This window comes from Equus quagga, chromosome 1, assembly GCF_021613505.1.
Source record: "Equus quagga isolate Etosha38 chromosome 1, UCLA_HA_Equagga_1.0, whole genome shotgun sequence".
NCBI classification, from domain to species: Eukaryota; Metazoa; Chordata; class Mammalia; order Perissodactyla; family Equidae; genus Equus; species Equus quagga.
In genome coordinates this window covers 140,779,877-140,851,352 of record NC_060267.1, presented here as the reverse complement: position 1 = coordinate 140,851,352, position 71,476 = coordinate 140,779,877, and the positions used below count along the sequence as shown (strand labels likewise).

Here is a 71,476-nt window from a genome sequence, read left to right as displayed (position 1 = left end):
GACTAGCGGAAATGAATGGTAATGCTTGAAAAACTATATTCTTGATAAGTGAGAACGAGAAGGAAAGTAACAAGAGAGGAGAATAGCAAGGTAGAAAAAAGAATATGGAGTGGGGAAAGAAATTTAAGGATAGATTTCACTCTTTTGTTTAGAACTTGTTTCCCATTGATCATCAAATTATATCCGTATTTTTTGCCCCATAATTTCAGTGTTCTGGCTGGTATCACTTCAGGCAACTTGATTCTTTCATTCCTTCATTTGTTCATTTAACAAAAAAAATTTTTTGAGTGCTTGCTATGTAGCTGGAACTGTGCTAGGAGCTAAGCACACAATGCTGAACGAAATGGACAAAATCCCTGCCCTCGTGAACCTATGTGATGGGGTAGTCTCCCGCTTATTTCTGAGTACACTGGCCCTGTGCAGACTTCCTTTTGAGAAACAATTCCTGCTTACCCTCTGGGGCTCTGCCAAAGTTTTGCATTTTTAAAGCACCTTTCCCCAAGCAGTCCAAGCCCCAGTAATCACTCCCTCCCCTGGCCCCCTTCGTCTCCTGATTGGGTACTTTGTAAGTTTATAATTGCTCTCCTGTTTTGCCATTTACTCCATTGTAAGCTCCTTAAAGGTAGGTATGATATTTCATGCTTATATTAGTCTGCTTGGGCTGCCATAACAAAATACCATAGACCGGGTGGCTTAAACAACAGACCTTGACTTTCTCACAGTTCTGGAGACTGGAAGTCCAAAATCAAGGCGACCAGCTGATTTGGTTTCTGGTGGGGACTCTCTTCCTGGCTTGTAGATGACTACCTTCTTCATGTGAGCTCTCTCCTATGTCTTCTTATAAGGATACACTAATCCTGTCAGATTAAGGCCCCAACCTTATGACCTCATTTAACCTTAATTACCTCCTTAGAGGTCACATCTCCAAATATAGTCACATTGGGGGTTAGGGCTTCAACATATGAATTTGGGGGTTGGGGGACGCATTCAGTACATAACAATGCTTTTTTTTTTCTTTTTGCATTCAATAATGATATTTATTGCTTTGTGACAGAGCCATGTAAATACCTGGTTATTAACATTTTCCCTGGACACCTCTTCCCGGAAGGCCATGAGATTGATGTTTCCCATACCAGCCTTTAAGGGTAGAATAGTTGGTGCACTAGCTAACTGGGGAGCTTCAGATAGGCCATGCCTAGAAATAAGACATCCAGTGACTGGCTTCAAGGCATTGTCTCATTCTGAATCTCTAAAATTCTTTGTTCTAGTAATTATGGGAATCTGTTCGTCTAAAGTCATTTCCCAGCTTTTCCATAAGTAATACTGTAAGAAGAATTAAGAAATAATACAGGTTAGCAGAAGACAATTTGCCCGCACAATGAGAGGCCTTCATAACAGTAAATATATAACCTTGTCCACCTGTTCATTCACTCATTTATTCATCCCACAATAGTTATTTTCTTCTTTTCTGCAACAATGCTTTTTAAAATTTTCCCTGTGTTAGACCCAGAACAGAAATGTGTATAGGGTAGAGTGCTCAATAATTACTAGTATAAGAAATATATAAAGAGAAAGGAAAGTTTCAGAGAAGAAGAAAAATGGAAAAGAAAACTCAGAAAGAACCATCAACTTTCTCTGGAGGTGGCTTCACTTGCTATCCCACTTTGCTCTGCAGTCCCCTGGGTTCTCACTGAGTTTCCCCCACCTGCTTCCTTCTATTTGATTAGGAGAGGTACCAGCAGCAAGATAGGAATGTGCTCAGGATCCTGGCAAGAATCGACCCTCCCCCACCATTTTGTCTGCCTACCCTTCATATCTTGGGTGTGAGTCTGTATTTGTGCCTGTGTATGGCATCAGATGTGAACTCCAACCTCCACAGTTCTTTTCTCTTCTTGCTTCTCTTCAGCACTCAACACTGGATATCTCCTCCTTCAGAGAGTGTGACTCAATTTATCAAGAAGCTATGAGACAATGGAAACTGGTCAGACTTTTTTGAAAAGCAGTAGGTAATACTGCAAAACGATTTCATTCCATCTGACCCACTCACTCACTTGTGGAACTCTTATCCTAGGGATATATTTCAATAGGAAAAAAACTTTATATGTATAAAATGATTGTGATAGCATTATTGATAGAGGTTAACCTCGGGGAACAACAGAAATGTCCAACGCCAGCAAAACTGTAGATAAATTATAATGAATTCAATTGGTGGTGTAGTCATAAAATGATCATATGAAAATTAAATAGCAATGTATGAAAATACTTATAAAAATTAAGTGGAAGAAGTAGGATGCAAAATTATATCTACTGTATATTTATAACTATATAACTATGGACATGGACAAGTCTGAAAAAGAACATAGTAAAAGGAAAATTAGTCATGTGTTAGTATCATGGAGTCATCTTTCAGTTTTCTTTTATGACCCAACTACCTCTAGATTTGAGGTCAGCTAGGGTTATCTCTATGTCCAGAGTTTCACGTCAAACCAGTTGGGAAACTCCTGCTCATTCTTGACATTGGTTTCACGTATCAGCCCTTCTTGGTTGTGCTGTCCTCTCCTCTCACCCTTTTGCCATCTTTAGATACTTTACCCTTATGCCATGCAAGGTCCTATCAGAGTTTCCCCTTCTGTGCTTTAATGAACCCTGTCCCCAGTTCAGCCTCTCAGGTCCACCCAGTAGACTCGGTCTGTCCGAGTAACAGCTTGTGAAAAGCAGACAGACTGAACTAGCACCTACGACTGGATCTAGTTATAGACTGGCATCTACAGAGTAGGCTATGATGTGTCTGGGCTCCAACATTGGAAGAATTATGTTACCCTATCAAGACAGAGTGTAAGAACAAGGGATGTAGACAGGGGCCTAGTGCCTGGACTAGAGCAAAAAACCAAAATCTTAGTCATACCCTAAGGCTGAATCCCAATTGCTATTCTGTAAAACAATTCTTGAGCACCTATCTTGTGCCAGTGACTATATTACTGGTACTAGGGGAATAGGTCAGCAAGAAGTAAAAGTCAAATTGATCTGAAGAGTAGTCATTGAGCTACTGAACTAAGCATCTTTCTGTGTGTTTTTTCTAGGGACCAGATTAGGAGTTAAATGGCCCTAATTCTAGGAGTAGAGCATGAGACAGGAAGAAACCAGGGTGGATTTTGTACTAGTCTTTGCTCATTCTGATGTTAGACCTGTTGGGCTCCTGCTAGCCCTGGCTTTCCATAAGGCTGTACCTTGGTCTCTATGTCTAACCTCATTTTTCTCATCTTTTTTGATCAGTTCCCCCTGCCTTTGAACACTTAACTCTTCCATGTGAAACCCTGTGGTCTACCACAGATTGTCATCCTTGGATAATTCTCCTTCCTCTAATATATAGAACAGGTGACATGTACAATTTCTGTTTCTTCTGTCAGATGCTGAAACTGGAACTGAGGAGGTATTGATTCCAAAGTATCATCCCTGAAAAATCAGAATCTTGTACTTTTAAGAGAACTTCACAGAGGTTTGCCAAGGAAGTCAAAATTTAGAAAGCTGCTCTGAAGGGAAAGAGAAGATTCAACAGGCCACTGTGATGCCCCAAGAAAGAGAAAATGAGGAGAAAGACGAGAAACTTCAAACATAAGACACTTAATAAAACACTCATAGAAGTGAGTGACCAAGAATCTGAAAAAGATGGTAGTCAGTTCTCTGACCCTGCAACAGACGAGAGATTTCAGGCTGAAAAGAGACAGTATGTATGTACTGAGTGTGGGAAAGCCTTTAGTCAGAGTGCCAACCTTACAGTACATGAGCGAATCCACACAGGGGAGAAACCCTATAAGTGTAAGGAGTGTGGAAAAGCCTTCAGTCATAGCTCCAACCTTGTTGTTCATCGGAGAATCCACACTGGACTGAAGCCCTACACATGCAGTGAATGTGGGAAATCTTTCAGTGGTAAGTCACACCTCATTCGGCACCAGGGAGTCCACAGTGGGGAGAAAACTTATGAATGTAAGGAGTGTGGGAAAGCCTTTAGTCGGAGTTCAGGTCTTATTTCACATCACAGAGTTCACACTGGGGAGAAGCCCTACACTTGTATCGAGTGTGGGAAAGCTTTTAGCCGTAGTTCAAACCTTACTCAACATCAGAGGATGCACAAAGGAAAAAAAGTTTACAAATGTAAAGAGTGTGGGAAAACATGTGTTTCTAATACAAAGATTATGGACCATCAGAGAATTCACACTGGGGAGAAGCCTTATGAATGTGATGAGTGTGGAAAAGCTTTCATCTTAAGGAAGACCCTTAATGAACATCAGAGACTTCATCGTAGAGAGAAGCCTTACAAATGCAACGAGTGTGGGAAAGCGTTTACTTCTAATCGAAACCTTATTGATCATCAGAGAGTTCACACTGGAGAGAAACCCTATAAATGTAACGAATGTGGGAAAACCTTCAGGCAGACTTCTCAAGTTATTTTACATTTGAGAACCCACACTAAGGAGAAACCCTATAAATGTAGTGAGTGTGGGAAAGCCTATCGTTATAGCTCACAACTTATTCAACACCAGAGAAAACATAATGAGGAGAAAGAAACCTCATAAATAACATGTATTGTTGGTAGTAGGACTAATTGCTACTTTTTGGAAAAGCAGTTTTTCAGTATCATCAACTTTAATTCTATTTCTAAGAATCCGTACAGGGAAAGTAATGAGAAGTAGACAAAGATTAACAGAAGGGATATTCATGCCAGCATCATATATAACTGAAAGAAGAAAACTAGATTTTCAACAGTACAGGGTTTAAATGAATGATGGTCTTGCGGCCATTGTAAACCTTTTTAAAGCATATTTAATGCCATGAGGGAAATGATTTGGAAAAATGGAAGATAAAGAAAAAACAATGAAGTATGATCCAAATTTTTTAAAACATTTACGCATTGGAAAGGAATGGGAATGAAATAATACCAAACCAAAACATTAACTGATTATCTCTGGGTGATAGGATTATAGGTGATTTCTATTTTCTTCTTTATACTTTTCTATGCTTTTTGGATTTTCTACAATGAGAATGTACTACTTTTATATTCCGGAAAGTTACAATATTTTTAAAATGCAATGAGTACATCCTCATTTTCACTCAACAGTGTTATAAAAAGCACATAGAACATAGACTCAAAAATCCTGGGATTGCACCCTAATACTGGCACTTAGTAGCAGTGGAACCATGAGCAAGTCACTTCCTTTTAGAGCTTTGTTTCCTGTTTATTAAATCATAAATACCAGTTGTTGGTCTTTTGCAGTTTTAAGATAAGCTGACTTTACAGTTGTCAACACAATGCATAATTCATGTACTTGATCACTGTTAGATTAAAAGAACACAGCAAAAATTTACTACATCCTCATCTTTGACAGTTGTAGAAGGATATGCAAATAATAGAGAACAACTTAGCTCCATCTTTTCAATATATGTCTACAAAGCAAGAAAAAATGTCTCCTATGAAATTGAAACAATTGCAGTTCATAACCTTTAAAGAAATACAGTCAGCATAACCTAAAATTGGGGGAAGACTCTGCCTTCACATGTTATGTAGGGTTTAGTAGCTGAAAGGTGCAGACTTTGGGGTCAGAGACATGTGTTCTAATCTCAGATCTGCCATGCACTAGCTTGTCAGTTTTCAAGTCACTTAACTGCTCTGAGCCTCATACTATCTGTAGAAAGGGAATAACTACCTACCTCACAGGGTTGTTGTAAGGATTAAATGAGATAATGCCTGGAATGTGTGATAAGCCCAGCACATGGAAAATCATAATAGCTTAAATAGAGGACATTGGAGCAGTATTTCTAAACACTTAGTGAGAGTGATTCATGGAAAGTTTTAGCTAAGGTGGCATTTAGGATATTTTAAAGTGTAATGAACACAATACCAAGTACTAGTAACTTAAGAACACTAATCTTAGGGCTGGCCCCACGGCCGAGTGGTTAAGTTCGCGCGCAATGGCGCCGCCCATCAGGCCGTGCTAACGCGGCACCCCACAGGCCACAACTAGAAGGTCCCACAACTAAAGTATACAACTATGTACCGGGGGATTTGGGTAGATAAAGCAGGAAAAAAAAAAAAAAGATTGGCAACAGTTGTTAGCTCAGGTGCCAATCTTTAAAAAAAAAAAGGGGGACACTAATGTTTACATAAGAGGAAGTCTAGAGGTAAGCACTTCCAAATTTGATTTGGCACCTTAGCACTTCATCAGACTTCCACATTAACTCCATAATTTTCAACATATTGTCTTTCATTTTTTGCAACTTTGGTTACAAGATGGTGGTCGCTGCTGCAAGCTCCTTTCTTCACACACTCCTTCAGAGTCGGGAAGTGAGGAAAGGTGCTGAGGCTTCCTCTTCTGAAGGTTCCTTTCTCTTATTGTTGAGAAAACCTTTCCCAGAAGAAGGGAGGAATGCTGAGCAGTCAGTTCTACAGGTGCTTACTAGCTTCCTCTGCTTTTCAAGTCCTTAGCTTAAAATCCATCTGGGAGCACTTAGACTCTGCCCATTCTTAACTCAGCCAGTTTTTCTTTTTATACAGTGAATCCCTAAGCTTAATGCCATTTGTCTTATGCACATAGTGCTTTATTGTTTCCAGAATTATTGAGGATATGTTATCCCATTCAATCCTGATAATATTTGTACAAGAAACTTGAGTCTCAGTGAGGTTAGGTGACTGGCTAGTAAGTGGTTGGAGCCAAGACTGAACTCGGATCTGACTTCCAAGTCCTTGCCTTCTTTATTACACCAAAGTGTCTCTACCCACCGTGGTGGTTCTACATGTGAGTGGGAGACCAGTTAGGATTCTCCTGGGTAGCCACTTCTATGAAAGGTGATTGTATCTGGACAATTATTTGATCGTGGCTTCATAAGGAAGTTAGATTTAGGGCCTATTTCTGCACCTCATAATTTAGTTTTGAGGATTATATATTTCTTCCTTGCTGTTACTGGAAAGAAGCAAGGGGAAGGTGTGAAGGGTCTGTCTGTGAAAAGGGATTGTTTAGTTTTGCCCTATTTTGATAGGAAGTGGCTTACATATAATTTTGTGATATAACAGTCCCTCTTTGCATAGTTATTCAAAGCAAGGTTTGGAGGCTCTGGAACCGATTCAGGGGATAGGACTGTTGACATGGTCACTCTTGGGTGGGCACTCCCCCAAGAGTCTGGGTGGACATGAGGCTAGGGTAACCCACATGTGGCAGTGACTAAACAAAACTGCAGCAGTAAGCCACATCCATCATTCTTCCCTTGTGTGTCCTGTTAAAATTTTAGAAGGGGTTTCTAGTTAGTGTTCCATGCCTTTTGTCATGCCAGCCATCCTCACCTGCTAATTTGCTATGTGGAAACTACTCATGATTGTCTACTGGCCCTGCCAAAACTGCTTTACGAAAACAGGCAATTAGGCAACTAGTCTTTTGGTTGTGAACATGATGAGAGTCTATACAGAAGTTGAAATACAATGTACATCTGAAGTTTATATAATGTTATAAACTAATGTGACCTCAATAAAAAGAAAAGAAAACAGGCGGTTATCTTCGAGTGTGCCTGTCAGGGATTTTTTTTTTTTTTTGAGCATTTATTATTGCTGAGCAGAGTTATTGATGCTTCCTATATTGCTGAGGAGGTATTCTCTGACCAAAACATTTCCCATCACTGTGTTCTAGTGCCAGAACTTGTTTCTTCAAATACGCTTTCTTAGATGACTTTGTAATCTTCAAGAGTAAGTACCTTCTAGGAAGGATATCATGTCTTCTCAAACCCAGAGATCTGAATACAGATCTTCACATTTCTTGCCCTAGGCAAGCAAAGATCCTAGACCCTTGAGGAGGCCCTCACCCATCTTCTAGGCTGATACCTGTCTTGAGCTGCAAGAGTAAACATTGACAATTGGTCCCTGGACCCTTTCAGATAAATATTCTGCAATATAATTTGAACTCATCACCTACCTTCCTCTAGGAGTTTTTCAAGACTATCAGCTGTTTCCTTCAGTCAGAGTTTAATTCTGCAGTTCTTACCATCCTTTCAAGCCCTTTCATGATGCACTCTGGAATTCAGGGTCTGTCTCTTTGAATGTGTTCTTTTCAACTTCCTGTTCTAATGGAAACCTGGCTGTTCCCTAATGGTGTGCTTCCACCGCAGTCCCTCAATTGCTAGTTTTTGTCTCCCTCAACCCATTTACCTCTCTCTACTGCCATTTCTTCTCTATTCTCCACCAAAAGCCCAGCTCATTTGAAATCCCTGTTCTTGTCATCTACTGACTTCTTGTGCATTCACATTTATTCAATTATGTTTTAGTACCCTGAATATTCCTAAGGAATATGAAGAAGCAATATTTTTAGCCACAGACATCCTAATTGTGTAGAATTACTCTTGTGTGGAATAGAAATATATATGTCTCTTTTTAGTTGAGAGAAAAGTGTGAAATAAATTCTTACTTTATATAGGCTTGATTAAAGGGAAATACGAAAGACAAAGAATCCTGCAGAGAGGAAAGTGTCTCCCCAGACTTATATTTTTCATTCATGGTGTGTACTGTGTTAGGTCTTACATGGAACTGAGAAGAAAACTGAAACAAAAAAGAGCTTTAAATAGCTGAATAATTCTGTTGCATGTAAAACCCATAAGACTAAATTTCATTTCAGCTCTGTATCCTTACTGAGAGACTTCCTTTTTTGATTTTTTTCCGTTCAATATAAATAAAATAGTATGCTTATATTGTTGGATTGTTTTTAGAAACTAGACTATCTTTAACCACCTCTGATGTTGTAAAACTAGAGTCATAAAATTGTTTTTGCAGGAAATAGTTATAATTCCTCCAATAAATATCTGTTGTTATTTACTTATAAATATCACTGAATTTTTTCTTTTTGCTTCCTGCCTTTGTTCAGAGTGGGAAGAAAACAGTTCAATCTGCTTTACTTTAAGTGCTGTTATGGGAATGAAGAAGTGATTCTGGTTTGTTTCTGATTCAAACAGAACATGAAGCTTATTATTTTCATACTCATAGTACATAAATGAGAGCTCTCTAGCCATTAAAAGTGTCCTTCTGTTATTTCCTTAGAGGACTTATACAGCCAGTTATTGTCCTACTCCTCCTCTCTGGCCTTATCTGTGTTTCAAACCCGTACTACTATGTAGCTCTCAGTTGGCTGTATAAAACCAGCCATGTTCCCTGAAGTCCATTTCTGCTCCAGAAGGTAGGTTTGTGAGAGGTGAAAAAGGAGATGGCAAACTCCTTTCTGGCAACACACATACAGGACCTGACTAGTTCTCACTCCTCCCACCGGCCTTTTCAAATCCATGTGGCACAATTTGCGTGGACTGTAGACATGCAAAAGCTGTAACCAGTCTCTGAAGCTAAGGCAAGTGAACTCTAAATCTGGGAATCTCAAGAGGTAACTCATCATACAGATAAATTTCCCAGGTCCACCAAATCAGCATATCTGGAACAGGGCCTAGGAAGCTATATAAAACAAAACTTTCACAGTGGGGATTGAAGAAAATTTTCCATTAGGAGTCTTGACTCTTTACATAACTATTTTTGTAATGATTGTTCATTTTCCCTCAAAAGAACCTATAAATCACAAAATTATTGAGATATAAACCAAAGTTTGTATAATCTTGATAAATTAGCAAGCAGTTTACTGAGCCTGAAAGAAAATGCTGTCACATCTGCACTGTTGCTTTAACCACAGAATTGAGCTGAGATTCATGTTTTTAAAAAGTATAATAGAACAATATGGCAAGATAGATCATCATAGAGCCCTTTCACTACACAACAACCTAGAAATGCTGGATAAAACTTAAACATGCTTTTAAAAGGCTTTCAAGAAAGTGAAGTAAATCCTTGGAGCCTAAAATGAAGAAGTGGAAGCCAGCAAGGTAAGTGGGTGATGATGCCGTGGGTGCCGTGAGGCAGTTTGGTGATCTTGGTCACCAAGGGACTTAGATTTTATCAGCCACGAGGGCAGGATTTGAGTCCTTGGGCTTGCAAGAGGTGGAGAATTGGAACTAGGGTCTCCAGAAGAAGCGCAGATGTTTACAGGGCTACACCCTCAGTGAAAGCATGCATTAGAAAAGTCACCTAAGAGCAGAGGAAGACATCAAGGAAGCTTGTGGGACTTCTCCTGGGATTTAAGTGGAAAATAACAGTTTCCCTAATTATTCGTAGTCATGAGTCAATCCTCATAGTAATTTAGGGTTCAAATTTGGGAAACACTATACCAAGAAAATAATATAAAATTAGGTATGTACATTTCCAATTACACATAGAACAGTTATTTAAAATTTAGCAAATTTTTAAAAATTGAGTTATCTAATTGTTTTAAGTAGAGCTTTTCAAGATGTAAACTCAGAGAGAGGATAACACAGCAAATTTATTGGAGAGTGTTATTGGGATTAACACCTGAGGGAGAGCAAAGAAAGCAGGATTAGCAGACAGAGAAGTTAGCTGTGTGGCAGTCACAGAGTTGCCTTTGTTGCCTTCACACTCAGACTGGCATCGCCTTTCAAAACTGCCCAAACTTGAAGTGAGAGGTCTGGGCCTTTATGCCTCTTCACTGACCAGTCCTTGAATACAAGCTCTACCGCAGTACCCTGAAGGTGGGGGAAGCATGATCTTGGAGGAGGTAGACTTCTTCAGCTGAAGAGAATGCCTGGAGCTGGCTGACAGTTGAGGGCTTTCAGCCTGCCCCTCTAGTAAGCTGGGGCGGGGAGGGGGACAATCCAGGTGAATCCAGACAGTGCAGCAAAATGTCCTCTACACTGATCGTAATGCAGTTAGGATAGAATTCAAGTTAACTAACAAACACATACATTTGGAAATTAAACACACATTTCTAAATAATTCATGGGTTGAAGAAAACAATAAAAATGAGGAGAGACTTGGACATGAATAAAACTAAAGGGGGGACTCCCACTTCTGGCCATACTAGTGTTACAGGGACCAGAATTACACTTCTGCCTGAAACAAAAAATCCCAGACAAAATATATGAAACAACGATTTTTAAGACATTGATATCAGCAACAAAAGACAATGATCCCTGATAGATGGGAAACAAATGAGGTGAGCCCTATAAGTGCCCTAGTTTATGGCCTTGAGAGAGTTCCCAGGCAGTGGTACAGAGAGGGGGAGCCAGGTAGAGCCTGGCACAATTCTTGAGTTGAAGAGAGAGAGCTAAGAATCCAAGGGGACCAAGGCAGGCAGGGTTCACAAGACAGTACTCGGGGGCGGGGGGCGGGGGGAGAACTACACAGAATTCTGGGGATCTGTGAATCCTCCCCCTAGGATATCCAGCAGAGTACTGAGTGACACATGTATATAAGGAAACTTATCCGAGGCTGGGGAAAGAACCATTCCAAAGGATTTGAGTGAACAGATCCAGGTACAAAAGCAAGGCGAGAAGGACTGTTTGTTCCCACAAGCCAGACAAAAATTACAATTCTTTTATGCATTGGGTAAAGTACTCAGAAGGGGCTTGCCTCAGTAGTTGGAGAACAATAAGCACAGAGTAAATCCAAAGAAAACGACTCCAAGGTACATCATAATTAAACTGCTCAGAACCAGTCAAAAAGACAAAATCATAAAAATAGCCAGAGAAAGAAAAACGCATTATGCAGAGAGGAAGAAGAAAGATTATACAGGTTTCTTGTTGGATTCATTGCAAGCATGAAGACAATGGAGCAACATATTTAAAGCACTGAAAGAAAAAACTGCCAACCTAGAATTCTAGAGCAGTCGATATATCATTCAAAAACAAAGGCAAAACATATTTTCAGACATTAAAAAGCTAAAAGAATTAATCACTAGCAGACCTGCACTACAAGAAATGTTAAACTAAGTCCTTCAGTCAGAATAAAAATGATACCAGGTGGAAATATGGATTTTTCCAACTTCGGTCTTATTGACATTTTGTACTGTATAATTCCTTGTTGTGTGGGGCTGTCTCGTGCATTATAGGACATTTAGCAGGATCCATGGCTTCTACCCAGTAGATGCCAGTATCACTACCCCAGAGTTGTGATAAAAATATCTCTAGGAGCCCAGAAATAAACCCAAGCATATACAGTCAACTAATATTTGACAAGGGAGCCAAAAATGCTCAATGGAGAAAAGATTCTCTTCAATAAACGGTGCTGAGAGAATTGGATATTTACATGTAAAAGAATGAAACTGAACCTTATCTTACGCCATTCACAAATATTAACTCAAAGTGGATTAAAGACTTCAATGTAAGACCTGAAGTCATGAAACTCCTAGAAGAAAATGTAGGAACAAAGCTCCTTGACATGGGTCTTGGTAATGATTTTTCGGTTTTGACACCTAAAGCACAAGCAACAAAATAAAAAATAAACAAGTGGGACTACATCAAACTAAAAGGCTTCTTCTGTACAGCAAAAGAAACCATCGACAAAGTGAAAAGACAACCTATGGAATGGGAAAAAATATTTGCAAACCATTTATCTGATAAGGAGTTAATATCCAAAATATATAAAAAACTCATACAACTCAATAGCAAAAAAAACAAATAACCCAATTAAAAAATGGGCAAAGGGGGGCTGGCCCCGTGGCCGAGTGGTTAAGTTCGCGCGCTCCGCTGCAGGCGGCCCAGTGTTTCGTTGGTTCGAATCCTGGGCATGGACATGGCACTGCTCATCAGACCACGCTGAGGCAGCGTCCCACATGCCACAACTAGAAGGACCCACAACGAAGAACATACAACTATGTACGGGGGGCTTTGGGGAGAAAAAGGAAAAAATAAAATCTTAAAAAAAAAAAAATGGGCAAAGGACCTGAATAGATATTTCTCCAAAGAAGATATATGAAAGGCCAACAGGTACATGAAAAGATGCTCAACATCACTGGTCATTAGGGAAATGCAAATTAAAATTACAATGAGAAAACCCTCATGCCTGTTAGAATGGCCATCATCAAAAAAGACAAGAGATAACAAACGCTGTCATGGATGTGGAGAAAAGGAAACTCTTGTGCACTGTAGGTAGGATTGTAAATTTGTACAGCCTCTATGGAAAACAGTATGGAGGATCCTCAAAAAATTAAAAATAGAACTATCATATGATACAGCAATTCCACTTCTGGGAATACATCCAAAGGAAACAAAAACACTAACTTGAAAAGATATATGTACCCCATGTTCATAGCAGCATTATTTACAATAGCCAAGACATGGAAAGAACCTAAGTGTCCATCGATGGATGAATGGATAAAGTCGTGATGTATATATACAGTGGAATATTATTCAGCCATAAAAAAATGAGGAAATCCTACCATTTGCGACAACATGGATGGACCTTGAAGGCATTATGCTAAGAGAAATGTCAGAGAAAGACAAATACTGTATGATCTCACTTATATGTGGAATCTAAAAAAAAAAAGGCAAACTCATAGAAAAAGAGATCAGACTTGTGGTTACCAGAGGCAGAGAGTGGGAGGAGGGGGAATTGGAAGACAGTTGAAAGGTACAAACTTCTAGTTATAAATAAGTACTAGGGATGTAGTGTACAACATGACTACAGTTAACACTGATGTATGCTATAGAGAAGCATTGTTAAGAGAGTAAATCCTGAGTTTATATCACAAGGAGAAAGTTTTTTTTCCTTTTTTCTTCTTTTCTTTTTATTGTATCTATATGAGAGATGGATATTAGCTGAACCTATTGTGATAGTCACTTCACAATATATGTAAATCAAACCATCATGCTGTACACCTTAAACTTATACCGTGATGTATGTCAATTATTTCTCAATAAAACTGGGAAAAAAATCTCTAGATATTGCCCCCAGGGGAGAACCACTGATATGCAAGTTGAGAACCACTGCTATGTGAAAATGGTATATTATCACTTGAAGGTAGACTGATAAAGATACATACTATAAATCCCAAAGCAATCATTAAAATAACAAAACAAAGAGGTATAATTAATCAAAAAAAGGAGATAAAATTGTATAGAACTACACACACACAAAGAAGTACATGTAAAATAGGTGAAATCTGAATAAACTCTGTGGATTGTACCAATGTCAGTTTCTTGGTTTTGATGCCATACTGTAATTATGTAAGACGTGACCACTGGGGGAAACTGGGTGAAAGGCACACAGGAACTCACTGTACTTTTTTTTTTTTTAACTTCCTGTTATTCCCCAAAAAAGTTCTAAAAAGAAAAGAATAAAGCAAGACTAAACTGACTGCAATTTAAATCCATCCTATACATTTTGTGGGTTATGTAATTATACATTTTTAAAATCCATTTGACTGATAATGGGCAGTTTACAACATCTAAAGTGCTCATAAAGATTATTCCAAGTAAATCCAAAAGAAGTAAATGAAGTTAGTTTCTTCAAAGGCTACCATAATGAGTTAATACTGTATGCTTTATGCACAAACGAAAAGGTCATTTCCTAATGAAAAGGAGTTAATTCCTCAAGAGGATACAACAATCTTAAATATTTATACACTGAAAAACAGTTTCAAGGGGCTGGCCCCGTAGCCGAGTGGTTGAGTTCATGCTCTCCACTTCAGAAGCCTGGGATTTCGTCGGTTCGGATCCTGGGAGCGGATATGGCACCGCTCATCAAGCCATGCTGAGGTGGCATCCCACATAGCACAACCAGAGGCACTCACAACTAGAATACACAACTATGTACTGGGAGGCTTTGGGGAGAAGAAAAAAATTTAAAAAGATTGGCAACAGTTGTTAGCTCAGGTGCCAATCTTAAAAAAAAAAAAAAAAAAACAGTTTCAGGGGCCAGCATCGTGGCCAAATGGTTAATTTCCTGTGCTCTGCTTTGGCGGCCCAGGATCTGGCGGTTTCAGACCCTGGGCACGGACATGGCACCGCTCATCAAGCCATGCTGAGGTGGCATCCCACATGCCACAACTAGAAGGATCCATAACTAAAAAAATATACAACTATGTACCGGGGGGCTTTGGGGAGAAAAAGGAAAAATAAAATCTTAAAAAAAAAAGTTTCAAAATACATAAAGCAAAAACTGATAGACCTATAAGGAGAAACAGACAAATCCACATTTATATTTGATTTCAATACATCTCTCTCAATAAATGATAGGGGAAGTGGAGAGAAAATAAAGAGTCAAGCAACACCACCCACCAACCTGACTTAATTGACACTTAAAAAGCACTTCACCCAGCAACAACAGAACATAACACAACGGGATTAAATTAGAATCAGTAACAGAAAGATCTCTGGAAAGCCTCAAATATTGGAAAAAAAATAACACACTTTTATATAAAAAATGAACTAAATTTTTCAAAGATGAAATCTATAAGTATATTAGAAAGCATTTTGAATTGACTTAGAAAATAAAAACATCAAAATTTATGGAATATTGTTAAAGCGGTATTTAAAGGGAAAATTATAGCACTAAATTTCTATTACCACAAAAGAGGAAAGGTTAGGAAACTAGAATACGAAGTGCAAATTAAAATCAAAGTAAGCAGAAGAAACAAAATAAGGTCAGAGTGGAAAACTGTAAAACAGAAAAACAATACAGAAAATTAATGAAACCAAAAGCAGTTCTTTTACAAAAATCAATAAAATTGATAAACCTCTAGCAAGACTGATTAGGATAAAAAGAAGAGAAGACACAAAGTACCAATATCAGGACTGAAAGAGATGACATCAATTAGATGAAATTCTACACCAATTAAAGGGATAATTATTGTGATGGTTAATTTTATGTTGAACTTCATTGGGCCAAGGGTTGCCCAGATAGCTGGTAAAATATTATATCCGGGTGTATCTGTTAGGTTGTTTCTGGAGGAGATTAGCGTTTGAATTGGTAAGCTCTGGGAGTTAGAAAGGGCTCTAACAGTTTGGTTGATGGGCTGAAACATGGACCAAAAGATGGCCCATTGTGAATTAACTGGAAATGCCTGGTCTCCCTTGGTTTAACCTACAGGAAGGAATTCAAAGGCTTAGGGAGATTGGAATGTTAGAGTGGATTCGTCATTTAAGACTGACACACCGACTCTGGAGGAGTCAGAGGACAAACTTTTCCCCACGACTTTGAGAAATAAATTTGTAAGGGGAGCCCTAGCATTCATGAAGAGCTCCATGATCTCACTTTTCTGTATGCCAGACTCTACAATGGAAACTGCAGCCACTCAATTGGAAAATGTAAATGCAATGGGAGTCACTGGATCACATGGTGGCAAGGGCCATGTGGTGATGTTCAACTGCCAAAGGCAAGGTGGGCATGGTTACTATAATGGACAGCAGAGTCAAAGCAGCAATCAGAATAGTCATTAGTTAGTTACCATGGTGCTCCTCGAAGTGATAGGAAGCCTACTAAACTCTTACTTGATCTGTATAAGCAAAAAAAGGTCTATGTCAAGTGAACAAAGTGTAACTTGAATCAGAAAAACAGAAAGTCACAACTCCTTCATCAATTCCCAGATGTGAACCAGTTTACAGACCCAGAACCTCTTGAATGAAGGGGAGGCTGAGTCCCTTCGAGGAAGGACCCTAGTATTCAACAGAAAATTTATACTGTTAGTCTTTCTCCTAGCCCTCCCCAAAGAAACCTATGGCCTTTTACCAGGATAACTGTATACTGGGGGAAGGAAGTAATCAGAGCTTTCAAGGACTACTGGACACTGGCTATGAATTAACTAATTCCAGAAGACCCAAAATGTCACGGTAGTCCACCAGTCAGAGTAGGGGCTTACGGAGGACTGAAGTTTTAGTTCAGTTCTGTTTCACAGTGGGTCCAGTGGGTCCTTGAACCCATCCTGAAATTATTTCCCCAGTCCCAGAATACATAATTGGAATAGACAAACTGAGCAGCTGGCAGAATCCCCACACTGGTCCCCTGACCTGTGGTGTGATGGCTATTATGGTGAGAGAGGCCACGTGGAAGCCGTTAGAACTGCCTCTACTTAGGAAAATGGTAAATAAAAGCAATATCGCATTCCTGGTGGAACTGCAGAGATTAGTGCACCATCAAGGACTTGAAAAATGCAGAGATGGTGATTCCCACCACATTCCCATTCAACTCCCCTATTTGGCCTGTGTTGAAGACAAATGGACCTTGGAGTATGACAGTGGATTATCACAAGGTTAACCAGGTGGTGACTCCAATTGCAGCTGCTGTACCAGATGTGGTACTATTCCCCAGGGTGAGCAGCCAGCTACATTGGACATTGGACTGCTTCCGTTATGGAAGGGGCAACATTTTGTCTTTAATGCAATAGACACTTACTCTCGATATGGATTTGCCTTCCCTGCATGCAATGCTTCTGCTGAAACTACCATCCGTGGACTTACAGAATGCCTTATCCACCATCATGGTATTCCACATAGCGTTGCTTCTGATCAAGAAACTCACTTCAAACAACAGAAGTGCAGCAATAGATCCGTGCTTGTGGAATTCACTGGTCTTACCATGTTCCCCACCATCCTGCAGTAGCTAGCTTGTTAGAACAGTGGAATGGCCTTTTGAAGACTCAGTTACAGTACCAGCTAGGTGACTATACCTTGCAGGGCTGGGGTAGGGTTCTCCACAAGGCTGTGTATACTCTCAATGAGCATCCAATATATGGTACTGCTTCTCCAATAGCCAGGATTCAGGGATCCAGGAATCAAGGGGTAGAATGGGAGTGGCACCTACACCCATTAGGATAGCTACTATCAAGAAACCCCAGAAAACAACAGTTGTTAGTGAGGATACAGAGAAATTGGAACCCTTGTGCACTGTTGGTGGAAATGTAAAATGGTACAGCCACTGTGGAAAACAGTATGGTGGTTCCTCAAAAACTTAAAAATAGAATTACTATATGATCCAGGAATCCCATATCTAGCTATATACCCAAAAGAATGAAAGCAAGGTCTCAGAGAGATATTAGTACACCCATGTTCATAGTAGCATTTTTCATAATAGCTAAAACATGGAAGGAACCCAAGTGTCCATCCACTGATGAATGGATAAACAAAATGTGGCATATACATACAGTGGAATATTATTCAGCCTTAAAAAGGAAAGAAATTCTACAATAAGCTAGAACATGGAAACTTGAGGGCATTATGCTAAGTGAAATAAGACAGTCACAAAAAGACAAATACTGTATGATTCTCCTTATGTGAGGTACGTAATCAAAATCATAAAGACAGAAAGTGTAAGGGTGGTTAGCAAGTGCTGGGGGAGGAGAGAATGGGGAATTATTGTTTAATAGGTATAGAGTTTCAGTTTTACAAGGTGAAAAGAGTTATAGGGATGGATGGTGGTGATGGTTGCAAAACAATGTGAATGTATTTAATACCACTGAACTTAAGCTTAAGATGGGAAATTTTATGCTATGTCTATTTTACCACAATAAAAACAAAACAAAACACAACAATAATGAAAAAAGACACTCTCAGATAAATGAAAATTGGGAGAATCTGTTTCTGGCATACCTGCCTCATAATAAATACTAAGGGAAGGTTTTCAGGCCAAAAGCAAGTGACCCCAGGCAGTAATTTGAATCCACATGAAAAAACAAAAAGCCCTGCTAAAAGTAATTACATAACTATAAAAAGTATAAATGCATACTTATTCTCTTAATTGATTTAAAAAGCAATTGTATAAAATAATATGTATACAATTCTATTGTTGAGCCTATAATACATAAAATGTAGTAAGTTTCTTACTAAAAGCACAAAGGACATGGGCCAAGCAAGATGACTAAGGAAATGACACCAGATGGTAACACAAATTCACAGGAACAAATGAAGATAACCAGAAATGGTAAATAAGAAGGTTAATATAGGGGCTGGCCCGGTGGCACAGCGGTTAAGTGTGCATGTTCTGCTTCGGCGACCTGGGGTTTGCCGGTTCGGATCCCGGGTGCAGACATGGCACCACTTGTGAAGCCATGCTGTGGTAGGCATCCCACATAGAAAGTAGAGGAAGATGGGCATGGATGTTAGCTCAGGGCCAGTCTTCCTCAGCAAAAAGAGAAGGATTGGCAGCAGATGTTAGCTCAGGGCTAATCTTCCTCAAAAAAAAAAAGAACATTATTAATGCATACTTGCTCTCCCTTCTTCTCTCAGCTTCTTTAAAAGACATAAAATCATATAGAGTAATAATTAAAATAATAATAGCACAAAAAGGGGAAAGGAAATAGAGGTATGTAGGAACTACATAGGAGTTCCGTATTTCACTGGAAGTTACTATAAATCTGAAGTAGATTCTCATAAGTTAAGACGTATATTAAGAGCAACCATAAGGAAATAACATGAAAAATACAGTGAAAAAAATCATTAAAGGAATTAGAATGTTATATTATTCACTTAATGCAAAATAAAGCAGTAAAGGAGGACTAGAGAAACAAACAAAAAATACATCAGATGTATGGAAAACCAAAAAGTAAAATGGCAAATGCAAATCAAACTATATCAATAATAATAATGTGTGAATGGATTAAGCAATCCAATAAAAAAGCAGAGATTGTCAGGCTGGATAAAGAAACAAGATACAAATATATGCTTCCTACAGGAGACACACTTTAGTTTCAAAGATACAAACAGGGGCTGGCCCCATGGCGCAGCGGTTACATATGCATGTTTGGCTTTGGTGGCCCCAGGTCTGCCAGTTTGGATCCTGGGTGCGAACCTACACACTGCTTGTCAGGCCATGCTGTGGCAGGCATCCCATATATAAAGTAGAGGAGGATGGGCATGGATGTTAGCTCAGGACCAGTCTTCCTTAGCAAAAAGAGGAGGATTGGCAGCAGATGTTAGCTCAGGGCTAATCTTCCTCCAAAAAGTTAAAAAAAGAAAAAAAAAAAAAAAAAAAAAATGGGTCCGGCCCTGTGGCCAAGTGGTTAAGTTCACGTGCTCCGCTTCGGCGGCCCAGGGTTTCGCTGGTTCAGATCCTGGGTGCAGACATGGCGCCACTCGTCAGGCCACGCTGAGGCGGCCTCCCATATCCCACAACTGGAGGGACCCACAACTAAAATATATAACTTATGTACTGGCAACTATGTACTGGGGGGCATTTGTGGAGAAAAATCATGGAGAGAACAAAAAGATTGGCAACAGTTGTTAGCTCAGGTTACCAAAAAAAAAAGATACAAGCAGATGAAAAGTAAAAGACTAGGGGCTGGTTAAGTTTATGCGCTCCGTTTTGGTGGCACGGGGTTTCACGGGTTCAGATTCTGGGCACAGACATGGCATCGCTTGTTAGGCCATGTTGAGGTAGCATCTGGCATGCCACAACTAGAAGGACCCACAACTAAAATATATAACTACATACTGGGGGATTTGGAGAGGAAAAAAGCAGGAAAAAAAAAGAGAAAAGTAAAAGGATAGAAAAAGATATATCATGCAGACAGTAACCATGAGAAAGCTGGATTGGTTACACTAATATCAGTCAAAATAGACTTTATAGAAGAAAAAAAAGTCATTAGAGATAAAGAGGTACATCTCATAATGATATGAAATGACATGTTAATCCATCAGGAAGATATAACAAGTTTAAAATATACGCATCTAATAAAAGACCCCCAAAATACATGAAGCAAAAACTGATAGAAATGAAAGGAGCAATAGACAATTCAGCAATAATGGCTGAAGACATCAATACCCTATTTTCAAGAATAGATAGAATAACCAGAGAGAAGATCAACAAGGAAATAAAGGACTTGAACATTTTAGCCAAGTAGCCGTCACATACATCTCTAGAACCCTCCACCTAAGAACAGCATAACAGACACTTCTCTCAAGTGCACATGGAACATTCTCCAGGATAGACCATACACTAGGCCGTAAAACAAACTTCAATGCATTTAAAAGGATTAAAATAATACAAAGTATGTTCTCTGACCATAATGCAACTTAACTGCATCCCTCCCTAAAAAAATGCTCAACATTATTTATAGGAACAAAATATATCCTGCCCCCAACAAGGTAGAATTCTAAATGTTTGACATACAGTTATTACCAGGTATGCAAACAAGCAGGAAAATACAACCTGTATTTACAAGAAAAATCAATCAATGAGAACTGATACAGATGTTAGAATCAACCAACAAGGATATTAAAACAGTTATTGTAACTATATATCACGTAATCAAAAACTTAAAGACTGAACTCGTTTAACAGACATGGAAGATATAAAAAAGACCCAAACTGAACTTCTGGAGATGAAAATTATAATGTCTGAGATAAAAAATATATTGGGTCAAAAGTTCTGCCTGGAGGTTTTACCATATTCATTACAATCACAGGGTTTCTTCCCAGTGTGGATTCCCTGATGGCCAATGAGGTGTGAGCTCTGATTGACAGGTTTGTCATATTCATCACACTGATAGAATTTCTGTCCCTTCAGAACTCCTTAATGTTCAGAAGGACATATTAGGATGCCCTTAGTTCTTTATATTCATCACATCCATTTTTTTGTGTGTTTTTGTAAATTTCTGTCTACTACTTCCAAGAAATCACTTTCCAATCTACTCCCTTCCTCATTTGAGGGTTGGCCTACTAGCTTTTCTAAAGTATCTTTACAGGCATCTCCAGCCTCTATTCCCCCAGGAACCACCCCATGGAGCCTTCCTGATGCCCCATCAAATGATTGCAGTCTTTTAGAAATCTCCTTCTTTGGAGACAACTCTGAACTCTCAATCCTGTTCTCACCTGCTGCCAAAAGAAAGAAGAAAACTACCGTGACTAATTTCTTGTCCTGTTGTGGAAACAGAATCACCAAGAAATCTATACTTAAAAAAAACACAAACCAAAAAGCCCCTTCACTTTATGGATAAGGAATGAGGTGACACATGCAGAACAGGAGAGGAAATTGGAAATAGCTCAAGTTTTTCTTCATGGACAGAAAAAAATAGAGAAGGGGAAGTTCATCAGTTGAGGAGGGTAGAAGAGATATCAGGAAAGACAGATGTTGAATCATCTATCACAGCCAAATTAGAAGGGTAGTTGCAAAGTAAGAGACAAATTTGTAAAGCATGGTGTGATCTTACAGAAGTGAGATCCTTAGTAAAATGATGAACTCCAAGGTTCTTTCCAACCATGACATTGTATGACATGAGACATGGTTCTCAGAGAAGACGCTGGGGAAAGAAAGGGGTAGCAGGTACCTTGAGTCAAATATGAGAAAAGGCAAAGTAACATGGTCATGATTACTAAACATGAAAATGTTGGTTCCTTTCAATCATGTCTTAACCAAGGCCACAAAGCATCATGCTATTTTAGTATGTGAGAAGTTGCAGATGTCCAAGTCCCTGACTCCTAAGCCCACCCTCTCCAGAGTTGGCTACTGTCCTAGACTTGTCAACCACACAACTTGCCCTGCCAACAGCCTCTTCCAGGAAGCTGCCTTGGCCCAATTTTTGCTGAGGGGGGAGCTGAGGCAACCATTCTTTGTGCCAAGTGACCCTGCTTATCCCACAAGGGACCACAGGTGATTGGACCAGAGCCAGGCACTAGCTCCTTGTGTAGTTTATCTCTAGGTTAATCATCAGCCTCTGCTATGGCCTGAGGCCAAAGCTCTGCCCAAACAGAGATGATATTTAATGGCTGAGCCAACTGGAGTCCCTCTCTACGGGAAGTCTGAATGGGAAGTAGGGCAAAAATAATGTAATTAAGAACAGGAGCTGAAGGTGAAAGTATGTATGGAAAGAAGCCAAGCCATTAGGAACCACAGCAAACAGAAAGTATACGGGAACAGAAACTATAAAAAAAAAGGAGCTATGAAGGGTACAGAAGATTCAGAGTGAGGAAGCTGAGTAGCAGTGGGAGATGTTGAGAGAAAAACAGATAAATAGTGGGGCTGGCCCCGTGGCCGAGTGGTTGAGTTTGTGCGCTCTGCTGCAGGCGGCCCAGTGTTTCGTTGGTTCGAATCCTGGGCGCGGACATGGCACTGCTCATCAAGCCATGCTGAGGCGGCGTCCCACATGCCACAACTAGAAGGACCCACAACGAAGAATATACAACTATGTACTGGGGGGCTTTGGGGAGAAAAAGGAAAAAAAAAATAAAATCAAAAAAAAAAAAACAGATAAATAGGTAGTAGCTGAGTTACACTCACAGAGGAACACTGGGGTAAAGATTCATGTACTTCTGTTGCTGAGGCCGCCATACTGCCCTGCATCAAGGGACATTCTCCATGAGGCCCTGTTTCTCACCGCCTCTTCTAGCTAGCGGGGCTTGGATCCTTTCCCAAAGGAGTGAGAAATTTTAACACCAGTAAATCCCCTCTTCGGCTAGGGATCCTCCCTTTTCCTCATTACCTTATCCTTCAGGAGGATGAGGTGTTAATAAAGCTTGCTAATCTGTGTCTCTGTGTAAAGTCTTATCTACTTAGCAGTTAAAGAATTGGCTTCTGGATCCTCCTCTGGAAAAGATAATTAGTCTTGACTCAGACTAATACATGGATGTTTAAAAAATTGGGCATCATGGAAGGACATAACTTTGTCTGGTCTAAAAAGTTGATTATAAGTTTAGATTTTTCCAAAAACAAAAATGAGACATGGCCTTAGGGGGAGGTAGATTATTTGAGAGGTGATCCCAAAGAGCCTAAGGGTGGGAGGAGAGAGAATAAAACAGGCAAGAAGAAAAAGCCAATAAGGGGTGAGTTACCGAATGGTTCCACTGTGGGCAACTTCAGCTCAGTCTCCCTTGGGGCCGCCTAAGAACCCATGTAGAACATAGCTGAGAATTTTCTTGTCAAAGGACAGAAAGCTCGGGATATTTGTGCACCAATTCTTATTTGTTATTCTTTCAAGGTTGCCCTTTGGGGATATTATTCTCACCCACTTCTTCTAGTCTGTACCTGAGCACTGGTTGAGCAGGCTTCTGAAGCTTCAGAGAAAGTCCTGAGACAAAATAGCCTGAGATGTCATGGTGCACACTGAGATGAGAGGCTGTCAAGATGGACAGAATCATTCCTCAACAGCTTCACGAAGATCACAGATAGGCAGAGATGACTGTGGTATAGAGCACAAATGGCATATTCTTTAGGTAACAAGCAGAAGCTGCTTTTAATATTTGATTCAAAGAATTTAGTGTGTAGAAATAATCTCTTTTTACCTGTGTAGTAACTACTTCTGTTATTTTCCAATACCCAAAAGAAAAGTATCTGCACAATCTTGGAATCTTGGAAGGGCCTCAGTTACGTTTTGTTCTGCTCCCCAGAGACCTAGCCACTTCTAAGGCTAGAAGATAGTGGATTGACTTCAGAACTACCACTTTCGGGGCTCTCCAAAGTGGTGTGTATTCAAGAGTCATGGCCTTCCATACAGAAATCCAGGTGGTACAAGCCAAGATAATAGGTCCAGCTCCTTCAGGAGGCAACAAGCGTCCTGAGAGCCTGGGTACTATTATTCACCTCTGCATCCTTAAGTCTGGCAACAGCGCCCACTGATTTCCTTGGGAGGACTGAGGACCCAAGGGCTCAAGAGCTCCGCCCCTCCGCGCCTCCTCTTGGAACCATAGAGATGTGGCTTCCTAGAGAGCCGGGTATAGGAGGTGGTGAGCAATCGGAAGTCACGGTACCCGTGGGTCAGCCATTATTCTGGGCCTGGGCTGCCGTCGCGTCCGCGTCTTGTGTCGTCTCCGGGCGTTCCGGGGCCGAGGCGGCGGTACCCAAGGCCAGAGCCGCATCGGGAGCCCCCGGTGAGCCGGGTGGGCTCGGGTCGGGTGGGCATGCACGGAGGGCGGCCTGGGGTGCGGGCTTGAGCTCGCTGGGGCAGCACACCCCTCGCCGGCCCCTCCCCGGCACTGACCCCTAACGTCGCCCCTCCTCAGCTCCGTATTGGGGTGGACGCCGTGGTCTCGACGTGGGCCAGCTGCCGGCTTGGGGATCGTATTGAGGACAGCACGTCTGAGTCTGTGTGTGTCTGTGGTGCTCGAGTCAAACGGAATGTAGTGCCGCCTTGAGAACAGCTGCCTCCGGAGCCAGGCTCCCGAGCTCAGGCCTTTCTGCTCTTCCTCGGTCTTCTCGGAGGCCGATGCAGAGAAATAGCCTGAGACTTCCCTAGAGCATGGCTGCCAGACTTTTTAAGTTTTATTTCTTTATTTATTTTTGAGGGATGACCCAATTCCCGTCTTTTAATTTTGTAATATAACGGTGTTTTATAAGCAAACGGACACCACCTATACCACCATTACTTCAGAGAGTATCTTTTAATACTAGGTGCTAAGACCGTAAACTCAGAATAAGTGCCGTCCTTTGAGGAAAGATCATTGCCAACCTGACAGTGACTACGTATACTTATTGTATTTTTCGTTTTACAATTTACCAGATTGAAGCTTTATAATGAATTAGAATTTGGAAACGTTTGGAAAGCGTTTAGAGTAGTAGTTGTTTGGCTTTCAGAAGTCTTTGCGTAGATGGCATTATTTTGGACTTTTGGAATTAAAATCCCAGAGTTCAGAATCTGCTCCCATAACCTAACTAGTTCAGTGGTCTTGAGTGAATCACTTTGCTTCTCTGAGTCCTCTTTTGTTTTTGTTTTTGTTTTTTGCTGAGGATGATTTGCCCTGAGTTAACATATGTGCCACTCCTTCTCTATTTTGTATCTGGGTCACCACCTCAGCATTGCTGCAGAGTGGTGTGGGTCCCGTCCCCCCCCCTCCCCCCCCCCCCCCCCAACGTGGGCCGGCCTCCCTTTTGTGAGAAAGGAACGAAATGTATGTTTAAGGATTTATTTGTATCTGCAAAATAAGAGTAAATGAGTTCTGGTAATATACTGTGGAAAGTCACTTAGAATTTCTTTTTTCCCTAAGGTTTTATTTATTTTAAAATAAGCTTTATTTTTTAGAAGAGTTTTAGGTTCATAGCAAAATTGAGCAGAAAGCACAGAGATTTCCCATGTACTGCCTTCCACTACTCAGGCATAGCCTCCCCCTCTATTCACGTCCGCCACCGGAGTGGTACGTTTGCTACAGCTGATGAACCTATATTGACACATCATAATCACCCAAAGTCCATAGCTTACTTTAGGATTCACCCTTGGTGATGTACATTCTTTGGGTTTGGACAAATGTCTAATGACAATGTATAATGTATCCACTGTTATAGTGTCATACAGACTGCTCTAAAAGTCCTCTGTGGTCTCCCTGTTCATCCCTCCCATCCCAACCCTTGGCAACCACTCATCTTTTTACTGTCTCCATAGTTTTGCCTTTTCCAGAAGGCCATATAGTTGGAATTGTACAGTATGTAGTCTTTTCAGATTGGCTTCTTTCACTTAGTAATAGGCATTTAAGTCTCCTAGATGTCTTTTCATGGCTTGATAGCTCATTTCTTTTTTGTTCTGAATAATACCCCATTGTCTGGATGTACCACAGTTTCTCCATTCACCAGCTGAAGCACCTCTTGGTTGCTTGTAGAGTTTGTCAGTTATGAATAAAGCTGCATAAACATCTGTGTGCAGGTTTTTATGTGAACGTAAGTTTTCAGTTCCTTTGGGTAAATACCAAGGAACACAGTTGCTGGATTTTAGGGTAAGAGTATGTTTAGTTTTGTAACATAGTTTAGTTTTGAAACTCCCAAACTGTCCTCTAAAGTTGGCTGTACCGTTTTGGATTCCCACCAGCAGTGAGTGAGAGTTCCTGTTGCTCCACGTCCTCACTAGCATTTGGTGTTGTCAGTGGACTGGATTTTGGCCATTCTGAAAGGTGTGTAGTGGTTATCTTGCTGTTTTAACTTGCATTTCCTGATGACATGTGATGTGGAGAATCTTTTCATGCGCTTGTTTGGAATCTTGTATATCTTCTTTGATTAGGTGTCTGTTAAGGTCTTGGGCCACTTTTTAATTAAATTGTTTGTTTTCTTTTTTTCTTCTTCTTTTTTTTCCTTTGGTGAGGGAGATTGTCCCTGAGCTGACATCTGTGCCAATCTTCCTCTGTTTTGTATGTGGGACACTGCCACAGAATGGCTTGATGAGCAGAGTGCACGTCCATGCCTGAGATCCAAACCATGAATCCCAAGCCACCAAAGCGGAGTGCGTGAACCTAACCACTATGCCACTGGCCCTGCCCAAGTTTTTGTTTTCTTATTGTTGAGTTTTAACAGCCCTTTGTATAAAATATACAAAGGATAATAGTCCTTTATCAGATACGTGTCTTTTGTGAATATTTTCTTTCAGTCTGTGTCTTGTCTTCTCACCCTCTTGACATTTCACAGAGCAGAAGTTTTTAATTTTAATGAAGTTCAGCTTATTAATTATTTCATTCATGCCTTTTGTGTTGTATCTAAAAAGTCGTTACCATACCCAAGATCATCCAGGTTTTTGCCTATATTATCTTCTAGGAGTTTCTAGTTTTGCATTTTACATTTAGGTTTGTGAACCATTTTGAGTTAATTTTTATGATGGGTGTAGGTCTGTTGTCTTGATTAGTTTTTTTCATGTGGATGTCCAGTTATTCCAGCACCATTTCTTGAAAAGACCGTCTTTGTTCCATTGCAATTGCCTTTGCTCCTTTATCAAAGAGCAGTTGACTATATTTATGTAGGTCTATTTCTGAGCTCTCTATTCTGGTCCATTGCCTTTCTGTTCTTTTGCCAGTACCACGCTGTCTTGATTACTGTAGCTTTATAGTAAGTCTTGTTTTTGGATGTCAGTCCTCCAACTTTCTTCTTCTTCAATATTGTGTTAGCTATTCTGGGTCTTTTGCCTCTCATATAAACTTTAGAATCAGTTTCTCAATATCCACAAAATAACCTGCTGAGGTTTGTGGGTTTTTTTTTCTTTTGGTGAGGATGATTTGCCCTGAGCTAACGTCTGCCACCAATTCTCCTGGTGTTTTTTCGTTTGAGGAAGATTAGCCCTGAGCTAACGTCTGTGCCAGTCTTCCTTTACTTTGTATGTGGGTTGCCACCTCAGCATGTTTGATGAGTGGTATAGGTCTGCGGTTGGGATCTGAACCCATGAACCTGGGCCGCTGATGTGGAGCACGCCAAACTTAACCACTGTGCCAGGGGGCTGGCACAACCTGCTGAGATTTTGATTGGAATTGCATTGAATCTACAGATGAGGTTGGGAAGAACTGGCACTTTGACAATATTGAGTCTTCCTATCTTGAATATGGGATCAAAATCCTTTTTTAAAATTCCTTTCCTTCACTCTCAGGTCAATTGCCAAGAACTACTCAGTTTTTCTCAATTGTTTTGTCCCTACTGCTACTTAGTTTAGAACATAATCATTTATTTAGACTATTGCAAAAACCTTACTGGCCTTCCTGATATCCATTCCTTCCTCTCCCATCATTCCTCCCTTATAGATTCTTGACCCTGTTACTTAATTACTCCCTTCATGCTCAGAGTGGGAAAGGCCTTTCTGCTTATGACAAAACCCAGAAGCCATAAAAGAAAAGATTGATTGCATGGCAAAACAACTATAAACAAAGTCACACACAAACTGGGCAAAATTTGCAGCTCCCATTGTAAGCAGAGGACTAATTTTTCTGTGATACAAAGAGTGTGTACAAATTAACAAGACTGAACACTCCAAATAGAAACAGCAACAAATATGAACAGTTAACAGAAAATAAAGTATAAATGATTCTTAAAAGTATACTCATTTACTCAAAATGCAAGTTAAAGATTGGCAAAGATCCCAAACTTTGACAACTGTGTTGGTGAGAGAGTAAAGAGACAGGCACACCCATACCACTCATGCTAATGAGAGTGTAAATATTAAACTGTCCAAGCCCAATGAAGGACTAATTGGCAATATCAAAGTTTTAAAGTCGCATAAATTTCGATTCAACAAGTCTGCTTTGGGGAACTTTTCCTATATACGCCTACCCACTTGTAAATTGATGTATTCCCAAGGTTTTTCATGATGATATTGCTGTTAATAAGAAAAGATTGAAAACTGCCTAAATGTCCCATCAGTGCTGGAGCGGGTAAATAAATTATGATACATCCATGCAGTGATACCATGCATCTGTAAGAATGGGGGGGAGGGGCTATGTATTGACAAGAAAGATCTTTAAGGTACATTGTTAATTGAGAAAAGGAAGATGCAGTACATGACTCCTGGTGTTCTACAATTTGTAAAAAAAGGGAAATACAAAATAATATATATTGGACATACTTGTATATATGTAAATAGCTGGAAAGATACAAAAGAAGTTAGTGGGAGAGGGAACTTTACACGGTATGTGTTTTATAATTTTAAACCAGGGAAATATATTATTTATTTTTAAAAATAACAAGGAAAAATGTAAAGTAAAACCTCTTTACTGGTTGCTTATCACTTACAGTACATGGTCAGCTTGTTTTGCCTCTCAAGAACCTGTAGAATTTGACTTCTGTTGACCTCTCCACTCTACTCCCACAACGTTACCTCCAAAGTTTACTTCCCTTCTCTGGTTTGCAAAGCACCTATCTAACAGACCTATACATGCTGTCACTCCCTTGCTTTTGAAATTATAATTTCTTTCTTCCTGGAATGGCTTTCCTAATACTCCAGTGGTCTTTTTTCTTTGAGGCTCAATCCCAAATTACCTTTCATGAATTCTTTCTGTGCTTGTATGATGTCCTATTAATTTTGCTTGCACTATACTGAAATGTTTCTGGTTCTGCCTCCTCTTCTCTGTTATAAGCATGCTCCTTAAGGATCCAAGTGTTGAATAAAATTAATGAGGGAGCTTTTATATGTCATAAATAGTGATGTAACTGTTATAACCTTAAAAATATTTGTATCTTTAGGGGCCAGCCCGGTGGCACAGCAGTTAAGTGCGCATGTTCTGCTTTGGCGGCCCAGGGTTCACCAGTTCGGATCCCGGGTGCGGACATGGCACCACTTGGCAAGCTATGCTGTGGTAGGTGTCCCACGTATAAAGTAGAGGAAGATGGGCATGGATGTTAGCTCAGGGCCAGTCTTCCTCAGCAAAAAGAGGAGGATCGGCAGCAGATGTTAGCTCAGGACTAATAGTCCTCAAAAAAAATTTTTTGTATCTTTAGGCCCAACAGTTTTTTTTCTGGGAATTTTTCCTGAAAAACCAAGCAGAGATGTAACCAAATATTCATTAGCAAAAATATTCATTGTGGCCTAATTTATAATAGGGGAAAATGATAAATAATTTAAATGTGTAACAACAGGGGACTGCTTAAGTATGAATAAGCTAATACACTCTTAAAAATAATGATGAGGGGCTGGCCCCGTGGCCCAGTGGTTAGGTTCCCCCACTCTGCTTCGATGGCCCAGGGTTTCGCGGGTTCAGATCCTGGGTGCGGACATGGCACTGCTCGTCGGGCCACGTTGGGATGGCGTCCCACATGCCACAGCTGGAAGGACCCACAACTAAAAATACACAGCTATGTGCTGGGGGGATTTGGGGAGAAAAAAAAGAAAAATATTTAATATTATGTTCACAATATAAAATGTGTGAAAAGCAAGTTACAGAGCAGTACAGTTGGATCCAATCTTGTGATCCGAATCAGTGCATGGAGAGAGGACTGGAAGAACACAGTACTACAAAACAATAGTGATGATGATTCTCTGGTTTTGTATGTGTTTCTGATTTTATAAATTTTATGTTTTGTAATAAAAAAATAAATTATTTCTAAAAAACGGAAGATTTCTAGAGAACAACAAACCTAAGTTCTATATAATAAAACCTTACTCAAATTTATCCAAATATTTTGATTAACAGAATGAACAATTTTCAGAGAATTCAAAATATGTATAGTAAAGCTACACAGAACTTAATTCGGCATTTTTTTGTTAATTGAGAAGATGTTAGGATTTTATCTCGTGTATAAGGATTAAGACCATGATTGCTTGTTGACAGAACATAGGAAAGAGTGCTAGTTACAGAAGGATAATAAGTAATGTTTGCGTCCATATACCAGGAACTGTTCAAAAACTTGAAATGTATTTAGACATCAAATCCTTACAAGCCTATAAGATAGGAGCTGTTATTACCCCTATTTTACAGGTTAAAAAACTAAAACTCAGAAGTGAGGTGGCTTGTTCAAAGTCACACAGGAGTAGCCTGTATGCCCATTGTTAGAGTGGTGGGTAAAGGATTTATTGTAATTATGTGGAGGAGATGCTGTGAATAAAGGAATACAGGAATTTCCTGTCTTTGGTTTCAGCAGTGGCCTGGGTAACATGAGTGTCTGTGTCCTTGGAGCCTTGCACAGGGGCCTTCTGTCAGGAAGCACTGCCCAAGCCTAGAACCTTGCATTCAGGGAGGTTCTCTTTGTCACTGGGAAGCTGACTGACATCTCAAAAATTTAGTTATTTCTCTGGGTTAACATTAACAATGATTTCTTGAGTTCTTGTAGATGATGTTCTCCAAGCTCTAAGGAAGAAGTCAAGCAAGGATTGAGGGGTCCTGGAGAGGAACCTTTCTTAGATAACGACAATGACAAGAGAAAATTGGGCCCACAATGCTCTGAGACAAGAAGGTCTTGTTAAAGGGAAGGATGATACCTGGAAATGGGGAACCAGCTTCCAAGGGAGTAGCTCCTCTGTTTGGGAGACCTCCCATCTCCACTTTAGACGGTTACGTTACCATGAAACATCTGGACCCCAGGAGGCACTGACCCGACTCCGGGAGCTCTGTCGCCGGTGGCTGAGGCCAGAAGCGCGCACCAAGGCCCAGATTCTGGAGCTGCTGGTTCTGGAGCAGTTTCTGAGCATCCTGCCTGGGGAGATTCGGACCTGGGTGCAGATCCATCGCCCTGGGAGCGGTGAGGAGGCCGTGGCCCTGGTAGAGGAGCTGCAGAAAGACCTCGATGGACCAGCACTAAAAGTGAGAAATGGAGAAGGGGGAGAGTTTGGGATAGAAGAAGGGAGAGAATTGAGGCAGGGTAGGCTGGACTGGAGGGTGATCTTATGATTTTCATTAACAATTAATAGCACATTGGCAACCCTAATGCTAATTAAAGCAGGTTCATGAGCTATTCAGACTGTAGAATATCTTTGCAGAGAAACGCATTTATGATTGGGGTCTTTGGGTACAATTCAGAATAAGCATGAGGGCATTAACTGCACTTTGTCCCCCTGGGTGATGCTTGCTGTGCTGAGTTTGGTTCAAGAACCTGAATAATACAATGTTTCTAAGTGTTCCCCTAAACAGAAGCATATGTATTGTTTGTATAAGACTTTGGAATGATGGTGTAAACCTGGAGTATAAAAGCCTCCCCAAAAGAATGAAGCTTTCTAGATCTGACAAGACCTCCCCATGTGTGCCCCTGCTGGGGGTTCTATGAGCCAAGGTATTGGGTTGAGATATTTGCTTCTGATAAGATTTTATATCCTTGACCATTAAATTGAGGTCTTAATCTAGTTCCTAGAATGTGTGAGATCTCTTTCTGTCAATCTATAGCCCACTGGAAACATTTCTATATAAGAAATCTGAAACATAACTTAAACGTGGGAGTGGCACCAAGTGGGATGGGCTTGTTTGTCTTAATCATAAAATGAAGAATTTTAGAGCTATATATTTCATTACAAATCAGTAATCCATCCTTCTCATTTGAGAGATAAGAAAACAGGCTGAAAAAGTTTCACTGGGTTGCTGTTGGTCGTACCTGTAGCTAGCAGCAAAACCAAGTGTCTGAACGCTCCTACTCTAGTGTTCCCTCTGTGGAGCAGGGAGGGATAAGTAAAGGGGTAAATAAGTAGAGTGTATTGAACCCAGGTCTGATCTAAAACCATGCCTGAAGCTAAAACCCATGCTCTTAATTATTGCTTGTTACTTCCCATTCCCTCCTTAACCCACACCCAGGTCTGGCTTCTGTTTCCACCGTTCTGTTCAGTCTCCTCTGGGAGAGGTCGCCAGTGCCATGAGTGGGGCTAGAGGGCAGCTCCATTGTTCTCAAGGCAAAGCTTTACTGCTGTTTTGATGCTGCATACTTGAGGTGGGTCTGTCTGATCTCACAGTTCTAGATTGTGGGCAGAAAGAGGTCCACGGTGGTTAGGTGAGTCCATTTTCTGGAAGTACAAGAACCAGCTTATTTTATTTTGCTTATTCCTAGGTTCCAGTTCTTGTCCAAGACCAAGATACTCTCCAGGAGCAGATGAGCACTCCAGGAACAGCACTTCCTCATGCACCCACTGGCAGCCACATATCAGCTGAAATGCACCCAAATCCTCTTACTAACCCAGTGGTGTTTAACCTCCAGGATCCTCAACATGGTACTTACTCAGTGGCCCTGGTTTTGGACTTTTTCAGGACTCTTATGCCTCATCACCTTACTCCCAGATAGTTGCTTCCTGTCTCGCCCTGTATATGAATCCCTTATGGTACCAAGCACTTTCTGCTGTTTGTCCTTTTGTCCTTTCCTGGGTCCCTCTGACCCTTTATCCATTCTTATTGCTACTCTTTGTGTTATTCCAGCCCTGCACATGGGGATCGCTCAGAAAAGTTTTATGAATCATTTTGTAGCCATGATTGCCTAGTCCTGGGAATTCTGGGTCTTTCTGATTTCCTTCTTTGTAGAAGATATTGGACTTTGAGTAGTGGGCAGGAAAAGCACAAATCTCACGTGCAGCTTTTTCTCCTTCCTCAGATTCTCCTGCTCATGAGGCTTCTGCCCTTTCCCAGGAAGAAAACCCAAGAAATCAGTTAATGGCACTCATGCTCCTGACAGCTCAGCCCCAGGTGAGATTTGCATCCTCTTTCCTTCCTAAGGCCCTATCTGCACTAATTGTGGCTGAAGTGCCCTCTCTCATCCTAGTGCTTTGGTGTCTAGTCAGTTCCCATCTCTAAATCAAAGTCCATGCTATTGGAATGCAGACTTTACGTGGCGTCTCCTTCTACCTCCCTGTTACGCCTTCCCCGTCTCATGGATTCACAATGTGTCCTTTCCCCAGAAGTGAAAGGAATCTTCGCTTCTTCAGTAGGGGAGCTCCTGGGCATGGGTAATCTCACATGTACCTGTTATTTCAGGAGTTGGTGATGTTTGAGGAGGTATCAGTATGTTTCACTTCAGAGGAATGGGCGTGTCTGGGCCCAATTCAGAGGGCCTTGTACTGGGACGTAATGCTGGAGAATTATGGAAATGTGACCTCCCTAGGTAAGGACCCTTTCTTCCCATAATTCTTAGCTTTATTTCATCAACCTTTGTTTGTTTTCTGGTTATGAAACTAGTGTATACTTATTTTGGAAAACACAGAATATTAGAAAGGAAAAAAAAAACTTCCTTAAACCCACTATTTGCAGACAACTACTACCAAAATTTTGATGTATTGCCCTTTTGTTTTTTTCTGTTTTTGAAGTTCTTTTACATTGTTTTGTGTTTATACAATTTTATAGCTTGCTTTCCTCCCATTCTCCTCACTTGTATTAGTATAAATTTTTTGCAAGTATTATCTGTATTGGCTACATAGTTTGTGCCAAAATTCAGTTAGCTAATTCTTTATTTTAGATAATTGCTCTACTAATCATCTATCTCTATCCCTAAGGCCTTTATTTCTCATTATTTTTTAGAAGTAGAATTACTAGGCCTAAATGTTTGAATTGTTTTAAGGTTCTTGCTTCGTACTGCCAAATTGCTTTCCATAGTGAGCTCTGTCCTCTCTGCTCTTAACCAGAAGTACATAAGAACACTCCTTTTGCTCTGCCTTTGTTGGTACTGAGTAGCCTCATTCTTTTAAATTGTAGCTAATACAAGTTTTTTTAAGTTATAATATCTATTTACAGTTGTGTGTCACTTAATGATGAGGATACGTTCTGAGAAACGTGTCGTTAGGTGATTTTGTTGTTGTGCAAACAGCATAGAGTGCGCTTACACAAACCTAGATGGTACAGTCTACTACATCCCAGGCTATATGGTACTAATCTTATGGGACCACTGTCATATATGCAGTTCGCTGTTGACCGAAACATCAATATGTGGTGCGTGACTGTATTCTCAAATGGATTTCTTTGATTAGTAATAAAATAAGAGTATTAAAAAATTTGTTAGCCATTTGTGCTTCCAACAAACATTAAAAAACCTGTCATGTGGTGGCAACTGTGGGAATGATGTGATTTTGCCCTTAAGTAGCTTACCATTGTTTGGGAGATGAACATAGAATAAGCAAGGCAATAGTAATTGGTATAAGAGTGGCATAAGCCTCTTGAGCTGTAAATGGAGAGGACAAAGCAAACATTCCATTCCTGGGGATTAGTACAGGCCATAAAGGAGGTAGCTTTGTGCTGGATCTTGAAGAAAAAAGTAGGATTTTGTTTGGAGAAATAGACATTAAACGCCGAGGAATCAGCTAAAGAACTGATCTAATTTGGACTGAAATACAGTTTTAGAGTATCACTTTAAATGGCTGCATAGTATTCCATTGACTCTGTATCTTGCTTTCATTGACAGCTTTACGATATTGAATTTCTATTTAAGAACATTACATGCCTTTCCATTTGCTCAGTACTGCCTTTGTATGTTTCAGGCCTGTTTTAAAATTGCATTTATCTAGATCTTGCATATTTCTGATTACATTCATTCTTTGGAATTAGAATCTTTTCCAATGTTTTCTAATTGACTGTTGTTTGCATATATGAAAATACTGATTATTTTTGTATGTTGCAGCCTTACTAAATTATTTTATTCATAGTAATTTATATTTTATGTTTTTACACTTATGAGAATATATCTTTTAGTATCTCAGCTGTGCTGACGGTGGGTCAAACATTCTGTAGATTTTATATTTTGTTACATTTTACCAAAACTGCTTTCTAACAATGATGTACCAATTTGTGTTCCCACGAAAAGAGCAAAAGAGGGCCCATTTCCCCTGTACTTGCTTATGATTTGGTCAGTGTTTTAAAACTTTGCTAGGTAGATGAAGAATACTATCTTTTGTTTGTTTTTCATTTCTTTGATTATTAGTGTGGTTGAAATCTGTTCACACGTTTATTGGTCATTTTACTCTTGTTCATATCCTTCCTACATGTCTCTTTTATTTATTAAAACCACTTAGCCTTTGTCAAGTGTTGCATAAGTTTTTCCCATTTGTTTGCCTTTCATTGTTATTTATGAATTGTTATTTTTTAATTTAAGCCTTAGAAAATCTTTTATGTAGTATTAAACTTAGCAGTATTTTCCTTTGTGGTCCTCTCCATAAAATTATTATTATTTTTAAATCACCTATATTTTCTTCAGATACTTTTATTGTTACATTTTTACATTTAAGCTGTACTCCATCTAAAATATTAATATACAGAATGATACAAGAATCCAGTTTGTTGGTTTTTAATGCAAGTGGCTTTACCAATGTACCAATGCTGTTTACTCAAGAATCTATCTTTTCTAAGAATTTTACAATATAATTTGTGGATGAACTAGTTAATTTTATGAAAAACACCATGGATCTATACCTCATGCTGTAAATCAAAATAAATTTCCAGATGAGTCTAAGAGTTTGACTGAAAAAAAAATAAGCAAATGGAACTGCTTATTTATTGCAGCTCTGAAGAAAGAGAAGTTTGAACCAACTTTAATAAATAAGATATGCTCTAACTGCAGTGTTGTTGGGGCTTTGGGCAAGCAGATTCCAGGGTGTTTATGCCTTTTGGTGTAGTAATTCTGATTTGAGGAGGATACCTTGAGGAAATGGTTCAGAAAGAGGAAAAATAAGTCATATTCTAATGATAGTCCCAGCAAAGTATTTATAATGGTTTAAAGTTGGTCACAACCAAATTCCCCAAGATAGAGAAAGTACTAAGCTGACCATGGTATTTTGACCTGGAGGTATAATATGACACTATCAAATATGACAATTCTGTTCACTCAATTTCCATGTGTTGATAAACTGCTTGGTAGAAAAGCAGACTCCAGGGACCTTGTACACACTGCTTCAATATGTAAAAGATGCATATATATTCATTTAAGAGATTAGAATAGAATTTGAAGGAAATTATTTAAGAAATACTGAGTACCTCCCATATCAAGCTTATTAGCCCCTGTCTTAAAGTACATCCCAGTTGGAGTGATAGACATTTACACTAATACAATTCAGTGTGGCAAATGCTATATAAAAAAGTGTGCACTAGTGTGGGAGCCCATAGGAGCTTGGTGTGGTGGAAGGACTGGGAGAGTGGGGGAGGGGTAGGTAGTTCAGGGAAAGATTTACAGAGTGGGTGACTTTTTATTGTTAATAACAATTGTATTGAGATATAATTCACACACTGTACAATTCACCCATTTAAAGGTTACAGTTCAATGGTTATTAGTATATTCACAGAGTTTTGCAACCATCACCACAGTCAATTTTAGAACATTTTCATCACCTCAAAAAGAAAGCTTGTACCCTTTAGCAGTCACCTTTATTTCACCCAACTCCCCCCTTCAGCCTAGCCCTAGGCAACCACTAATCTGCTTTGTCTCTCTCGATTTGCCTATTCTGGACATTTCATATAAGTGGAGTATATAGTATGTGGTCTTTTGTGACCGACTTCTTTTACTTAGTATAATGTTCTCCAAGTTCATCCATGTTCTAGCATGTATTAAAACCTTACTCCTTTTTATTGTATATAATATTCCAGTGTATGGATATATCACATGTTATTGATCCATTCATCAGTTGACAGACATTTAAGTTGCTTCCACCTTTGGGCTATTATGAATAACACTGCTGTGAACATTTGTGTTCAAGTTTTTGTGTGGACATACGTTTTCATTTCTCTTGGGTATATACCTAAGAGTGGAATTGCTGGGTCATATGATAACTCTATGTTTAATCATTTGAGGAACTGACGGATGGTTTTCCAAAGTTGCTGTACCATTTTGCATTCCTACCAACAGTGTAGAGGGTTCCAGTTTCTCCAGATCTTTGCTAACACTTGTTATTACCTGTCTTTCTGATTATAGGCATCCTAGTGGGTCTGAAGTGATATCTCATTGTGGTTTTGATTTGCCTTTCCCTGTGGCTATTGATGTTAAGCAATTTGTCATGTGCTTATTGGCTAATTTATATATCTTTGAAGAAATATCTGTTCAGATTCTTTGTCTATATTTTAATTGGGTTGTCTTATTGTTATTGAGTTGTAGGAGTTCTTCATATATTCCAGATTCAAGTACCTTATCAGATATATGAGCTTCAAGTATATTCTCCCTTTCTTTGGTTTGTCTTTTCCCTTTTTTTTTATTGAGGAAGATTGGTCCTGAGCTAACATCTGTTGCCAATCTTCGTCTTTTTTTTTTTCTTTTCTCTTCTCCCCAAAGCCCCAGTACATAGTTGTATATCCTAGTTGCTGGTCATTTTAGTTCTTCTATGTGGGATGCCACCACAACATGGCTTGATAAGCAGCACATAGGTCCTCACCCAGGATCCGAACCAGCGAACCCTGGGACACCATAGTAGAGTGTGTGAACTTAACCACTTAGCCATGGGGCAGGCCCCCTCTTTTCACTTTTTCAGTGGTGTCCTTTGAAGTACAAAAGTTATTAATTTTGGTGCATTCCAATTTACTTTTTCTTTTGTTGCTTGTGCTTTGGTGTCATATCTGAGAAACCATTGCCTAATCCAAAGTCATGAAGATTTGTCTATGTTTTCTTCTAAGAGTTTTATAGATTTAGCTCTTATATTTAGCATTTTGATCCATTTTGAGTTAATTTTTGAATATGGTGTGAGGTAAGAGTCTAACTTCATTCTTTACCTGTGGCTATTCAATTATCCCAGCACCATTCTTTCCCCAGTGAATTGTTTTGGCAATCTTTCAAAAATCAGTTAACCATAAATGTGAACGTTTATTTCTGGATTCTCAATTCTATTCCTTTGATTATATGTCTAGCCTTATGTCAGTGGCACTCTGTCTCATTACTGTTGCTTCATAGTACATTTTGAAATTAGGAAGTGTGATCCCTTGGACTATATTCTTCTTTTTCAAGATTGCTTTAGCTCTTCTAGGCCTCTTGAGTTTCCATATGAATTTTAGGATCAGCTTGTCAATTTCTCTCTAGAAGCCATCTGAGATTTTGATAGGGATTGCATTGAATTTGTAGATCAGTGTGGGGAGTATTGCCATTTTAATGAAGTTAAGTCTTTCAATCCATGAACATGGGATATCTTTCCATTTACTTAGTCTTTAATTTCTTTCACCAATGTTTTGTAGTTGTCAGGGTATGTTTTGCACTTTTCAAATTTATTCTTAAGTCTTTTATTCTTTTTGATGCTACTATTTCTTAATTTCCTTTTGGGATTGTTCACTTCTGGTGCATAGAAATACACTCATTTCTGTATATTGATCTTGTGTCTTGCAACCTGCTGAACTTATTTAGTTCTATGAGTTTTTTGATGGATTCTTTTGGATTTTCTATATAAGATCTTGTCATCTGCAAATAGAGATAGTTTTACTTTTTCCTTTCCAATCTGAATGCCTTTTACTTCTTTCTCTTGCCTAATTGCTCGGGCTAGAACTTTCAGTACATGTTGCATAGAAGTGGCAAGAGCAGAAATCCTTTTCTTGTTCCTACTCTTAGAGGGAAAGCATCAGTCATTCACCATTGTTAGTATGATTTTTTGTAGGTGTCCTTTATGAGGTTGAGGAAGTTCCCTTCTATTCCTACTTTGTTGAGTGTTTTTATCTTGAAGAGATATTGGATTTTGCCAAATGCTTTTTTGTGTCTATTGAGCTGATTATATGACTTTTATCCTTTGTTATATTCATACAATGTATTACATTAATTGCTTTTCTAATGTTATATCAACATTGTATTCCTTTGATAAATCCCATTTAGCCATGGTGTGTAATTCTTTTTATGTGTTGCTAGATTCAATTAGCTAGTCTTTTGTTGATGATTTTAATGTTTATATTCATATGATGTATTTTTCTGTAGTTTTCTTTCTTTTGTGATATCTTTGATTTTGGTATCAGGGCACTACTGTCTTCATAGAGTAAGTTGGTAAGTGTTCCTACCTCTTCTATTTATTGGAAGAGTTTGTGAGGAATTGGTATTAATTCTTTTAATCTTTGGTAGAATTCACCAGTGAAGCAATCTGGGCCTGGGCTTTTCTTTCTGGGTGGTTTTTTGATTACTGATTCAATCTCTTTACTTTTTATAGATCTATTCAGATATTCTATTTCTTCTTAAGTCAGCTTTCGTAGTTTGTGTCTTTCTAGGAATTTGCCCATTTCATCTTAAATTGTCCATTTTATTGGCATAGAATCAGTGATAATATTCCTTTATAATTCTTTTTATTTCTGTAAGATCAGTGGTAATGTCCATGGTGGATGAGCTTAGGGTTTTTTTTGTTTTGTTTTGTTTTATTTTCTTTTTTATTAAGATTATGATAGATTACAACCTTGTGAGATTTCAGTTGTACATTATTGTTAGTAATGTTGTGGGTACACTACTTCACCCTTTGTGCCCTCCCCCCAACCCCCCTTTTCCCTGGTAACCACCGATCGGTTCTCCATGTCTATATGTTAACTTCCACCTATAAGTGGGGTCATATAGAGTTCGTCTTTCTCTGTCTGGCTTATTTCACTTAACATAATACCCTCAAGGTCCATCCATGTTGATGCAAATGGAACAATTTGGTCCTTTTTTATGGCTGAGTAGTATTCCATTGTGTATATATACCATATCTTCTTTATCCAGTCGTCAGTTTCTGGGCATTTAGGTTGGTTCCACGTCTTGGCTATTGTAAATAATGCTGCACTGAACATAGGGGTGCATGGGATTCTTGGGATTGCTGATTTCAGGTTCTTAGGATAGATACCCAGTAGTGGGATAGCTGGGTCATAGGGTATTTCTATTTTTAACTTTTTGAGACATCTCCATACTGTTTTCCATAGTGGCTGCACTAGTTTGCATTCCCACCAACAGTGTATGAGGGTTCCTTTTTCTCCACAACCTCTCCAACATTTGTCACTTTTGGTTTTGGATATTTTTGCCAATCTAACAGGTGTAAGGTGGTATCTTCATGTAGTTTTGATTTGCGTTTCCCTGATGATTAGTGATGATGAACATCTTTTCATGTGTCTCTTGGCCATACTTATATCTTCTTTGGAGAAATGCCTGTTCATGTCCTCTGCCCATTTTTTTGATCGGGTTGTTTGTTTTTTTGTTGTTAAGCTGTGTGAGTTCTTTGTATATTATGGATATTAATCCTTTGTCAGATAAGTAGCTTGTAAATATTTTTTCCCAATTAGTGGGCTGTTTTTTTGTTTCAATCCTGTTTTCCCTTGCCTTGAAGAAACTCTTTAGTCTGATGAAGTCCCATTTGTTTATTCTTTCTATTATTTCCCTCATCTGAGGAGTTATAGTGTCTGAAAAGATTCTTTTGAAACTGATGTCAAAGAGTGTACTGCCGATATTCTCTTCTAGAAGACTTATTGTTTCAGGCCTAATCTTTAAGTCTTTGATCCATTTTGAGTTTATTTTTGTGAATGGTGAAAAAGAATGATCGATTTTCATTCTTTTACATTTTTTGTTTTTTTTTAAAGATTTTATTTATTTATTTTTTTCCTTTTTCTCCCCAAAGCCCCCCCGTACATAGTTGTATATTCTTCGTTGTGGGTCCTTCTAGTTGTGGCATATGGGATGCTGCCTCAGTGTGGTTTGATGAGCAGTGCCATGTCCGTGCCCAGGATTCGAACCAACGAAACACTGCGCTGCCTACAGCGGAGCGCACGGACTTAGCTACTTGACCATGGGACCAGCTCTGAGCTTAGTTTTTTAATTTGTTTTTTGGTGAGGAAGATTGGCCCTGAGCTAACATCTCTTGCCAATGTTCTTTTTTGCTTGGGGAAGGTTATTGCTGAGCTAACATCTGTGGCAATCTTCCTCTGTTTCTTGTATGTGGGACACTGCCACAGCATGGCTTGATGAGCAGTGCCCAGGTCCATGCCTGGAATCTGAACCTGCAAACCCCAGGCTGCTGAAGCAGAGTGTGTGAACTTAGCCACTATGCCACCAGGCCGCCTCCATTTACCTTAGTTTTTAAGGGTGTAGGTATATGATGCGTAGAGAGTTGGGAAGAGGAAGAGCAATTCAGGAAGAGAAAAGGGCATGGGCAGTGGTGGAGAAGCAAGCAAAAGCATGACATTTTGGAACGTCTGTATGTGTTCTCTGTGGCTAGAGTCTAGAGGCATAAAGGGTACTGATAAGAAGTGAAACTGGATAGGCAGACAGGGGGTGAGGGTATCTCTTGGCCTATGCTGGTCATTTATGCTTTATCCTGTAGGCAGTGAAGAGTCATTTGTTTTGAGCACTTGAGTGACGTGATCAAATTTACCTATTGGAAAGCTAATTGTCAGAGAGTGGACATGGATTAGAAGAGGGGGGTTAATTGGAGGCAGGGAAGCCTGTCTGTTTCTTGTAGGATTCACCAAAAATTTCAGAATGTAACCCTCTTCCTGTGTCATTCTGACATTTTTCTACTATGTCCCCTAAAGTTCAATAGGCTTATACATCATCTAATTCCTGTACTAAAATTTCAGGTAGTTTAACCAGCTGATTAACTACTGAGAGTACGAAAGTTACTAATTTCTTAAGCATTTTCCACCTCGGTTTAACTACTTGCAACACTTCTGTTTCCTAAAAGTACTTCTGCTTCCTTAAAACACTTCCATGTCCTTAAAGAAAGAGAACTTTCCTTTCTACCAGCATCCTGCTTAAATTGTGAAACTGCTCCTTGATCCAATCACTGTGGACAAGGAAACTGGAGTACCAATATTGGATCGGCCTAGGACACATGCCCATCTCCACAGCCAGGGGAAGCAGGGTAGTGTGATTGGCAGTCATGCCTGAATCCCACAGAGAGGGGCAGTTGAGATGGGATATAAGGGCCTGACCTAAGAATGTAGTTCAGATGAACATTTATTGGATGTTGTCCATGGTCACTCTATCGTAAACTTAAAGAGGTTTGTAATGAAAATAAATAGCTGCATTCCTTTCCTATGTCTTTTCTTTGTATTTAGGTAGAAGAACAGTGTTGTTATACTTAAATAGAAGATAATGTTACTATTATTCACATAATTTTACTTATTAGATAATTTGGGCAACTAGTTTATGATTTTTCTTACATTTCAATGGTGAAAGTAAGTTTCCAAAATATTTTCAAAAAAGTAATTTCACATTTTAAAATATTTGAGAATGTTGGAGTAGAAAAGGACCTTGAAAGTTTACTAATTCAGCCTCATCGTTTTATAGATGTTTTCATGTTTTTTATCCTCTTTCTATATTTTTCTTTTGATTCTGTATTTCTTTTGTTTATGTCTAATTAAAGTGAGGGAGTCTAACCCAGACCTAATGTTTTTGTGAAATGAATTTTAAAATTTTTATTTCTCAATTTTAAAAGGAACAGTGCAGGGCTGGCCTGGTGGTGGAGTGGTTAAGTTCATGCACTCTGCTTCAGCAGTCTGGGGTTCGTGGGTTCGGATCCCAGGCACGGACCCACACACTGCTCATCAAGCCACACTGTAGTGGCATCCCACATATCAAGTAGAGGAAGTTTGGCACAGATGTTAGCTCAGGGACAGTCTTCCTGAAGCAAAAAGAGGAAGATTGGCAACAGGTGTTGGCTCAGGGCCAATCTTCCCCACAAAAATAAATAAGGAACAGTGGGAGTTATATTTTAATTCTAAGAACTAAGTTTTTTTAATGGATTTTATTTTCTGTTGGTTAATAGCTTTCAAGTAATTAAAGAGTGTTTATGTACTTGTCTTTTCAAAAATTAAAGATTGCCTTTCCGAGTCCTTAGGTATATTTTCTCTCCTTTAGAGTTCCCATCTTCCTAGCATGAAGAAAATAAAAAGACAATTCTTTATAAGCCAAATGATTCTTCCTGTTCCATCCAACTTCCTGAGCCTCAGGTCTGAACCACCTGCTTATCCCTTGTTCTCTGTCTTGTTCTTCCTTGCATCTGTTTTTGCACATCATTTATATTTGTCCATCTGCTCCCTAAAGACAAAGAGCTTAGAAGGGTCTCAGAGTAAGTTCTCTGTCAATCCATTTATGACATTCTGTCAGTGTAGCATTCTGCTTTGTACCTTCATTTAATGAAAAGTTTCTCCCTTTGTATTCATTTGAAAGTGTTCCCTCCTAGCTTGTTTTAAAGTCATTTGAAGATCTTGTTCTCACTAACACAGGGACATGGTAACATTTGCATTTTTAATTCCTTTTACCAGAATGGGAGACCATGACCGAGAATGAGGAGGTGACATCAAAGTCAAGCATATCTCAAAGAGCAGATTCTCAGAAAGGAACATCAAAAAGGCTTCAAGGAGGTGTTCCCCAGGTCCTTAATTTTGAGGAAGAGTGTGAATGGCAAGTTTCAGCAAATCACTGGCGAAATGAAACAAGGGAAAGAGATACATTGAAGAAAGTTTCCTTCTGTGAACAAGACAAGAAGAAAAGGACTCCACCAGAAAAACGAAGCCAAAAGTGGAAGGAATTTGGAGAAAGCCTAAAGTTAGGTTCAGCTCTTTCTGAAAGTTTAATAGATACTGAAGGAAAGAAGTGTCATAAATGTGATATATGTTGTAAACATTTCAATAAAATCTCCCATCTTATAAACCATCGGAGAATCCACACTGGTGAGAAACCCCATAAATGTAAAGAGTGTGGAAAAGGCTTTATTCAGCGCTCAAGCCTTCTAATGCATTTACGGAACCATTCTGGGGAGAAACCTTATAAATGTAATGAATGTGGGAAAGCCTTCTCTCAAAGTGCTTACCTCCTAAACCATCAGAGAATCCATACTGGAGAGAAACCTTATAAATGTAAGGAATGTGGAAAGGGCTTCTATAGACACTCAGGCCTTATTATACATCTAAGGCGCCATTCTGGGGAGAGACCTTATAAATGTAATGAGTGTGGGAAGGTTTTTTCTCAGAATGCTTACCTCATTGACCATCAGAGGCTCCACAAAGGGGAAGAACCCTATAAATGTAACAAGTGTCAGAAAGCTTTCATTCTTAAGAAGAGTCTCATCCTGCACCAGAGAATCCACTCTGGGGAAAAACCCTATAAATGTGATGAATGTGGAAAAACCTTTGCTCAGACCACTTACCTTGTTGACCATCAGCGACTCCACAGTGCGGAGAATCCATACAAATGTAAAGAATGTGGGAAAGTTTTCATTCGGAGCAAAAGCCTCCTCTTACACCAGAGAGTACACACAGAAAAGAAGACCTTTGGTTGTAAAAAGTGTGGGAAGGTTTTCAATTGTAAATCAAACCTCATTGACCATAAGAGGATGCATAGCAGAGAGAAGCCTTATAAATGTACTGAATGTGGGAAAGCCTTCACTCAGAGTGCTTACCTTTTTGACCATCAAAGACTCCACAATGGGGAGAAGCCCTATGAATGTAATGAGTGTGGGAAAGTTTTCATTCTGAAGAAGAGCCTCATTTTACATCAGAGGTTCCACACTGGAGAGAACCTCTATGAATGTAAAGACTGTGGCAAGGTCTTTGGTTCCAACAGAAACCTCATTGACCATGAGAGACTCCACAATGGGGAGAAGCCCTATGAATGTCGAGAGTGTGGGAAAACCTTCATTATGAGCAAGAGTTTCATGGTCCATCAGAAACTCCATACACAGGAGAAAGCCTACAAATGTGAGGATTGTGGGAAGGCTTTCAGTTACAATTCAAGCCTGCTTGTACATCGGAGGATCCACACTGGGGAAAAGCCCTTTGAATGTGGTGAGTGTGGAAGAGCTTTCAGTTCCAACAGAAACCTCATTGAACATAAGAGAATTCACAGTGGTGAGAAACCCTATGAGTGTAATGAATGTGGCAAATGCTTCATTCTGAAGAAAAGTCTCATTGGACATCAGAGGATTCACACAAGGGAAAAATCGTATAAATGCAATGACTGTGGGAAAGTCTTCAGTTACCGCTCAAACCTTATAGCCCATCAGAGAATCCACACTGGCGAGAAGCCCTATGCGTGTAGTGAGTGTGGGAAAGGCTTTACTTATAACAGAAACCTTATCGAGCACCAACGAATTCACAGTGGGGAAAAAACCTATGAATGTCATATATGTAGAAAAGTCCTTACCTCTAGTAGAAATCTTATGGTACATCAGAGAATCCACACTGGAGAGAAACCTTATAAATGTAATGAGTGTGGAAAAGACTTTAGTCAGAATAAAAACCTTGTTGTACATCAGAGAATGCACACTGGGGAAAAACCATATGAGTGTGAGAAATGCAGAAAATCTTTTACTTCTAAGAGGAATTTAGTTGGCCACCAGAGAATCCACACAGGGGAGAAACCATATGGGTGTAATGATTGTAGTAAAGTTTTTAGACAAAGAAAAAACCTTACTGTACATCAGAAAATTCATACAGATGAAAAACTCTGTGAATGTGATGAGTCTGAAAAAGAATTCTCTCAGACTTCAAACCTTCGTCTTCAACACAAAATCCACACCGTGGAGGAATTCTCTTGGCTCCAAAATGCCAATGAGTCCAAGATAGAGATTCAGAAAATCTAGTATCATATATAAAATGAAATAGAATTCCTGCCTACTTAAGTAACTGTTGGAGAAATGACAGTATAATGTTTCTTATAAGGAAAAAAATCATGATTGATCCTTTTATAGAAAAGTGAGTTACATGTGGAAAAAAGTTAATCTAGACTCTCAAGACTACAAATCTTAACCAAATTCTTGTTAAAGGATACTGTGTTGCAGACCATTTGTTATGATCTTAGAAAGGGACCTTGGAACAGTTGAGGACTCTGAAGAACCTATGTTTATGTCTTATAAGATGTAATGATGTAGTTGTAAATGATAGGAAAAATATCTTTGTATTAAAAAGTGTATGTTTCTGAAAAATGTGTATACTGTACATTTTAAAGATAGCACCACTGCTACACAAAGTCTAGTATGATGGAGACGTGTCAGACAGTGGGAGTTGGGTGGGCAAGTCTGCTGTTTGAGGACACCTTAAGAGCACTGGATTTCGAATCAGAAGACCTAGCTTTGGGTCCTGGCTCTTTCTCTTGCTAGCTATGTGATGTTATTAAGTCAGCCTCTAAGCCTCAGTTTCTCTGTCAGTCAAATATTGACATAATACCTACCTCACAGGGTTGTTGTGAAGATTAAGTGAAAGGATCTTTGTGAAAGTACTTTGTGAAATAATTTAGTTGTCAATAAAGTTGGATAACAGAGGTATGTTCAAAATTTAGAACATGGCAAAATATAACGTTTGTTCACTAAGTCAATATTAGGACCTCGTGAACCTCAAAAAAATACTCATTTTTATAGTAAGAGGGAGTACGATGGATAGCTAACTTAGGAATTTAGTATTCTAAGAAGACTTTTTAAAGATATAGCTTTAAAAATGTTTAAGTGAGTTAATAGACAATATGCATTGTTTGGTTTTATGGAAAAATATTACCTTATTGTGGAAAAATAATATTACGTCCATCTGTTAACATTGATGCCAAGGAAAACAATTTATTTTTCAACGTTTGCATTTGAAACCAAGCAGATGTAGTGTCAGAATGGAAGGACTGTCCTATGTTGCTTTCCTTGTTCACAGGGAAAAATCCTTAACTGCAACCCCTGAACTGATTATCCCTGCCACTGTCATTCTCAGTTCTAATCAGCATTTCATCACTGTTGACATATGGTAGCTTGTTACTCAGGAAACAACATTCTGTCCCAGCACTTAACTTAACTACATAAGTTTTTCACACAGAGCCAAGCCCTTCAAGCTCTGATTAAACTAATTCAGAATCCACCTCTGGGTGGTCAGGCTTATTACTCCTTGTGAACCAATCATTCATACAGTCTGTGTCCTTTTGTACATTTGTAGATTTAGTCCATCCTATATATATGCAGTTTTTTGGTGAGGAAGATTGGCCCTGAGCTAACATCTGTTGCCAATCTTCCTCTTTTTTTTTCTTTTCTCCCCAAAGCCCCAGTACATAGTTATTGATCCTAGTTGTAGGTCATTCTAGTTCTTCTATTTATATTCTCGAGTTGATAATTTTGTGTTACAGTTCTCATAACTCCAATTCTGCAGTTGAACTGTAAATATCTTAATATCAGGATTGTGTTTTCTAATACTAGTAGCATTGAAGTGGTGTGTTGATTATAATAAGTGTTATTAATTCAACCCTAAAGTTCCTTGAGGGCTGGTTCCTCATTAGACCGACAGGTACCCAAGAGTGAAAACTGGAAGGGGCCCAAGGTTAAAGTCTTAAGACCTGGGTATGAGTCAGATTCTGCCACTTTCCTTGGACAAATACCTTCATTTTTTGGAGCCTTGATTTCCTCGTGTGTAAAACAGGAGGAAGAATATCTACCTCACAAAGTTGTTTTGAGGTAATGAATATGAACATGCTTTATATCCATGCTGTGGAAGAATCACTCCAGATTACGTAATAATTACAAAAGGAAAGACGTACCTTACCAGAGAGAAAGCTGGCATTTACCTCTTAACCAATTAACAAAATGTAACATCACTAAGACTAGGACAACCCACATAATGTGCTGCCTCATGTGATGGAATAAGCCAAAAGTATAATCTGAATTTATCAAGTTTCTTAGACCTAGTTGCCAGTTTACAGGAAATACAGAAGCAGAGGAACAAGATAAATGACACCATGAGAAACAAATTTAGGACATGGGATACTGTATAAGAAAACTGCAGGGGCAGGCCTGGGGGCGCAGCGGCTAAGTTTGCACGTTTGGCTTCTCTGTGGCCTGGGGTTTCCCGGTTTGGATCCTGGGTGTGGACATGGCACCGCTTGGCAAAAGCCATACTGTGGTAGGCGTCCCACATATAAAGTAGAGGAAGATGGGCATGGATGTTAGCTCAGGGCCAGTCTTCCTCAGCAACAAGAGGAAGATTGGCAGTAGTTAGCTCAGGGCTAATCTTCCTCCAAAAAAAAAAAAACTGCATTGGATTCTTCAGAAAGATAGTACAATGAGAGGCTGGCCCCGTGGCTGAGGGGTTAAGGTTGTGCACTCCGCTTTGGAAGCCCATTGTTTTGCCAGTTTGGATCCTGGGCACAGACCTAGCACTGCCCTTCAAGCAATGATGAGGTAGCGTCCCACATGCCACAACTAGAAGGACCCACAATTAAAATACACAAGTATGTACTGGGGGACTTTGGAGAGAAGAAGGAAAAATTTTTAAAAATAAAAAAGATATTACAATGAAAAAGGAGGAGGGGTGATAATTGTTGAAGCTGGATTAATATTGAGAGTCCATTGTACTGTTCTCTGCTTTGTGTATGTAAGAAATTTCCATAGGGAAAAGTATAAAGTGGATGAGGGGGCTTGTTTTTAAGAGAGATTAAAGAGGCATAAGATACTAAGACAGGAATAGACACACACAAATGCCCATTTGATTTTTTACAAAGGTGCAAAAGCAATTGAGTAGAGGAGACATAACCTTTTCAACAAATGCTGCTGGACCAATTGGATATCCATAGGGAAAAAAAATTTAGGAACTAAAACTAAGTGAACACATATCTTAGACATATCAAAAGCATTTCCATAAAAGGAAAAAAAGATAAATTAAGCTTCATCAAAATTAATTTGCTCTGCAAAAGACTCTTCTAAGAAGATGAGAAGATGTTACAGACTGGGAGGAAATATTTGCAAATGATATATCCAACACAGGATTTCTATGTAGACTATACAAAGAATTCTAAAACTCAACAGTAATGAATGGATCCAATTGGAAAATGGGCAAAAGACATGAACAGACATGTCACCGAAGTATAGATGGCAAGTAAATGAAAAGATGTTCAACATTATTAGCCATTAGGGAAAAGCAAGTTAAAAATCACTGCACACCTATCAGAATAGCTTAAAAAATGTTAACACCAGATGCTTTAAAAATGCAGAGAAACAGTCTCATATGTTGCCAGGAATCTTAAGCGGTAAGGCCACTCTGAGAAATAGTTGGATAGTTTCTTAGAAAACCAGCCATGCACTTACCATATGACCCAGTACTGGCACTCTTTAGCATTTATTCCAGAGAAATGAAAGCTTATGTTCCCACAAAAACCTGTACATGAGTGTTCACAGCAGTTTTATTTGTAATAGTCAAAATCTGTAAGTAACCCAGATATCATTCAACAGGTGGTTAAAACAAGTGTGGTATATCTACATCATGGATTTATATTACTCTGCAGTAGTACTCTGCAGTAAAATGGAATGACCAATTGATACCTGCATTGAGTCAAGTGAATTTCAAGAGAATTACGTTGAGTGAAAAAGTCCAATATCAAAAGGTCATATACTGTATGATTCCATTTATTTAATATTCTAAAATGGCAAAACTATAGAGATTGAAAAACAGATTAGCGGTTGCCTGAGGTTGGGGATGGTGGGAGGGAGCGAGGGGAAAGGGAGTGGTAGGGCTAGAGAGGTCTTTGTGATGTTGCAACAGTTGTGTATCTTGATTGTGGCGGTGGTTACACAGATCCACACGTGATGAAATGACATAGAAGTATACACACACATTGTACCAATGTCCGTTTCTTGATTTTTATATTAAACTGTAATTATGTAAGATGTACCCATTGGGGAAAAGTGAAAGGTAGCACCTTTGCAACTTCCTGTGAATCTATAAGTTCAAAATAAAAAGTAAAAAAAGAAAGCTGAAGAGCCATAACCAAATGCAGTGTGTGAAACTGATTTGGGAAAACAAAATTATGAAATGTATGTTTTAGGACAGTTGGGGAAACTTGACTATGACTAGATATTAGATTATATTAGGGAATTATTGTTAGTTTTCTGACCTGTAATCATTACAGGTCATTAGTTTGGAGAATTTTTATTATTAAAAGATGCATATTAAGGTATTTGTAATGAAGTGTTTTGATGTTCACAACTTTCAAAAACATGTTTTTCAGTATGTTTAGAGAGAGAAGGCAAACGTAGCAGTGTTAATTGTTGAATCTAGATGGAGGATACAGGTATTCATTGTACCATTCTTTCAACTTTTCTGTACCGTTTGATATTTTCAAAATAAAACGTTTGGGGCAAAATAATCAGGTCTTTCCACAGATTAATGCTTTGTAGCTTCAGGCTCCGGGGTCCGCGCCTTGTTTAACTGCCCCTGCGCAGCCTGGGGATGCCCCTCTCCCTGAGGCTCAGGGCCACAGCCCACCTGAACGCTGCTGCTCCCATCCCTGGTCCGGAGCGACATTGGACACCCATCGAGAAGAAAGCACCTCCGAGATTCCTAGAGAGGCCGGTCTGGCGACTTGGAGAGCCGGAAGCCCTGCCGAGGCACTTCCTGTCCGGTCATTGTTCTCGCGCCGGTAGGCGCGGGGAATCCGGCCTGCCGGCCTCCTGCTCTGGAGCCCGGGGTCCCCGGCCGGGCTTCTGTGCGGCGCACGGTGAGCGGGGGTGGTGGGAGTCGGCGCGAAGGTCTGGGGTGCGGGAGGGGCCGTTCCAGGGGCGGCTCGCCGTGTCCTCTTCTCGGGGACCCCAGCTCTGTGTGTCCGGGGGCGGCTCCGTGCGCACAACCTAGGAAACCCGGCTGCCGCCCACCGCAGCTTCCCTGGCCCGGGAAAGGTTGGACGCAGACCGCCCCAGGGGCCGTGCTGACCCCGGAAGCAGGGCTACGTGGGGCCGTGAGGTAGAGGAGATGAGTTGCCACATTTGGAAATAGGGAAGGGACATTGAAAGGGAAGCCCTTGGTAGGGGGACTCTGGGCTGCCTGGGGCTGGGGGCCAATTTGAGTTTGATCAGCAGTCTGATGACAGTACTCACAGTAGGCAGTCTTGCATGTACACAGGTGAAACGAGTGTTAAGGGCCCTCCCACCTGGTAAAATTAAGCTAGTCATGGAAAGAAGAATCCTCCAGAATTAAAATTTGTTGCAGGAATGAAAGTATTGCGTTACTCAAGAAATTCAGTGTGTACAATAAGTTGTCAGTAAGTTAACAAAGGAAAAAAGTACGTGATTACTTCAATGGCAAGAAAAGAGTACTTAATAAAATTTAGCCCTTTTTTCCTACTAAAACATCTAAAAGGGAATAGAAAATTTTCTCTCTCTTCATAATCAACCAAAATGGTAAAATTACTTTGCTCACAAATTTTTTAAAAAACAACAAAAGCCTGCTGGCTTGGCTATGACTAAGGGGTTCTGTTAAGTTGGTGGTGCTGTGATTTGGTGTGGTGCTTGTAGAAAGCATTTTGGCAATATGTGTCAACCGTAAAATCCTTCAACCAGTAATTCCTCTATTCTAAAGGGATAATTCAGCAGAAGAAGAAACTACTTGCACAGAAAACTTTTAACATTAATTGTTATTAAGAAAATAAGCTGGTAGGCCGGCCCCATGGCCAAGTTGTTAAGGGTTTCGCCAGTTTGGATCCTGGGCACAGACCTAGCACCGCTCAGCAGGCCATGCTGAGGCGGCGTCCCACATAGCAGAACTGAAAGGACCTACAAATAGAATATACAACTATGTGCTGGGGGGCTTTGGGGAGAAGGAAAAAAAAAAGATTGGCAACAGATGTTAGCTCAGTGCCAGTCTTTTAAAAAAAAGAAAAGAAAAGAAACTGAAAACTCCTTTTGCTAAAGCAATGGTTCACAAATAGAGGATGGTTAAGTAAATTGTAATATAGCTATAATTTAGAACATTATGCCAGAATGAGGTAGCTCTATATGTACTTATATTGAAACATAGACGATTGTGCAGTGTGGAAATTGAGTTCAAAAAACAAACCGTGCAGGTTGATGAATAATGTACTAGTGTGATCTAATGTATGTTTTTGGAAAATAAGTAGTACTTATGAAGATGTACATATGTGTATGGAAATGCAGAGAAAACGCTGATAACTGATAACTAATTACTCTGCATATGTAACTGATTACAGGTCAGTGTATAAGGGAACATATATTTAATTCTGTATATTTCTGTATTACTCTGTCCTTTTTCAATGAGAATGACAGTTAATTAGCACCATAGATTATTATGTTGCTACTAAAACTGATATGCATGAAGAATGGCAACATGGGGGCCAGCCCAGTGGCGCAGTGGTTGAGTTCTCGCATTCTACTTCAGCGGCCCAGGGGTTCTCCGGTTTGGATCCCGGGTGCGGACACGGCACTGCTTGGCAAGCCATGCTGTGGGAGGCATCCCACATAGAAAGTATAGGAAGAGGGCCAGTCTTCCTCAGCAAAAAGAAGAGGATTGGCGGCAGATGTTAGCTCAGGGCTAATATTCCTCAAAAGAAAAAAAATGGCAATATGAAAAATCTTTTTTTATCTTAAGAGTAATACTTGATCTCACAAGACATTTGGAAGAAATGGAAAATGTAAAAATCAAACAAAAAGAACCTCAAAATTGTAATTACATCACCCAGGGAAAAATTGTAATTACATCACCCAGGGATGATCACCTCTAACATGTTCGTTCTAGACTCCCAGACTTTTTCTTGAGATTCTTTCATTCAATACACAATAGTGTATCCTTGATGATAAAAAAAAAACAAAACTTTGTGTTGTAATATTCCTTCTTAAAAAAAAGTGATGATAATTGTGAGAATATGTATCTCCCTGGTTAAAAACAAAAAGTTTATTAAGTCACAATTGTCAGTGAGGTTGGAAGTTTTCCCTTAAAAGAAATATCTTAAATTCTACGGTATACAGTGGTTAATCTCTTTTTAGGTAGACCAGGGGTGATTTTTCTTTTTTTGTGTTTTAAAGATTGGCACCTGAGCTAACAGCTGTTACAAATCTTCTTTTTCTTTTTTTTTCATTCTCCCCAAAGTCCCCTGGTACATAGTTGTATATTGTAGTTGTAGGTCCTTCTGGCTCTGCTGTGTGGGATGCCGCCTCAGCATGGCTTGATGAGCGGTGCCGTGTCTGCGCCCAGGATCCGAACTGGCGAAACCCTGGGCCTCCGAAGTGGAGTGCACAAACTTAACCACTCGGCCACAGGGCTGGCCCCACGAATGGTTTTTCTTAATCATTTTTTGTAGTTTTCAAGTTATTACAGTAAAAATATATTATCTTTATAATCAGGAAAAAAAATCAATAAACGTTATATAAAGCTGTTTGTAATGTGATTACTACTGGGACAGATTGCATGTTTACAGTCCAGCCCCTTCCATCCTATTAGGGAGGAGTGGAGTAGACCTTGTGTTACTGTGGCCACTGCCCAGGCCCTGGTGAAGTTGGCTAGTGGGCTTAGTGACATGTAGGCAAACCTCTGCTTGGTGCTAACAATGTTTTCTGATTTCTCAGTAGACAATACTCATCCTAGTCCTGGGAATAAACTCAAGAAGAAGATTTTGAACCTTAAAGATTAGATGGGGCTTGACCTGTGTTGGGCAGCCCCCAGCTATAGGAGTTTCCCTGCTGGGGAGAGAAGATGACTGCAGAATTGAGAGAGGCCATGGCCCTAGCCCCTTGGGGCCTAGTGACAGTGAAAAAGGAGGAGGAAGAGGAGGAAAACTACCTAGGTCAGGCATCCAGCCAACAAGTGCACTCTGAGAACATCAAAGTCTGGGCCACTGGGGAGGGTCCTCAGACAGGCCTTGATGTATCAGAACAGGAGGGAAAGGTAAGTAGTGGTCTGAGAGGAAGGAGGGAGGGGGATCTGAAGGCCTCCGGTGGTTTCAGAGGGGACTCTGTCCCTCTGCTTCCGCACCTGGAGTCTTGTTTCCTGGCTAGGGCTCTGGCCTTTAGTCCTTCGGAATATACAGTCATGTCTTGCTTAACAACAGGAATACATTCTGAAAAGTGCTTCGTTAGGTGATTTCATCATGTGCGAACATCATAGTGTACTTACACAAACCTAGATGGTATAGCCTACTACACACTTAGCCTGTATGGTACTACCCTGATGGGACCATCATATATGCAGTGTGTTGTTGACCAGATCACTGTTATCTGGTGCATGACTGTAATAGAAGCATTCTCTTCTGATTGATGTGACATTCAGTACTTTCTATAAACCAATCGCTCTCAAACTTTGCTACAAAGAATTACCTGGTGAGCTTTTTATAAAATTGTGATGCCCATGCCATATCCATTCCAATTAAATCAGAATCTCTGTGAGTGGGACCCAGACATCTGTATTTTTTAAAAACTCTTCAGATAAACAAACACATGGACAAAGAGAACACACTAGTGGTTACCAGAGGGGAAGGGGGGTCGGTGGTGGCCATGACGGGTAAAGCGGCACATGTTTATGGTGATAGACAAATAATAATGTACAACTGAACTCGTATAAGGTTATAAACTATTATGACCTCAATAAAAAGAAAAAATTAAACAAAAAACTCTTCGAGTGATTCCAGTCAGGATTTGATAACTCTCACTTGTGCTTCTGAAACTTTCATATTCATAGGAATCACTGGGCCGTCTTATTAAAATGCAGATTCTGACTCCGGAAGTCTGGAGTGTGGTCTGAGATTCTGTGCTTCTCACAGGCTCCTCAGTGATGGTGATTCTGCTGATCTGTGGACCACACTTTGAGTAGTGAGGCTACACCCTATACTGTGGTCTTTAATGTTTTCCAACACACCCCTTACCATCAGTAGGCAGATGAGGACTGAGGTTTCCCAAAGCCTCTCTGTAATAATATGATCAGAACCTTGTTTCTTTGATCTTTAGACCTCAGAAAAGTCTACTCTGGAAAATTCCCTCATGCTCTCTTGTCGTACACCCACTAGCAAGTTAGTTTTGGATGCTGGAGTGCAGTGAGGTGAAATCAAAGTGGGAGGGAAGAAGGTGGCAGGCTTGCTTCTCTCCCTAACTCACCTTGGGGATTAGAGAAGACTCTGTCTTCCTTTTCCTTTGTCTTTTTAATGTTTGGGGTTTTAAAAAATTTGTGTGTTTTGTGGCCTCCAGGAATAGGTGCTTATGTTCCCATCCTTAAAGCTGTAGTCACACCACTTCCCACCAAGAATCCCCTCATAAGCCCACCTGTGCCTGCTTATCTCTAGGGTCAGAACATGTTCTGGGACATGGCTGTAGTCCTGAAAGCAACGCAGGAGGCACCTGCTGCTTCAACCCTTGGCAGCTACTCATCACCGGGGCCTCTGGCCAAGAGCGAGATACTGGAGACTCATGGGAGCATAACCTCTTTAGGTAAGGTTCAACCCCCTGATTAGTATCGGACCATTGGGCTTTCTCAAAATCTTTTCTGAGACTGGTGGTCTGGTCACCAGGCTTAAGCAACAGAGTGTTGAGACGTTGAAAATGTCAGGGAGAGCCGGATAGAGGAATGCTGAAAGATGCCTGTACATTTGTTACAGGAAGTGGCTTATTTTGCATATAGTCTCAAGATACCAGATGACACAGGTGAACATCAAATTCACCTTTTAATCACATTTATTGTTTAGCAAGTTTCATATCTATTCATACTGTCCTCTATGTGCTTTGTGTTTATTGTAGGTTGGTGAGCCTGCAAGGGAAGCTAGGTAAAATAGGAAGGGTCAACTTTTCTGGTAATTTTGAGGAAATACCCTGGAGATGTTCTGATTTCATAGATCTTTATGTAAATTCTGGAGGATTTTGAGCAGTTGTGTCAACCATAATGTTGTTCAAAGCTAGATCTTCATGGAGGGTACTGATGGCTGGCTTATCACCTGGTTCTCTCTGAGCTGGGCCTCAGGATATGACTGACTAGCAATGGTGAAAGCTTGCCTATGAAGGAGTGACAGGTAACTGTGGATCAAGAATGTGGTAGCCATGAGTCCTCTGTTTCACAAACGATTCCCGGATGACTGCCAAGGCCCCTCTGGCACTTACATTCTCTGCACACCTGGTGCAGGGCTGCGCCTGAATGTTTTGAACCCACCGTCCTTCCTAGCCAATTCCTCAGTCACTTGTGGACCAAGTCGCTTTCTTAAATTAGTGTGGTGGGGAAGGTTAGGATTGCCACCTTTCATTTTCTTGTCTCTTCTTTAATTATTCCCTAAACTCAGCAGCTTCTGTTCCCCGCTTTCTGCTTTCCATTCCATTCTCTCTGGTGCATTCCCCTGTCTATCACTTCTTCTCTGTTTCCTTGCTTTATCAATCATCCGTAGTCTTAACTCCAACAGCTGTATCTACCGACCAGAAGTGGCCACTGTTTTCCTTCTCTGCTGTTCCCAGCCAAGACTTACCTTTCTATTTTCTGTGCTGCCAGCTATTTCCATAGCAGCAGGTAATGGCGGGAACACTAAGCTCTAGAAATTAAGAGAGAGACCTGAGTGTAGTTGCCCTGCCTCTGATAATTCTGTGACCTTGAGCAAGTCCTTTCTCACTCTGGACCTCCCTTTCCTATTCTCTGAGCTGGGAGGCATTCATTCAATAAATAGAGGGTTTGTTGGGGGCCTGTATCCTGTGTGCTGGGCAGTGTGATAGGTGCTAGGGACACAGCACTGAATCGGACACTGCCTTGCCCTTTTTTATCTCCCCTACAAGTAAAGGAGAATAATTTCATCTTGATGGTAAAATCATATATATGAAAGTGCCTTGGGAATTTTAATGTGTTACTGGGTTGGTAAGGTCTGAGAGTTTTATCTGCAGCTTCCTATGTATTAATTAATATTAAATTTATTAAAGTTTATACGTTTAAAACCAAGTTTTTAAGCTTTTAAGTGTAACTGATTTTTGTTGCATTTATACATCTAGAAATATTTTTATAAAAATTAGAACACATACTTTTTCTTTAATTCATGTTTAGTTAAGCTTCAAGTTTTACAGATTAAATTTTTTAAACATTTTACTTACATATCGATTTCCTCATATAAAAATTTTCCTGGGTCAGCCCCATGGTGTGGTGGTGAAGTTCAGTGCCCTCCTCTTTGGCGGCCTACGTTTGGTTCCTGGGCATGGATCTACACCACTCACCAGAGCCACACTATGGCAGCAACCCACATACAAAATAGAGGAAGATTGGCACAGATGTTAGCTCAGGGCTATTCTGCTTCAGCGAAAAAAAAAATTCTTATTTTTATTTCCTTAAATAAAAATGATATTAAATTGCAAATTTAATGTATCTAATTGTTTAAAATATTTCAAACACCCAAGTAGGCACACTTACAAATCTTATAATAAAATCTTCATGAACGCACAGCTTTTCTAAATCTAATGAATTGAACTTATAAAGTTAGTAAATCAAATTACCTTTCATATCTCGGAATGCAGTCACCAGCTAAGAGGCAGACTCACACAGCATTTCAGAGCTCTTTTTTTTAAAGAATGGAAAATAGTTTTGATTCAAGACTTAATACTGCACCTTTGCTCTAGTTGAAAAACAAATGCGTTCTTGGTTTATTTCTTCATTATTTTTATATTTATTTCTGTACTTTCCTAGAGTTACAGTAATCCTACAAGATCCAAAAAGGATCTCAATACCATCTCAAACAAGCAAAGGTACAGATCCTAGGTTATTGGCCAGTTAATTGGCCAAGGAGATTTGAGCTTGAGCACACAGGATGATCCTTCATTCCCTTTTCTTAGACCCGAGGGACTTGCCAAGACCCTTGCTCTTATGTCATCCTTGTGATAAAACTGTTCTGTAACAACTGCACTAAGACCTACGCCACAGTTGTACCTGGTTCTGTAATGATTTTGACATAAGGCATTATGCAAATCCAAGGAGTTGTTTCTGTTATTGGCCCTGATTGCTTCTGTAGTTCCCACTGGTCTTCATCTTTTATGTCTTTTTAATATTCTGAAGCTCAAAGTAAGGAGACCAGGAGTGAGGTCAAGGGAGAGAGTGAAGCTATAGGCTAAAGTATTCTTGAACTTTGTTCCTGTTGGAGAGATGCTTGGTAGGGGATCAGAGGCCCCCAGTGTCTGTGATGGAGGGTTAAAGGAAAAGAGGAGGTGAAAAAAAGCACGGAAGGAGACGTTACAAGGGAGAAAAATAAGATGAGAAGTAGGTGATGAAGAATAGTAGAGGGGCCAGCCCTGTGGCCGAGTGGTTAAGTCTGCATGCGCTGCTTCGGCGGCCCAAGGATTTGCCGGTTTGGATCCTGGACGCGGACGTGGCACCACTCATCAGTCCACGCTGAGGTGGCGTCCCATGTGGCACAACTGGAAGGATCCAGAACTGAAAAAAATACATATATATACAACGATATACTGGGGGGATTTGGGGAGGAAAAATAAGCAGGAAAAAAAAAAGAATAGTAGAGAACATAGAAGAAAGTAGTGATCAAAAGAAAAGCAGAAGAGGGGCCGGCCCAGTGGTGCAGTGGTTAAGTGCACACATTCCGCTTCAGCAGCCCGGGGTTCCCCGATTTGGATCCCCGGTGCAGACATTACACCCCTTGGCAAGCCATGCTGTGGTAGGCGTCCCACATATAAAATGGAGGAAGATGGGCACGGATGTTAGCTCAGGGCCAGTCTTCCTCAGCGAAAAGAGGAGGATTGGCAGCAGATGTTAGCTCAGGGCCAATCTTCCTCAGCAAAAAGAGGAGGATTGACAGCAGTTAGCTCAGGGCTAATCTTCCTCAAAAAAAAAAAGGGAAAAGCAGAAAGACATGAAACTACACAAGGAAAAGATCAGAATATTTCACACACAAAATATTTTTTTACATAAAAACCAGGAAAGGAGAGATGAAGAGGCAGTAGGATAAAGAGGTGGAAAAGTAGGGGAAAAGTAAGATAAGAACGAAGAGAAGAAGATGTAAAGACAGTTAAAACTACAGGGAGAAGAATGGAATAGATTAAGAAAAGACATCAGAGGGGCTGGGCCCATGGCCGAGTGGTTAAGTTCGCGCGCTCCACTGCAGGCGGCCCAGTGTTTCGTTGGTTCGAATCCTGGGCGCGGACATGGCACTGCTCGTCAGACCACGCTGAGGCAGCGTCCCACATGCCACAACTAGAAGAACCCACAACGAAGAATACACAACTATGTACTGGGGGGCTTTGGGGAGAAAAAGGAAAAAATAAAAAATGCCATTTAAAAAAAAAAAAAAAAAGAAAAGACATCAGAAGAGTAGAAATAGAAATTACCAGAAAAAGAACTTCAGATTTCTTTTTGTTGTCACATTGGGGGCTCTGTTGTATCCAGCGCTCCAGCATTCCCTTTCTCCAATACTGTCTGTCTTATCTGATGCTTGTGATGCAATTTCATATTACCATCGTCCTATCCAGGCTACCAAACTGGGTTGGTTCCCTACCCTGCCGCCACAGTGCTTTGTACTATGAGACATTCCTGTCGCACCCACATCTCATTGGTGGGAGTCGCCTGTGCCAGTAGGATGTTCTAGGGGTGCTGGATTCCCTCTGTGCAGTTGCTGCAGCTCACAGCTTTACTGCTCACTTCTAAGTCGACACCACCAGTGGGAGTACCTCCCTCCTCTGCAGGCTTGCCTCCCACTTCTGCTGGCCCTCATTTCACTTGCCTCGTTATCTGAGTAGTTTTCCTGAGTTTGGTTTAATTCACAAACGCTTATTATGGGTTCACTCTAGCAACACTGGGCTGCCTGGTGCACATTCCAGCGTCAAGGGTGGTGGGGGTGGATAGGAGACACACATAAGGAACTATGATATTCCTGACTGCCTGACCCATTTTTGACACCATTAGGGTTCTGAGGCAATGTAGAGCAGCCAGAGACTAGTGAAGAGTTTTAAAACTTCAGGATGTTTTCGTGTTCTCATAATACTTTTTTGGCATTATGGAGCAGGCTGTGCCATGCCTCATGCTTAACTCAAAAAGGTCGCCTTTCCTTGACACAAGTCTAGGCTCTTTCCTCACATAAGGGGTAAGCTGTTTACTCTGTTCATGTTCTTTTCCAGTCCCTTCTAATATTGTCATCTGTCATCATATCAACTCCCATCCCCTAAGGTTCATCCTTCCTCCTGCCTCCCTTTGACCCACAGCACCCCTGGTCAGGTTAGAAGTCACAGCAGACACTCACAGAGCCACTCACTGAGCTCCATGGCTGTTCTCAATAGTTGACATAGAGTAACTCAGTAAATCTTCTTGTGGTCTTACTGTCCTATTTTAGAGATAAGGAAACTGAGGCACAGAGAAGTTAAGTTACTACCCCAAAGTTATGCACCTGGTAAGTGGCAGAGCAGGGATTTGAAACCAGGCAGTCTCGCTCCAGGGTCCCTGTTCTTAACCTCTGTGCTGCACAGCCTCTTAGTGTTTCAGATAGTTTTGGCTGCTGTAGCCCTCTTGGCATCCAGTATGACCCTTTCTGTCCATGTTTATTCCCTTCTTTGATACCCAGGATCAATATACACAAAAGCCTAAGTTGCCTAGATGTTTGTTAACAGAGAGCAGATCTCCCTGATTAACTGGAGGGTTGTAAGCAAATGCACCCTAAGTGGCTACGATAAGAAGACAAGCCTTGGGAAAGGCCATAACCGGTGTGAGAATTGTGAGATCTGTCTTACACAACCAGTAGGAGAACTGTCTGGAAACAGCTTCCCTGGCATGAGGCAGTGTGTTAAATGGCTAATGGAGGTAAGTGAAAGTGCTGGAAAGTCCATGAGTCAGTGGATTCTGCTCTAGGTTGGGGGAGGGCACAGACCTGGCCGAAGAACCTGCAGAGAAGAGGTGACACATGAGAGAATTCTTTGCTTTGTTGAAGCCATTTTGCAGATGCTGAAGTCACATACTTCCTGACCTTTCTGACTTGATGATCCTATTCTTTTTCTAGGCCAGAAATATCTGACATTTGTATTTTCTGTTTCTTGTTTCAGGTGCTGAAACCAAGAAGCCACAGTTACTGGTTCCAAAAACTGAGATATGTGATGAAGCAGAAAAACCCTTCATAATATCAGGAAGAATCCAGAAAGTCGACCTTCAAGGACCGGAGTTAGGAGAAGCCTGTGAAAGAGGGAACGTGTTAAAGAGGCAGAGAATCAAGAGGGAAAAGAAAGATTTCAAACAAGTGCCAGTGAAGGACTGTCATGTACCTGAAAGCTTCAAAGAAGAAGAAGACCAGAAATTTCAGAAATCTGGGGAAAAATACAGCCTTAGTTCTGGCCCTGGTAGAAATCAGAAAAGCCAGCCTGGGCAGAAACCTTTCACATGTAGCGTGTGTGGGAAAGGCTTTAGTCAGAGTGCGAACCTGGTAGTGCACCAGCGCATCCACACTGGGGAGAAACCCTTCGAATGTCATGAGTGTGGGAAGGCCTTCATTCAGAGTGCAAACCTTGTTGTGCATCAGCGAATCCACACTGGACAGAAACCGTATGTTTGTTCAAAGTGTGGGAAAGCCTTCACTCAGAGTTCAAATCTGACTGTACATCAAAAAATACACTCCTTAGAAAAAACCTTTAAGTGCAGTGAATGTGAGAAAGCCTTCAGTTATAGCTCACAACTTGCTCGGCACCAGAAAGTCCACATTACAGAAAAATGCTATGAATGCAACGAGTGTGGGAAAACATTTACTCGGAGCTCAAACCTCATTGTCCACCAGAGGATCCACACTGGTGAGAAGCCCTTTGCCTGTAATGATTGTGGCAAAGCCTTCACCCAGAGTGCAAATCTTATTGTGCATCAGCGAAGCCATACCGGTGAGAAGCCATATGAGTGTAAAGAGTGTGGAAAAGCATTTAGTTGTTTTTCTCACCTTATTGTGCACCAGAGAATTCACACTGCAGAGAAACCTTATGACTGCAGCGAGTGTGGAAAAGCCTTCAGTCAACTCTCTTGCCTTATTGTGCACCAGAGGATTCACAGTGGAGACCTTCCTTATGTGTGTAATGAGTGCGGGAAGGCCTTCACATGCAGCTCCTACCTGCTTATTCATCAGAGAATCCATAATGGGGAAAAACCGTACACATGCAATGAGTGTGGCAAGGCCTTCAGGCAGAGGTCGAGCCTCACCGTGCACCAGAGAACCCACACTGGGGAGAAGCCCTACGAATGTGAAAAGTGTGGTGCAGCTTTCATTTCTAACTCGCACCTCATGCGGCACCACAGAACCCATCTTGTTGAGTAACAAGGAAAGGAAGAGGAAGACCTCCAGGCATCGAGCATAACCTACTACCCCCCAAATCGGACACTCTTTGCTGTTTTCTTCCCCCTTTGTAAAAATGAGGCCCACCATGTCTTTAAAAACAAGTTTTCAGGAGTGCAGCACAAAACACCAGATAAGCTTTTCAGAGGCTAATTTAAAGAAAATGAACACTAAGTACCTAAAGGCAAGGACTTTGTTTTTAACTCTTCCCTAAGTGGTCCTGTAGTCTGAAATGGAATGTGGCTTTCTTAGAAATGGGTCATACAAAGCTAAGTGATAAAGATCCCATTTGGGGAAAGGTATTTTTGGCCTAATTTTGTTCGTTAAAACTCTGGTAATTTCTTGAGCAGCAAGCAGGTTACTGGTATAGGTCTGCCTAGTGGAATTCTGAAGCTTTGAACCTTGTAGTCTAGTATTTTGGGTTAAGCAGTGACTGGTTAAGGAAACCACTTGGAGTAGCAGTTCACCAATAACTCACCTATGAACATTTATAAGCTTTCCATTCCGTAGGTAATTTTAAAAAAATCAAAAAAACCTATTAACCGTCTACTGCTCCTAAAATGGACAGAAGTAAGAAACAACCGTTTCCCTCATTGTCTATACCTCATGAACCTTGGTATGGTAGAGCTCTGGGGACCTCTGATGAGTCTCTTCTGACTGTTCCCAGTCTGCATGGTCAAGCACTTGAGGACTGACGGAGACAACCCACTGGGGCCACAAATGCTGCTGGGCTTGATTCGTTTGCTAAGACCAACAACACTCCAAATAAGCCCTGATTTCCATTGCATTCCACTGGAGTGAGATGCCCATAACAGCCTGCTTCCCAGACAGAGGAGTCAAAGAATAAAGCTTGCCTAGAGGCATGCCCATCTTGTCTCTGCTCTCCTTCTGCTCAGGCCCAGCCAGGGGGCTCTGTTTGGGTGTCATTCTCCCTTTCTGGATGGTCTTAGAACAAATAATGGAGCCCTTCTAATTCTTAGAGGACCAAAGAGGGAAATGAAGGGAGAAGGGGGAGGCAGAGTGGGATTCCTAAGTCTTAATTTCTTTTTTTCGAGAAGGTCAAAGATATTGGAATATGAAAACTTTTAGAGGGATGAAGAAACTGGCTACGGTAAGATACCTTTGTTACCATTGAGCCTTTACTCCTGGAAAAAATGATTTATAAAACTATGCAATAGGTAGAGTTATGTGATAATATTGCCTTGTATTTATATAGAACTGTATTCTTTCTTTGTGTACCTTCGTGTATAGAATCATGATACCCAGCACTTATCTCATGCTTTCACATAGATTGTTACCTTGATCCTTAGAACAGAAGCAGTGTTTGCCCCATTTACCTGAGAGTGGTCAGTTAACACCAGGCCAAGTAACAAGTGACAGCTTATATTCAAATTTAGGACCTAAATCCAGGTTCTCTTTGTTCCACCATGTTGTTTGTCGAACCACCTGTAACCCCACGCAAATCTGTGGAGAGCCTGAGAAAGGGGCACGTAGTCTCCTTTTCTGGTGAGGAAGCTATGATGACAGATTTGGGGGTGTGCCTTAGTCAGTGTGACTAGCAAGCAGCAAATCTCAGACTGGAATTTGAGTCTCCTGATTTCTGGATCTCTCTCTCCACCCATCTCTCAGCCTGCAGGAGCATTTATTGTAAATGCCACACCTGGTGATAAATAGTCTGGTGCAGCTCTTGTGCAGAAGTCCCATGCATTTATTGCCTCATTTCTACAAGACTGTTAATCAACATTGTGTTTGTAGTTTACAGAGCACTGTCACATAGGGAAGGCAGACAGGAAAGCTTAATTTCCTCTTAACCTTTTTTCCCCTTCAACTACAGTTTTTCCTCAAAGCACGTGCAACTTTTTTTACCCAGTTTCCCTCTAAATCATACAGACACAAGTACAAGAAATCAGTGGGATTCAAAAGTAAGAATCAAAAATGGTCATGCCCTCACTGACCCTGACAGTGACTGTTCCTCTCCCCCGTCTGAGATTGGAGAGACCTGAAGATAACAACATGTATCTCTGCTGAGACTGGGAACAAGTGAAGTTTTTCTTCCTGCATGATCAGGAAGCTCATAAGAGAGGGAGAGCAGATCTGAAAATTTGGGATAAACTAGTGACCTTGACCCACCAAGAGGCTAGAAGTATGCTGTGCTGAAAGATATTAGCTAGGATTTATGACCATTAAGGCAGTTAAGCTATTTTAGCTTCATGTATATTCATCCCCATAATTGAATTCTCAGTCAAGGATGATTGTGATTTCCTGGATAAAGATTTCCATTCATATGTGGTTCAGAAAAGCTACCCAGGTAATTATGATATAAAGCTAGGTTTGGGAATCGCTGACCCAACCTTGCAGTAAAGCAGTGGTTTTCAACCTTGGCTGCATGTTAGAATCACCTAGGGCACTTTAAAGTTTTTCTCTTCCCAGCCCTCAGTATTTTTTATTACTCCGGAAGGGAATCTAATATGCAGCCAAGGTAGTGAGCCGCTGCAGTCAAGTAAAGCCTGTAGACCAGGAATATGTGCCATCAGAGGTGGAGAGGGGAGCTCCAGTATAAGGATCTGGATGGGGAATGTGTTCTGTGTGGTTTCAGTAGAACAGGACACTAACCACATTGGCTGCACTGGGGGTCCTTCTGTGCCTCTGCCAACCCTTGGCTGTTAGGATTCTGTGACCTAACTTATTTTATCTGTATTTTAAGTGAATATACCAAACATTTTATATAAGCAAACTAAATTTTACATAATGTGCTTTTATGTTCCTCATTCAACAAAATGGCTTTTTACATTTCTGCTTGTATTTCATCTCCAGGTCTGGGTTTCCACAAACCTGCACCCAGGTTCAGGACCCCCAGTCCTGCACAAATCGTGTGAGCCTGGTGGATTACTAGATGGATGAGATCCTTCCCCAGCTAATAACAACTCTTCCTCCCAGTCCAATTCCAGCCCTCAAAATAAATTACAAGCCTTCTTTTTCTTCATGGTTTCGGATAGGGGAAGAGTGACTACCCCTTGTTGTCAGAGTTGGCCTTGGTTTTCCTTTTCCTTTGGGTCATCTCCCTCCTGCCTTGGCTGGGCTTGCTAGAAATGGACGGGAACTTTGAAACCCCGTTTTTGTAAGTTGCCAAGAACTATCAGAGTTTTGGCTGTCAAAGAGCCAGGGCTAACAGTGGGCATTAAGGGTAGAGTCAAGAAGTCTGTCCTTACTCTCAAATGAGACCAACAGATGTGTGTTAAGTGGAGCACAGGGATGCAAAAGTAATAATGAAATCGTGTATGTGCATTGGGAGTATGGGGGAGAGATTTCATCAACACACACACACAGAACACAGAGAAGAGATTCTTCACGAACACACACCCTCTCAATGGGCGTGAATTCCTCCAGGCTCAGGAAGAGGTGTCTTTGGGCAAAGCTCATCCTTTCTCTGTGTTCTGGGTCCCTTCCCTCCCTTGCTGAGGCAGTTGTCCTCCCACATCCATTGTTTTCTCCACTTGCTCCTCCATCCAGTGTGCCTAAGCTTTCTAGAGTTACAGCCCCTTTGGGAATCTGATAAAGGTTGTGGCTCCTCTCCTGGAGAAATACAGATTGTACATTCAGTTTTGTGCTCGTTTGTGGGGGCATATAGGCTCCCCAGAGCCAATCCAAGGATCTTCTAGGGCCTAAATTCTCACCTGGGGATGCACCACATAATCGCCAGTGACTTTTTTTTTCCCCCGGTGAGGAAGATTGGCCCTGAGCTTAACATCTATTGCCAATCCTGCTCTTTTTGCTTAAGGAAGATAGTCGCTGAGCTAACATCTGTGCCCATTCCTCTATTTTATATGTGGCACACTACCACAGCATGGCTTGATGAGCGGTGTACAGGTCCGCACTCGGGATCTGAACCCGCAAACCCCAGGCCACTGAAGCAGAGTGTGTGAACTTAACCACTGTGCCACCGCCCCAGCCCAACCAGTGACATTTTTAAAAAATGAGATCAGAGTACAGTCTCTGTAAGGATGTTGCCTAGACACGCATCCTTTTAAATCTTGCATTTCATGGGTTCCCTCCCTCAGCAAATGGCATTATTCCCACCACTTGGGGCACCCAGACTGGAAACACAGCAGACATTTCTGGCTTTCTATATATGATTTGTTCATTACAAAAATACTTACTAGGCACTCTCTTTGCGGCAAACATGGTGCTAGAACCTGGGGTGCCAAGGTAAATAAAGTCTACCGAACCCTCATTTCATGTCTGTCATGGGGAAAATGTCTGGATCACTTAATGTGATTTACTAAATTTCATAATCTCCAACCTTCTCTCCATTTCCTGTGCACCTTTTACTGCAGCCTTGAAGTGTGTGCTTGCTCTTCTCTGTGCCTTTGCTCACACCATCCTTGCTGCCTGTGATACCTCACCGCCACTCCCTACCCAGCCCCCATCTACTTTGCCTAACCTTAGGCTCCTTTTAAGATTTGGTTCAAGTCCTGTCTCTGGGAAACGTCAGACTGCCCTATGGCCAAGGGCATATTTAGAAGTATAGAATAGCATGATAGGATATGTATCCAGAGTTTTACTTTATGCTTCGAAGTGAAAAAAATCTGGATTCAAAATTGCATATATACTACCGTTCTCGTATTATATTGTTGTTACATGAACTATATACTATTAAAAAGTATATAGATAAATTACCTGAAGGAAATATAAGGAAATGTAAGTGGTTAAGTGACTTTTTCACAGCCATACAGATGTTAAATTGCAGAGCTTAGGCTCAACCCAGGTCCTATGGATAATACCATTATGGGTGATTAAAAGGGTTTTTTTGTTTTTAATACTTTTCATGTTTTCTATAAGGAGCAAGGATTTTATAATCAGGAAAAAGTATTTATTATATTTACATGTTTAGTTTTATTCTATTAACTATAAATAGTGTCTCAATTCCCCGTTTTGTAAGATGTGGGATGCACGCTGCCTTTTCCTTCTCTCCTTTTCCACCTCTCTGCCTTTGACAGTGTCAAGTCTGATCATCTTGAATTCTGTTCTGTAACCATAGTTACTCTTTTATGCTTTGTTTATTGATTTGTTCTGAAAGTTGAAAATAAACAACGTGAGTGTTACGATGACCATGCAAATGTTGTTCACTGCAGATGTAAGTTGCTTGCTATTCTATTTCCTTTTTAGAGCATTTTGTTTTTACAGAAGTTTCTAGTTACCTTTCTTTTCCCCTTGTACTGATTGCTTTTAGCACATCCTCAGCTATTTTCAAATTCTCCATCCAATTAGATACTCTGTTGAGTCCCCTTTTCTTCCAGTATATTTCCCTTCCAGAGGCCTCTGCTCTCGTCTGTCCCTGTTCTTTTTGCCTACTGTTCTGTTGTTACACTGGGCCCCGTTGTGTCCTGATTTTCCTATCTTCTTCTTTCTTCGTTTCCTCCCTCATTTCACTGCAGTGCGTCTAAGTCATTTGCCAAGAAAGAGTATGTGAAAGGCAAAACTGAGTGCCTGTATATCTAAAACAACGTTCTCTGCTGTCTCATTTGATTTGGCAGTTTGACTGGCTCTGGAGTTCCAGGTTGAAAAATTATCCCCAGAAGTTTTTAGGCGTCGCTTCACTGACTTACACCAACTACTGTTGCTAATGAGATGTTGATCCAGCCTGATACTTCTTTCTTGGACAATCAGCAAATAATAGTTACATTACTGTAATGTGTTCCCCCACCCCATGCTTGGAAGCTTTTAAAGTCTCCTCTTTATCCTTGGTGTACTCAATTCCCTGGTGTAGCCAGTGGAATTTTTCAGTCTAGCCACTCAGGTACTTCTACTCTTGGAAATTCTCCTGTGTTATTTACATGACAGTTCCCGCTTTCCATACTTTTTGTTTTTGCGCTTTGTGTAATTCCTGTCAATCAAATGTTGGACCTTCTAGATTAATCCTCAACTATTTTCTCTATTGTTTGCATTTCCTTGTCTTGTGCTGTTTTCTGGGAGAGTACGTTGATTATTTTTCAACCTTTTTAGTGAATTTTTTGTTTAGGCAGTAATTTAACTTCTAGGAGCCTTGTTTTCTGTTTGTTCTTTTTCTGTAGCATGTTCTCATTTTAGAGATACCTCTCAAATCTGAGTATTCTAACTAGAAAGGTTTTCTTAAAAGTCTCTTCTGTCACCTGAATTATCTCATCCTCTTCATGCCTCTGTCCCTGGGTCCTTTTTTCTCTCTGTTTATCTTCTTTGCTATCATTGGAGACTCCTCAAATAGGATGATTCTTACTGATACACACACAAATACACATAAATATATCCGTGTGTGCATCAAAAGCCCAGTTGAGACCTCTGTGTGTGGCAGTGGGATTTGATGGGTAAAAGTCTCCCTCTAGAGTGATCAGTAGGGAGCAGGCTGTTTCCCTGCAGACCTCTAAAAGCCAGAATGCAGACATCTTTTGTCTGGGGCTCTTCGTTTCTTTAGCCAAAAGTCCTCTGATGCTTTTGCCTGGGGTTTGGATGCTGTGCATGCTTCTCTAGAGTGAGAGAGACGAGAATCACAGACTTGCGGTCAGTGCTTTTATTTTTAGCCCCACTTCTCCCTCCAGCCCTTCATTGTACCTGGGTTTTCCAAGTCCCAAGGAGCTCTGAGGTTTGGCAGGGCGGATGAGCTCCCTCTTGGCATTGTGTTGCCCTCAGCAAGCATTCCAAGCTGTTACTTCCTCCACCCAACTTTCTCAGTTACCACTTCATCCATTTTCCATCTTCTAGAAATTTGTCCCCCTTATCCCATCATTGTTATTTTAGACCATTTTAATCCACGATCATTTACGGGAAGCTAAACCATTTAAAAAATGTTGATATCATTTGATACAGTAGTACCCCTTTTAGAAAGCTGTCCTAAAGATGAATACAGTGATTTATATACTTGTCCATGTTGTTATTTTACAAAAAAATGGAAACAACCCAAGTGACTAACAGTAAGGGAATGATTAAATTACGATATGATGAATATTACGCAACCACTAAAAATAATAATTTAAGGGATCTTTAGTGATATAAAATGTTCACAATAATATTAAATGAAAAATGCAAAGTACAAAATTAAATAATGTGTAGAGAGAGCCCAGTTTTATTAAATCCACCTGCATAGAAAAGACTGGAAGGACATAAGTACATTGGGTGTTAACAGCGGTTAAGTTTTCCTGTGCTATCTACATTTTCTCCAATGAGCCTGAATTACTTTTATAATCAGGAGGGGAAAAGTTAATAAAAGAGAAAGATCATGGCTTGTTCAGAGTGGTGAGATGTTGTGGAGTGTGGAATGAGTAGTGAGGGGCAGCAGAATAAGAGTGGGGAAACGAGGTGCCCAGTTACCAAGGACCTAACACCCCACTTAGGAGTTCAGCAGGGGAATATGTGTAACCCCAGTGTTTGTGACATACAGTTGTGGCTGGACTGTGGAGGCCAAGCTGGTGAGAGGAGAAAGGAATCCTAGAGACCACACAGATAGCTTTTGTTAGAGTCCAGGAGAGACTATGGGATTCTGACCCAGGCAGTGGCAGGGAGCCACGGGAGAAGGGACTGATGAAATGAGCAGACCTTAAAGGGCATGGAAGATGGAGCAGCAGATTCCCAAGCCAGAAATGTGGGCCTCCACACCCTGGTGAGACATTACCTGTGACAAATGGAGCCTGGCCCAGGCCTGAGAGGCCCTGGTTTCCTTGTGCTTCAATGGGGCCTTCCTGTGTTCACAGTGGCTCACACCTCTGTGGTCTTGGGAGGAGGGTGGGGGGAGACAACCTAACCCCAGCAGGCTACTGGGCTACCCAAGTGCCCCTCCTGGGCCAATAGCAAGGTTGTAACCACTCCATTAGTTGAAGGGTTCCTGTGTGCTGGCACAGTGCTAAATGCCAGATGTCCTTTATCTCATTTAATCCTCACCTGAGGAGGGAGCTGCTTTTATCCCCATTTTCAAAGCCAGTTGTCACAGTTGGGATTAGAATAACTCTGAGGCCAAAGCTGTGCTCCTTTCTCCCAGGCTGCTTTCTCAGTGTGCCTCCGGGGACTCCTCTCCTCATCTGCAAATTCTCTGTTAGGCTGGAAGAACAATGCTTGCCTGTGCTAAAAAGTGCAGTGGCTGGAAAGCAAACAGTGAAGAGTAAGTCTCCCTCCCAGCCCAGAGTGCCCCAGGAAGGAGTACCCCAGAGACAACTGTTGGAAATTTCTCGAGGATCCTTCCAGAGATGGTCCATTCATTTACAATCGTATGTATCCCCCTTTAAACACACACATACACACTCATACATGAGCTTAGGATACGCACTGTCTACGCCCTGCTTGTTTCACTTAGTGTGTCTTGCAGATGGTTCTTTATTAGCCTGTAAGAGCTACCTCATTCTTTTTTTCACTGTTGTAATATCCCATTGTATGGATGTACCCTGATGCATGTAGTGAGTGTCCTGTTGGTGGGGTTCTTTTCTCTGTTATTGCAAACAATCCTTTGCTGAATATCCCGGCACACAGTCCTTGGTATGTGTGCAACCTTGCAGAATAAATTGATAAATCAGAGGGCAGGTGCATTTGAAAGAAACTGTAAATTTGGTCCTAGAATGTGTATGAAAAGGCCCATTTACCTGAATCCTCTATAAGAATATTTGTTTTCTGATCTGAGAAATGAAAATCTCTCATATTTTAATTTGCGTT

The 71,476-nt window shown here is 40.5% G+C and overlaps 3 protein-coding genes across 10 annotated transcripts in view; all 3 read left to right on the top strand.

Annotated features, from left to right (window-relative positions):
* ZKSCAN7 (zinc finger with KRAB and SCAN domains 7) overlaps positions 1–8,755 on the top strand; it is a 33,798-nt gene extending 25,043 nt beyond the window's left edge. The window contains exon 7 of the mRNA XM_046644362.1: positions 3,722–8,755. Within this exon, the coding sequence (XP_046500318.1) occupies positions 3,722–4,574 (853 nt within the window). The 3' untranslated portion in view covers positions 4,575–8,755. The remainder of the gene's footprint in view (positions 1–3,721) is intronic.
* A 15,789-nt stretch (positions 8,756–24,544) lies between these two features.
* On the top strand, positions 24,545–47,088 carry ZNF197 (zinc finger protein 197). 6 transcript variants are annotated; one of them, XM_046639077.1, is made up of 7 exons: positions 24,581–24,654; positions 26,580–26,661; positions 31,286–31,755; positions 32,984–33,143; positions 33,518–33,609; positions 33,898–34,024; positions 44,077–47,088. In XM_046639077.1, exons 3-7 carry the CDS (start codon positions 31,366–31,368, stop codon positions 46,392–46,394), a joined length of 3,087 nt encoding a protein of 1,028 aa, XP_046495033.1. In that variant the 5' UTR covers positions 24,581–24,654; positions 26,580–26,661; positions 31,286–31,365; the 3' UTR covers positions 46,395–47,088. The 6 variants fall into 6 exon arrangements, with proteins under 6 accessions (XP_046495013.1, XP_046495018.1, XP_046495033.1 ...); XM_046639057.1 differs by lacking the exon at positions 26,580–26,661 and having other exon boundaries at positions 24,545–24,654; XM_046639062.1 differs by lacking the exon at positions 26,580–26,661 and having other exon boundaries at positions 24,570–24,654; positions 31,277–31,755.
* A 1,962-nt stretch (positions 47,089–49,050) lies between these two features.
* ZNF35 (zinc finger protein 35) lies at positions 49,051–66,612 on the top strand. Of its 3 annotated transcripts, XR_006885231.1 has the most exons (5): positions 49,051–51,268; positions 54,126–54,444; positions 55,832–55,976; positions 61,542–63,917; positions 65,621–66,612. XR_006885231.1 is itself a non-coding variant. In XM_046639106.1 (4 exons), exons 2-4 carry the CDS (start codon positions 54,253–54,255, stop codon positions 62,786–62,788), a joined length of 1,584 nt encoding a protein of 527 aa, XP_046495062.1. In that variant the 5' UTR covers positions 49,051–51,268; positions 54,129–54,252; the 3' UTR covers positions 62,789–66,612. The 3 variants fall into 3 exon arrangements, 2 of the variants coding, with proteins under 2 accessions (XP_046495062.1, XP_046495052.1); XM_046639106.1 differs by having other exon boundaries at positions 54,129–54,444; positions 61,542–66,612; XM_046639096.1 differs by having other exon boundaries at positions 61,542–66,612.
* Positions 66,613–71,476: the final 4,864 nt, after the last annotated feature.

Excerpts from the sequence above, each read along its gene's own strand:
- ZNF197 (XM_046639057.1), top strand. The coding sequence starts at position 31,366 with ATGACAAGAGAAAATTGGGCCCACAATGCTCTGAGACAAGAAGGTCTT. Across the intron at positions 33,144-33,517 it reads CCTCCAGGATCCTCAACATG|ATTCTCCTGCTCATGAGGCT; the intron begins GTACTTACTCAG and ends CTCCTTCCTCAG. Across the intron at positions 33,610-33,897 it reads TCCTGACAGCTCAGCCCCAG|GAGTTGGTGATGTTTGAGGA; the intron begins GTGAGATTTGCA and ends CTGTTATTTCAG.
- ZNF35 (XM_046639106.1), top strand. The coding sequence starts at position 54,253 with ATGACTGCAGAATTGAGAGAGGCCATGGCCCTAGCCCCTTGGGGCCTA. Across the intron at positions 54,445-55,831 it reads TATCAGAACAGGAGGGAAAG|GGTCAGAACATGTTCTGGGA; the intron begins GTAAGTAGTGGT and ends GCTTATCTCTAG. Across the intron at positions 55,977-61,541 it reads TGGGAGCATAACCTCTTTAG|GTGCTGAAACCAAGAAGCCA; the intron begins GTAAGGTTCAAC and ends TTCTTGTTTCAG.